At 37.6% G+C, this 72,089-nt stretch overlaps 1 protein-coding gene and 1 pseudogene across 1 annotated transcript; one reads left to right on the top strand and one right to left on the bottom strand.

Moving 5' to 3' along the window:
• Positions 1 to 14,737: 14,737 nt before the first annotated feature.
• On the bottom strand, positions 14,738 to 16,967 carry LOC113293071 (rust resistance kinase Lr10-like). Its single transcript, XM_026541837.1, has 2 exons — positions 16,844 to 16,967; positions 14,738 to 15,931 (listed from the first exon to the last, which is right to left on the bottom strand). Exons 1-2 carry the CDS (start codon positions 16,950 to 16,952, stop codon positions 14,847 to 14,849), a joined length of 1,194 nt encoding a protein of 397 aa, XP_026397622.1. The 5' UTR covers positions 16,953 to 16,967; the 3' UTR covers positions 14,738 to 14,846.
• A 27,690-nt stretch (positions 16,968 to 44,657) lies between these two features.
• LOC113294513 lies at positions 44,658 to 49,047 on the top strand (annotated as a pseudogene).
• Positions 49,048 to 72,089: the final 23,042 nt, after the last annotated feature.

Genomic DNA, 72,089 nt, shown 5'->3' with positions numbered 1-72,089 from the left:
TCCCGTACCAGACGGGCGAAGAACCGTTGTAGTCGACTCGGGCCACTGACTCCGGTGTCAGTGTGCGAACCCGAGGGGCCGAGACGATATTGTAATCGTCGTCCTTCCCTGCAAACAGTTTATATTTATTTTATTTTATTTAATATAACCCTTCCGTAGGGTTTAAAATTAAAATAAATTGTCCAAAGTCTAGTCCAATGAAAAGAAATACAAAAAATAATAATAATAATTTCAAAAAATAAATAAATGGAAAGTCTCTTAAAAAAAATAAAAAATAAATAATTCTCTCTCTTTTTTCTTTATTTTTTTGCTTTGTCTTTTTTCCTTCTCTTTTAGCTTTAAGCTTTGATTCCAAGGTCTTTAGTATCCAACTTCAAACCTGTAATACAAAGACACAACCAAAGAGACGTAAACAGAACAAATAAAATAATAAAAAATAATAAAAACTAAAAATTCTACCTAAGCACAAATCCGCGTCGGCGGCGCCAAAATTTGATGGAATTTTCAAAATTGTTGTAGTGATAGTGGTAAAAAGATTCTTTTCAGACTTGTGAAGGAAATGGAATTTTAGATTTAATAAAATTATATATACAAAAATATTAACAATGGGCGAGAGGTATTAGGACTAAGGATTTGGCCGAATTCACTACACAGGGTTCATTCATATATTCTTTAACAATTTAAAACTCAATAAAATTAACATGGACTCTGATTTTGCCAAGATAGATTCTCAAAACATCGATTGTAAGTCCTAAGCATGATGTATCAAAACACCTAAGCCAAGCATACATCATCAAATTAAATAACAACCAATTAATTCAAATCATATTTCAATTTTAAATTAATGCAAAAGTCATAAAAAAGAATAAAATAAATTTACTCGTGTATGAAATTCACCCTCCTCCGTCGTCCCAGTGTTGGGTTTATCTCATCATGATAAAAACACGCTCAAAATATTTATTTATTGCTCAAATGGTATTTACAATGAAGAGAAGAAGAGAAAATGGTGTAAACAGCTAATGTGCGACCCACAGGAAGCGTCACAAAAGAACGATAAAAGAGAAGTGCTATTGTCGTTGTGGTTCTAAGACCCACACCTATGACCCACGCTGACCTGTCGTTGTCACTGTTAAAGAACGACGGTTCCTGGACGTCCGTTCTTCATGTTCTTTGCGTTCTTCAGCAGCAGCAGCAGGAACCGAGTTTCTGCAACTCGTGATTTCTGCTTCCTGAGCTCTCCTCTCAACCCCAAACTCTCGACACCCTTCTAGGACACCCAGGGAACCTATTTATACCAACAGCGACAAGAAATCACGCTCATTAACTCTCCATGATCCTCCATTACTCGGTGTTAAAAGAAAATATTTTCCGAATATTTTCTTCCCTGAAATGATTCTCCACGCGTAAATAGATACTGATACTCCCTTATTTAGCTTCTACACGCATCTTCAATGACTAAGTGCCATCCAAACACGAGCAACACACATCAAACTTGCTGAAAATCCGTGAATATCATTTTCAAACCCGTATTGCCCTGATTTCTTCCACGTGATTATCCAGCCAAATTCAGTCGAAACAATCACCCGTACCAGCTCTGTTATGATATATTACATGTTTCCACAAAGTTTCAGCGATTGAATCGCACAAAATCACGTCCAAATGCAATCGAGAAAATCTGCCAGTGAAGAGCAAATATTTTCCCGCCAAAATATTTTTTTGAATTTGTGAAGAAGGTCACCCCTTATCCAGTGGTCGCCCCCTTATCCGTTGCTGGAGTCCGAATAACACATGTCCCTTGGGGTGCCTTTAGTAATTTTTCTGGGTTCCTCCGGTGCATTTCTGGGGTGTCTTTAGTACTCTATCCTAGGGTGTAGACACCACTTTTCGAGCCAATTTCGCCGCAAGAGCTTATTTTTCCAAAAACATCTACAAAAACATAAAATAACTCAATAAGTATTTAATCGAGTCTAACAATACAGAACATTGAGAACAAAATAGACACATAAATGCGTCTATCAAATACCCCCAAACTTATTATTTGCTAGTCCTCGAGCAAAACTAATAAAAAATAAATAAAACCGAGTTAATCTCGGGAGGGTTTACCAGAGGTGTGCTGGCGCAGCGTATCAATGGTGATTCAGCTCAATCTAGAAATATAGGTTAAATTTCTAGAGACCTGACTTCTTGAATCGAAGAGTTCAATCAAATTCGATGCAAGGCTCTTGAATTGATGACAGAATCAAATCAATGCAAGGCTTTAGAGAAAACTCTAGTGTATTATCTCTTAAAACTGAATGAATAAAACTATCTTACAATCCCTTATTTATATGAACCTATCTTTCCTAAAAATCAAACATCTAAGAAAAGGAATTATAAAAGAAAAAGGAAATCTAAAAAGACCAAAATTAGGAAAGGTATCAAGATGCTGCATCAGGTCCCGCCGGGGAAGAAGGATTCGACCACGAATCTGGAACTGGGTCTGGTGGAACAAAACGTGATAAATAACGAACATTGAAGACATCCGAAGTGTTGATGTTTGCTGGAAGTTGTAGGCGATAAGCATTGTCATTAATTCGTTCCACAACTGTGACAGGACCTATTTTCTTTGCCTTGAGTTTATTATAAGCATGAGCCGGCATTCGATCTTTAGTGAGAAATACCCAAACTTGATCACCTACTTCGAAGAGAACACGACGGCGACGAGAATCAGACGCAGCTTTGTACTTTGAGGAGGATGACTCGAGATTGGTAATAACCTTCGTATGAATCGTATGAATGTTGTCTACAAAATCATCAGCTACACCATGAAGACGTGTACGGTCTGGAAGAGTAGATAAATCCAAAGGACCACGAGGGAGAAGACCATAAACGACCTGAAATGGACTGAACCCTGAACTTCTATTAAGTGAATGATTATGAGCAAACTCTGCTTGAGGAAGCTTTGAGTCCCAAGTTTTAATAGAATCTCCCACAAGGCAGCGAAGCAAATTCCCCAAAGATCTATTGGTCACTTCTGTTTGACCGTCCGTTTGAGGATGATAAGCGGAACTCATGTCAAGGCTGGTTCCTAGTAATTTCCATAAAGACCTCCAAAAATGTCCTAAGAATCGAGAATCCCGATCAGAAACGATGGAAGTTGGCAATCCATGGAGTCTGTAAACCTCTCGAAAAAAAGTGTTGCGACTTGGACTGCATCTGAAGTCTTTTTACATGGAATGAAGTGCACCATCTTGGAGAAACGATCAACAATGACAAAGATTGAATCGAAACCCTTTTGTGTACGAGGAAGACCCATCACAAAGTCCATACTGATGTCCGTCCATGGTTGTGTTGGAATAGGGGAGGAAGGTATAGACCGGCATTCGTGGAATGACCTTTTGATGTCTGACACACTGTGCAACGTTCGACAAAACGCTCAACATCACGTCTCAATGCAGGCCAAAAATAAGACTGAGAAAGTAAATACAACGTCCGGTCGCGACCAATGTGTCCTTCATTATGTGTTTCAGCAACAAGTTTAAGACGGAGGCTGCAGTCTGGAATGCAAAGACGACTGTCTCGAAAAAGAAAGCCATCGTGCATAGTGAAATCTCGAGAAAGACCATTCTGTACGTCAAGAAGAACTCGACCAAAGAAGTCATCAGACTCATATAAATCAGCAAAGGTGGAAAATCCCGGAACTGATACATGAAGAACGCTCAGCAAAGAATGGCGACGACTCAGGGCATCAGCAACTCGATTAGAAACACCTGACGTGTGTTTGATAACAAACGTAAATTGTTGCAAGTAAGATATCCATGATGCGTGACGAGCTGAGATTTTATCTTGACTGTTCAGGTGTTTTAAAGCATCATGATCTGTGTAAAGAACAAATTCTTTATGGAAAAGATAATGTCTCCAGTGTTTGATTGCTTGAACCACTGCATAAAATTCCACATCGTAAGTACTATAACGTAGACGAGCTCCAGCCAGTTTTTCACTGAAGAAGGCAATAGGTTTGTTGCGTTGGCTCAAGACAGCACCAATGCCCAACTTAGAAGCATCACTATGAAGTTCAAAAACTTGAGTAAAATCTGGAAGAGCTAGAATAGGTGCTGATAACAATTTCGTCTTAATGATCTCAAAAGCTGTAGTTGCTTCGGCAGTCCAAGTGAAGACACTATCATGACGAATACAATCAGTGATAGGTGCCATCAAACTGCTAAATTGCGGCACAAATCTTCGATAAAAAGATGCTAGACCATGAAAACTTCGAGTTTCAGATAAAGTAGTAGGAGTAGGCCAAGATTTTATTGCTTCTACCTTGCTCGGATCGACGGCTAGACCTTGTGCTGAGACGATGTATCCAAGGAAGTGAACCTCAGGAGAGCCAAACTCACACTTTTTTTGTGTGGCAAATAGTCGATCTCGACGGAGAACAAGAAGTACTTCTCTTAAGTGTGCAAGATGTTCAGTGAAGGACTTACTAAATATGAGAATATCATCAAAATAAACAACTACAAACTTACCTATGAAGGGCCGAAGAGATTGATTCATAACACGCATGAAAGTGCTTGGTGCATTGGACAAGCCAAAGGGCATGACAAGCCATTCAAAAAGTCCTTCGCGAGTTTTAAAAGCCGTCTTCCATTCATCTCCTGGGCGGATCCGTATCTGATGATAACCACTTCGAAGATCCAGTTTAGAGAAAATCGTTGCAGCTCCAATTTGATCTAATAGATCGTCGAGACGGGGAATGGGAAATCTATAGCGTACTGTAATTTTATTTATAGCACGGCTGTCGACACACATCCTCCAAGATCCATCCTTCTTTGGTATAAGCAAAGCTGGGACTGCACACGGACTCAAGCTTTCACGTAAATATCCCTTCAACACAAGTTCCTCAACCTGTCGTCTAAGTTCTTCATGCTCACTCGGACTCATACGATAATGAGCTCTATTAGGAAGAACAGCATCTGGAATTAGATCAATATGGTGTTGAATATCTCTGAGTGGAGGAAGGCCGGGTGGTAACTCATTAGGAAAAACATCCTGAAACTCTTCCAATAGTCTTTGAAAATGTTCTGGAGGTGACGGCAAAGACTTTCTGACAACCGAATTGATCAATATTAGAACATATCTTTCTTCGCGAAGTGTTTCTTCAAAAGCTTTTTGCTGCAAGAAAAGGACTGGAGCTGATGGTGTATGTTGTTTCTCGGGCAAAGAAGGTTGTAGAGTGAAATTGCGATTATTGTAACGAAAACTGTAGGTATTACGATAGCCATCATGTTGTACTCGAAGATCAGATAACCAAGGACGTCCTAAAAGTAGATGGCAAGCATCCATTGGAGCAATATCACAATGAATTTGATCCTTATACGAATCTCCCACCGAAAAAGAAATCAATGCTCGTCGAGTTATGAGTACATCAGTATTCCGATCCAACCATGCCAACTTGTAGGGGTTAGGATGTAGTTCTGTTGATAATTGAAGTTTGGTTACAACCTCCTCAGCAATGACGTTTTCACTACTACCAGAATCAATTATGAAGTTACACACCTTGCCTCCAATAGTACACTTTGAGTGAAAAAGATTATGTCGTTGAGGGTTGATATCTGTTCCACGCGGAGCTAAACACACACGTCGCAACATTAATGCTGGTCCGCTATCTGCTTTAAGAACCTCTACTTCATCCTGTGGCTCTGTAGTTTCCTCATCGTAAATTACTTCAACGTCATTACCAGCAGTGTCAAGGAGGAGGCCTCTTCTGTTTCTAGTGGGGCAGGAAGACTGTCGATGACCTAAATCTCCACAAGAAAAGCAACGAATTGAGTTTGGTCGAGTTTGTCGAGTGTCAAGAGCTGGAACAATGGGTGTGTCTGCTTTGACAGATATAGCGTCATCTGTCGCAGTCGGAGTCTGATTTGGTCGAGAAGAACGAACAGTAGACCATGATGAGAAGGATAATTTAGTTTGCGCCTCAATAGTCAAAGCTTGCTGATGTGCTTCTGACAGTGTTGATGGATGGAAGAGATTGATTGTGTGTTGGATCTGTTGTCGTAATCCTGCTGTAAAACCGTGCCACCAGTTGACGCTCAGAGTCTTGTATATCAACTCGATTGAGAAGTAAAAAAAATTCAGTAGAGTAGTCAGCCACAGATCGATTTCCCTGACGGATGGTATGGAGAGACGCTGAAACATTAGCTGGTCATAATTGTAAGGCAAGAATGTTTTCTTAAGTTTTGATGAAAGTTTATCCCATGACATAATCTTTGGTTTTCCAAGACGTGCACGAGTTGTCTTCAATTGTGTCCACCAGGCAGCTGCTCTGCCACGAAAACGCATTGTTAAGACAGGAACACATTGATCCATTGGAACTCGTTTGAATTCTAGGATTTCTTCTACCGTGACTATCCAATCGAGCAGTTCTTCAGCTGAAGAATTTCCATGAAACTCTGGTATCTCGGTTTTGAAACCCGATTCCCAATGAATATGAGCTGCTGCGTTTGGTACGTTATCTGGTGCTAGAGTACGGTTGGTGTGTAGAGGAGCAAAGGGATTAACGTCGTCTGCAAACGGGTTTTCTTCGTCATCAACATCGTCTCTGGTACTGTTAACGTGAGCAACATGCTCGCGTACGGCTGGTGCTGGTTGTTGAACCAGAAGGGTTTGGAGGGCAGTTGTGATGGAAGCCATCTGGGCTTGTAGCTCAGTAATGGCGTCACGATTGATTTCTGCTGCAGTACGAACTGGTGTTCGACGAGGTCTCACCATTGTAGTGACAGACAAAGAACGTAGCCTGTCTCTGATACCAACCTGGCGCAGCGTATCAATGGTGATTCAGCTCAATCTAGAAATATAGGTTAAATTTCTAGAGACCTGACTTCTTGAATCGAAGAGTTCAATCAAATTCGATGCAAGGCTCTTGAATTGATGACAGAATCAAATCAATGCAAGGCTTTAGAGAAAACTCTAGTGTATTATCTCTTAAAACTGAATGAATAAAACTATCTTACAATCCCTTATTTATATGAACCTATCTTTCCTAAAAATCAAACATCTAAGAAAAGGAATTATAAAAGAAAAAGGAAATCTAAAAAGACCAAAATTAGGAAAGGTATCAAGATGCTGCATCATGTGCCCACAAAACCATTACTCCAGACCATAGCTATCTATGCAGAACCTTGGAAGGCACTAAAGAATCTCCTTGGTTGGCATACTTATTGACTACAGGAGGAAGTACCCTGATGCGAAATTCCAATTGTTGTACACAAGTTTGCACTCAAGCATACTAAAATTCATATAAAGTGACAGAGCTCTACTCAGATAGTTTCTGGACATCATAAACCGGAGTCAACCAATCACATGGATAGATTAAGAAGATGGATGTATAGAAAAATGTGGATGATGTTGACTAAGGTGATCCTATCCTAATGGACTGAGATACTGGTCTGGACTAATATCAACACACTGGCAAATACAAGGGAACCAGTGGTCGATAATCCTAACTCTAGGTCAACTCAGCTGGCATATACAAGGGTACCAGAGGTCGACTTTATTGTATTTATTCCAGTTGGTCTGGTGGTCTGGTTTCAATTTTTTTTTTTCATCTCAGTCACTCTATTTCACCCTAGTAATGGTAAAAAAGAAAAAAAAAAGTGATCAGGATTCTTTCGATGTTTCCATCACGAGGATATGGCGAAACTACCATGTTTTCTTTTTCTAACACCTGAGCTCTGTGCTTTTATGAATAGACTCTTTAGATGTTTCCATCTAATCAGATTGGTTCCTCAAATCCTACAACCAAAATGCTTCCATCCACTTAGATTAGTTAGTGCCAACCTTAATAAGCATAAATTTCTAGTCTCTGGAGCTTATTTATTGCAACTAAAAACTTACCTCCCGCTGACAGGGGATTCGCGGGTGTTTATAATTCTTACCTCCCGTTCCATACGGGGGATGAACCGTTGAAATCGACTCGGGCCACGACTCCTATGTCATGTACGAACCTGAGGGGCCGAGGCGATATCGTAATCACTGTCCTTCTCTGCACACAATTTATATTTAAAACTAACCTTCTGTAGGGTTTAAAAAAAAATAAAGTCCCAAAGTTCAATGTCCGAAAGAAAAGAAAAAAATAAATGTCCAAAAATAAAATATTAAAAAATAAAAACCTTAATTACAGTTTCTAAATAAAATAAAATAAAATACAAAATCTTCTTCTTTACTCCTTTTGGATTCCTCTTTTCTTTCTTTCTTTGGCTTCGCTTTTGTTTTCAGCACTTTCTCCCTTTTCTTTAGCTCAGCTCCAAATCTGAAAACAAATAAGAAATACCAAAAGGCATAAAAAAGAACAAAAATAATAAAAATAAAACCTAAAAACAAATCTATACACAAGTCCGCGTCGGCGGCGCCAAAAATTGATCGGATTTTATATATTGGTAAGAAGAGTTGTCGTTCACTCGGACTTTGTGGGAATTGATTTTAGGCTTAAATATAAACGTACTCAAAAATAAGAAAATATATCTACAAATATTGTCACAGGATGAAGAGACACTAGGACGCAGGATTTCACTACTTTTCATATTCTTGTGGTTCAGTCATTAACTCTAGACAATATAGCTCAAACAAAAGAAGTTGTGACTCTAATTCTTTGCCAACAATAGATTTCATAAAACATCAATTGTAAATTACAATCATAGTGTATCTAAAGTGCCTAAGACTAAGCATACACTATCTAACAAGATAACAATTGATTAATAGAAATCATAAAGCAATTAAATCTATGCAAAAAGTCATATAAAGAATTAATTCATTTACCACAATCATGAAAAGTTGCTTCCTCCATTGTCCCAGTGATGGGTTTTATCTCCGCATGATGAAAACACGCTCAAAGGAATTTTTCATTGCTCAAAAAGGTGTTCACAATAATGAAATGGGAGAAAAATAATAAAACCGGGTTTGTAACAATTATATTTGTTACAAACCGAACTGTTACAGAGTACGATAAATGATAACTATCACTGTTACTGTAGCTTATAAGACTGATATATTTATGTCGTTTCCACTATAGCAAATACGATAATTGTTGGTGGGTCTTATGTTCTTCGTTCCTTCTTCAGCAGCAGCAATGGCAGTTTCCTGCAACTCGATTGTTTGCGTCTCTGTAGTGTTCTAAACTATCCCAAACTCTCCATCCCCCTTTCTATGACCTCCCAACAACTCTTTTATACTCCACAGGTCCGAGAATAACACCCCATTACTTCAAAATCTTCTCCATTACTCGACATTAACTCGGAATATTTTTCTTTCCTTTTTTGTCTCTGGCACGCATCTGCAGCTGTTGTATCTTCCTTATTTAACTTCTCCACGCTTCTGCAGAGTCCAAGCTCTATCCAAACACGAGCAGCACACGTCTAACTTGTTGTAATCCCGTGAATATTTCTTCCAGCGTACGTGTTGCCCTGTTTTCTTCTCACGGACTATCTAACCAAATTCAGTCGACAAAATAAGCCATACCAGGTCTGTTAAGGCCATTCACATCATCCCAACAAATCACAACCATTTAGTCTCCTTCTAACACGCCCAAAATTCCAACGCCAATCTGTCAGGCGATAAACTTCTTTTCCAGCCAACACCAAAATTCAAATAAGTAAGATGGTTCCCCCTAACCAACGTCCTGGGTGCCGAATAACAAATGGGTGTTATGGAAAAATGGGTTACACATAGCAAACGTGGGGGTCCGTATAGCAAATGTCCCCCGGGCGGTGCTCCGAGCAACTTTTCGAACCGAATTTTCCAACAATATTTATTTCCAAAAAATACCTACAAACACACAAAACACCATAATAAGAACGAGTACTAACAATACGAAACATTGAGGACAAATTAGACACATAAATGCGTCTATCACTTATCTACTAAGAAATGAATGCGCACAACTTGCATAAGTCCAATAAATGCGAAAAAGGAAAAACACAAGGTACTAGAAGTTTTGTTAATGAGGAAACGACAACTGCAGAAAAACACCGGGACCTCGTCCAGATTTGAAAACAAAATTGTATTAAGCCGCTACAAACACTAGCTCACTATCATACTTCAGATTGGAATCTAGCTGAGACTGAATCTGTAATACCCCGATATTTGGCAGTGGTTGGCCAAATGGAATATAAGTAATGGTTTGTCCTTTTGTAACGCCGGGTCTTTTCAGCACAATTTGCTCCAGAGTTGGCAAAAAAATCTGCAGTTAAGCGTGCTCGGGAGGGAGAAATCCCGGGAAGTTGTTGCCGAATAGTTTAATTGGTTGAAACGTACCGCTCGATGCCCGTTGAAAACCCTACACTGTCGGATAACCGTAGTGACTAAGTGGGGACAATATCAGTGGAGGGACGAGTCATTATAAATGGTATCAGAGCCGACGAAGGTTCACCTTCCAAGGGTGAGAGAGTACGTTGGACGGGATATGTCAGGTACCCCTCTCATGAGGGGTGGGTAACGTCGGAGATCTGGGCTTGATAATATATTCAGGATCCGAGGACGGCTCCAATTTAAGGTGGTGGTATTGGGACGGGTCATTACAGAATCTACCCTCCAAGTGATTTAGTTACAGTCGCACTCCTTACGTCTCTTGAACCTCGCAAGGCTCTACAAAATTGATTCCCTTAGCTGACGTCCTTTACATCCTAAGAGTTATTTTAGTCGAAGTGAAGACTTTTGATACCAATTTGCCTCTAACATATTAGACCATTTGATATCCCGTTTAGATAAAAAGATCAAGGTGAGGAAATCTGTTTGCAATAGATAAAGCTATCAAACCTCACAAATCTGGGACTTACGACTCCAAAATAGAAGCCTAGATTCTTAACCACCTCTCAAAACACAATCTTCAAAATATCACTTAAGATCAATTTTCAGATATCTATCTTGAGGAATCACAAATTCTGAGACGAAGAGAACTTTGCTTTCTATCTTTCCTGAAAGAGATTACGAAAACCTCGATAACAGAAAAGCAAGATCAGGATGCACGAACTATCAAGGTAAAGATAGTCCAACCTAGCTTCGCGAATCCCCAAAGCGAAGTCTTTTAGTCGTAGACCTAATTATGTTTATCAGAGGAAACCTAGGTTTATAGAGGATGACTCTAGAATGAACTAGGACACAAAGTGTTACGGATTAATTTTTCCAGATGAAAGAGTATCTCTATTTATAGTTTTCAAAAACCATGGGTTTCTTAGAATTCAATCTAAGATAACTTGGGAATCAAGCAAAATCTTTTAGGTATTGAAAATACAATAGAAAAATATATTTACTAGGAACCGGTTCTGGAACCGTGTATAATGATTGTTTGGTTTGGAAAGTATGCCAAAGAAATAAAGCAATTTGATGTTAAATCAAACACCTAAGAATTTAATCATGATGCACACACATAAGTGTTTGAGTGATCAATGAAGTCTTAGATGTATTTGAGGGAGTTCTAGCAATGCTAAATATATTTAAAAAATAAGTCCATGAGCATCTGCTAAAATCTACTGGGACAGTTGGTACAACGGTTATGAACTGTTAGAGCATTGCTCGGTCGAACTCGCATGCGTTGTTATCTCAAGCATTTTTGTCAATATTAGTGATCAAAACTATATGTCCTGATTTATAGTATACTTATGACTAAGTCTCGGTTTAGGATAGTTAGGAATAGTTGAGCTCCAGACTCCATGAAGATTATCTTGCAAAGACGAAGAGCTACTCAAGGAACCAGTGGAAATTCATCCGACCAAAAGGTATGTGGAGACTTGAACTCATCTTTTCACTCAAAAGTCTATCTACTCTATCTCCTACTCTTGAGACAAAAGTCGTATAAGTATGATAGTTTTCATACATACACATTTGCGATTTCGAGCCGAGTTTACTCGCCTATCTTTTTCTCGAAACACGTGTTGGTAAGCTTTTGCTTTAACCATCTTCATATTTACCCGTGACGAAAGTCATGATGACGTTTCAATCTTGAAAATAGCTTTGATGACGATAGTCGATTCTTTATGTCTAACGACTGTTATAACAGTATAGAAGAATGTTTCAACGATTGAAATGTAGAGTTGAGAATATGTAACCACCTATGGATGTAAGTATATAGTGTGTTCGCACATTAGTGTATAAATCCATGTGGCGGAAACCAAGTGTGTGCATATGTGTGCATGCGATATTGGTGAAGGAGACAGGTTGGGTATGCGTACCCATATGCATACTGGCGGAAATTCACGTCCATGAAATTTCATGAGTTTGAAGTTTACGAACTCAAAAAACAGTCACCTTAGGTACGCGTACCCGTACGCATACTGGCGGAACTTTTTCACCCGAAAAAGTCCGCTGAGTTTGGAAACTAAAACCAACTCAAAATCCGGTAGCTAAGGTATGCATACCCGTACGTGTACCCAAGCTAGTTATTTCTCAAATCGGTAGTTCATGGACTTAAAACAATAGATTATAAGAAATGCAATCTTTGCAAACCGTGGGTATATTGTTCATGAATTGATTCAATAATCAAACCGATTTTGTTTCAATTGTGTCTATGTATAAAGACCTAAGCAACTGAACAACTCTTGAACTAGTTCTTATGAGTCATTTGAACTAGTTATGAGAAAGATGACTACGGTTAATATGAAAGCACTCATATGGCTAACCATTGGTCAACCATTTGTGAACCAACCAATGTACACGTTTAGGTACTGTTACTCAAACCTAAATGAATACATTTCATTTGTGTGTGACAAACTAAGTTTCGATCTAATGATTGAAAGATATTAGCTTGGATAAATCTGGTTTTTCATCTAATGGTGATTATTGAATGCTTTGTTACTAAGGTAACTTAGATTGCAAACCCTGATTTGAAAACTATATAAGGAGACTCTAGTAACTGTGCAAAACTAATTCCCACACCTCCTATGTGATACTAGTTGGTTTTCTAGAGTCGATTCTCCTTTAATCGTAGGTTTCTTCTCGAGACCCTGTCGATTAACGACTGAAAGACTTCATTGGGATTGTGAAGCCAGACGAAACTACTTCTCTTGTAGTTGAGCGATCTGATCTTGCAATTTTCTATCGTACGATTTCAATTGAATAATTGACTTGAGATTATATCTCCGATAGCGCAAGATAAAAAGAAATCACAAACATCTTCGTCTCATCATTTGTGATTCCGCAATATATAGTTCCGCAATATTTGTGATTATTGTGAGTTGATTGATAATACTAGGCTGTTCTTTGGGAATATAATTCCGGTTTATCAATTGGTTCTTTTTCACCTTGATTTTTATCAAAATACAGAACAAAACTTTTAGGTTTATCCATGGGAGATAGATTTATCTATCCTTGTAGACTTTTCTGTGTGATACAAATTTGTTTACTAAAGTCTTCGACTTTGGGTCGTAGCAACTCTTGGTTGTGGGTGAGATCAGCTAAGGGAATCAAGTGCGTAGTATCCTGCTGGGATCAGAGACGTAAGGAGCGCAACTGTACCTCGAATCAGTGTGAGATTGATTAGGGTTCAACTACAGTCCATACCGAAGTTAGTTTGTAGTAGGCTAGTGTCTGTAGCGGCTTAATACAGTGTGGTGTTCAATCTGGACTAGGTCCCGGGGTTTTTCTGCATTTGCGGTTTCCTCGTTAACAAAATTTCTGGTATCTGTGTTATTTCTATTCCACATTATATTTTGTTATATAATTGAAATATCACAGGTTGTGCGTTTGTCGATCAATTGTGAAATCCAACCTTTGGTTGTTGATTGGAAATTGATTGATCCTTGGATATTGGTCTTTGGTACCATCCAAGTTTATTATCCTTGTATTTGATAAAGACTCGCAGATTTCTAGTTGCTTGAGTAAAATCAAATCAAGAGAGAGATATTAACTCCTCGATATACTTTTCTCTAGATTGAGTCTGACTGTCTAGTTGATTCTCTAGAAAGTATATTGGAGTTAGTCCATACAAATTGCTAATCGAAATATTGGGTGTGGTTGTTAGACCCCCGCATTTTCATGAACCGTTAAGCTTGTTAATGAGTCAGGGTGCAATAGTTCGTAAACCGGGTTCGCCAACCCTAGAAGACTACCCTAAGCATAAATATCAGATAGTTCAATATTTCTCTCTTATGATGTTTGAAACATTCTCACGTGATAAAATCATTTGCATGTGAAATTTTAAATTGATCCAAAAATTAATTCAAACAATAAATTGCTTAGAAATAATATTGTTAAGGACTATTGATCAATATCTTTCCTAAAATCATATTTCTAGATTTTTAACAAGACAAGCTTGACTCGAAACTTCTTTTTTGTAAATGTATTGGAAGTCATACGACATCGTCTCAACAGATAAAATAGTAATATAATGAGTAAAATAATATGTCTTAGTCTTCACATACCTAATACAGAAGTTTTCCAAATGTCTTCGTCGATCTTCAGTCTTTGAGGGTAATGGCTGATATTCAACTACCAAATTCTATCCTAGTCCTAGACTTGACTTAGTAGACTAGGTAGAAATCAAGATATAGATTTGATCATCTAACATTAACAACAAGATTGAGATAGCAAAACTTGTGGGTTCTACCGAGCATTTCTCTAACAGTTATCACTATATAAATACGACTTTTGCCCAATAGAAAGATACACCGATTGAGAGAAACCATCCCTTTGATACCAGTTTTATTAATTACATGGTTAGAAATTCATCTCCACCTAAATTCATCTGGAGCAACCAAACAAACGTAAAAGAAAAAAAAAATTATTACATTATCTTCACACTTAATCTTCTAATATAATTGCTAATTCTGTCTCATTTTTATGATTAACCCTTAAAGAACTTGGATCTGAAGTCATTAAGGCGAAAGGATTGGGTGGCATGGGAAAATTCTAGTACTCCCTTCTAACATATGAAGGACGTCATTCATGGAAGGGCGATCAATGGGGTTCCATTGGATACACCAGAGAGCCACCGTTATTAATTTCTTCACTATCTCTAAATCCTTTGCTTCGACTTCAATTCCTAAATCTTCCCCACGATTTAAACGATTATATACCTTTTCTGAAGAGTATTCTTTATCACCATGTGTTTCCATCGTAATTTCGGTGTTCTTTTTTCCTTCGACCATTTCAAGTAACAACATTCCAAAACTATAGACATCTGATTTATATGACACGATACCAAAGTTCCTCGAGAAAACTTCGGGTGCGATGTAACCCATCGTTCCTCTAGCGGCAGCCATAGATATAGTGATAAAGGTATCTTTGGAACATAGTTTTGCTAGACCAAAGTCAGAAATTTTCGGAGTGAAGTTATGATCCAATAAGATATTTTGAGGTTTAATATCGAAATGTAAAATACGTTGGTCACAACCTTGGTGAAGATATTCCATGCCACGAGCTATACCAGTAGCAATTTCTTGAAGCTTTGCCCAACCAAGGTTTATTAATGTCTTATCTTTCCCGGATGGGAATATGAACTTGTCTAGTGATTTGTTCTTCATAAATTCGTAAATAAGAGCCCTCGTAGATCCTTCAACACAGAATCCTAAGATGCGCACAACATTTAGATGATGAATTCTACCTATAGTGCCAACTTCATTGACAAATTCTTCTCCGCTATTGCTTCCTACTGAATTATCCAGAATTTTAACTGCTACTTGGATACCATTTGTAAGGTTCCCCTCAAAGACACTCCCATATCCTCCGTGGCCTAACTTGGTCTGGAATTTATTTGTCATCTTCTTTAACTCAACATGACTATATCGAGTGGGCTTGAGGGCATTATTTTCCAGGAACTGTTCAATCCGTAATTGATTTTCCTTTTCTTCTTTATCTGCTTCCTTGCGTATTTTGATAAATATGATCAACACCAATAATACGATAATGAATAATCCAACGCTCACACTTATTGCTATCTTCGTTCCTACTAGTTTCTTCTCTGCAAAAATGATGTGTATCCGATTTTTGTACTTCGTTAGTTATTGTTGTTGCAAATTCATCTCCATAACCTCTATGCTTTAGTACTAAACATAGTATAAAGCTAACAACATGCTGAAATTATACTTGAACCTAGTATTGGCATACTCTACAACTCATGTAAACAACATCACATATGACTAGAAAAACACATATAGTAAAATATCCAAAATAGATTAAACAATAAGGAAATATAACATACATAACACTAAAGTACTAACAATTTCCATGACTTATCATCATCTTCTATTTCCTCACATTACTTAATGATGGATTAAAATAAATTTTTCCTTATAAATTTTCTATAACATATGAGGTTAGAAGTGAGTACTAGTCATGCTCGTCATATATCACTTCAACTTTAATTTTTATCATGAGTTGGAGGACACCTCATGACTAGATTGGACACATAAGACGTGTCAAACTAATTGACATGTCGCGCTTAGTTAACTTTATCTAGCGTCAAATTTAAGTTAGTCTTTAGTGCATAATTACACCATTAACATGCTTTCAACAAAATAAATATCCTAAACATGCATTAGCTTAGTCTAAACATAATTTGTTCTGCAAACTATAAAAAGTCTAACCATTGTAACATGCACTAACTTGACAATGTTTGAGAAACGGATGGATTAATTTCATCGGTGATAGTTCGTTATATTTATCAATTCAGATCTAACCAATTAGTTGTACCAGAAGGATGAAGGGAAATAAATATTACTAATTAAAGATTATAGTGAAAGGCATTAAAGGCTGCCGCCGGTTAAACGGAACAGTGAATGCGATACCGTATCCAAGATATCCAAATAACATTGGAAAAGCTAGAGTTGTGAGATCATTTGACAAAAGTAATAATCAAAACAGAGAGAGATACCTTTGGGTTTTCTAAAGCATCCAATGGCATGGCTAGAGTTGTGATGATAGTATCCGCAGATTCGTCCATTAGTTTCACAGTTGCTGCATTGGGGCTCATTCCAGTTCATGACAAGACTGCCCAAATTCACATTATAATCACCATCAAATGGAAACCTTAATGGCCATGCAATTGAAGCAGCCAATAACTCACAGTGGCTCGGTAAATTCGTTGCAATGGACTCATGTTCGTTGAGAGCAAAAACTTTGAATGTCGAACTGGGACTACTGAGACAATCTATTCTTTTATAACTGTATACGGGTCTATCTTCCATGTACCCGGAACAGTTGAAGATGGTATAATTCTCGTATTGTGTTTTGAAAGGAATGTTGTGAGAGATATTGAAACCTGCGATATATCTTTGAGGGATGCAGCCCTTTTGATCATAAATTTCAATAGTTTGGGATGTATAGTTGATGAATTTTACAAAGAATGTTCCTGAAAATGGTAACTCAACTACTGTCTCCTTAGTTTTTGTGCAGGATAATTCGAACCCAGGATATCCGCAATAGTTAGGTTGTTTATCCTTCAAGTAAAACGGAAACCGAATTTGTAAGCTCCCACACGAAAAACTTCGACATGCATCTTTGCTGCTGCTGCTTACTGCTATGTGTTGAAGAATCATGATAAAATGGATAATTGAAAATTTAACGGCCTTCTCTCTTGAACTTCTCATTTTCTTTTCCTTTCTCACAACAGCTAGTAGGAGTATTTTTATGTGCTGGTTTCTTAAATCTCTTATGGTATTACCCAAACACAATTGGGATCAATTAACAGTGAACCACAGAAGACTTATTGTGAACATAAAGATCATTGTCATCTGAGTGTTCACAAATAATGCGCGCAGACTCGTGACAATATAGTAAGTAAGATGCACCTGAGGGGGTGAATTGGTTATGTCGAATCCTTGACTCAGAGTCCTAATACTCTTCCTCGTCTCATCAACTATAATCATTGTTCTTACCTCGCATAATAAGATAAATAATGGATGAAGTATAAAATATACGAACATGATGTACCATAAATATCGAATCGAACATGTAAAGTATAAATGCATGAATATAGATGAAACGATTAACTTATATGATTCATCACTCAGATCTCTGTCTGCGGGTTTGGGTTTTTCATTATATGTACGATGGTTACAGAAATAGTCGAATGACTTTGAGATCAACATAAGTCTGCGTAGCAGGAGGAACTTCACTTACACTTTCTCTATCTCTCTGTCTCTCTCCTATTCTCCTCCCAATGTTTTCGGATCCCCCTCTTCACTTGGGAGAGAGGGGTATTTATAGGGAGGTTACGTGGGGTCCACTTCTGAAGCCCGTTATAACCTTATCCTCTTGTGTCTTGTGCCGCTTACGCAGAAGTCTTCGTGTTCTCGGCTTTATCTGCGTGTTCTGTTTGAATACGCAGTGCTATCTGCGCTTCCTACACAAGCTAACTGACACGTATGCTGTTTGAGGGTATTTAATGCGGGTAGTTGAGATGTCAGTCCGCGGTAGACAGCTGTCCTCTGCCCCTGTCTTGTCTGCGTCAGTCGGACTATCCCCAGCCGTAGATCTTAGATCTTTCTGGGGATAGGATAAAGTGACTCTTGGCTGTCCATGTGTGATATCATATCTTGATGCTCTTAGCCGCATGTCCTCCACGTGTGTCTTTGTGGACACGTGGCGGAAGATGAAATGTGTACCTACAATTTGCCCCTTTTCCTTCTACTGGGCGGTTAGTCGAAGTGGGAAGAAAAAACGTGTTACTCTCTTCATCTTCTCTTTATTATTTTCCTAGATTTTAGGGCACATTCCCCACTATTTGCAATAACTTCTTCTTGGGTAGTGGAAAAACGTATTACTCTCTTCATCTTCTCTTTATTATTTTCCTAGATTTTAGGGCACATTCCCCACTATTTGCAATAACTTCTTCTTGGGTAGTGGGGCGGTTTTATTTCTCTTTGCATTTATATATGAGAAGGAATGTTAAAATTCTCTAATCATAAATTTCATTCCTTCTCTTTCCTCAGAGCTTTTATTTTTTGTTATCTGCTTTTGTATCCTTGTTATTAATTGTTGTTGCTGCTACTGTTGCTCCTCAAAGCTTTCTGCTGCTGTTGTTTGTTGTTCCTCAAAGCTTTCTGCTGCTGCTGTTGTTGTTCCTCGAAGCTTTCTACTGCTGTTGTTGTTGTTCCTCGAAGATTTCTACTGCTGCTGTTGTTCGTCGAGGCTTTCTGCTGCTGCTGCTGTTCGTCGAGGCTTTCTGCTTGAGTTTTTGTTTATAGGTAAGTGGTTTTACTGTGTTTGATTATCTTTTGATGAAAACTACATTCGTTTTCTGCTGTTGCTATATGTGTTTGTGATGAAGAACATATATATAGATGTGTGTATGATTTCCCCTGTTCGTTATTACAAACAGTAATGATTTCTTCCTTCGTGTATGCTTGGCGCTATTTGTTATTTCCCCTTTTATTTAGGGTTTGTTCTTATTTTCCATCTGGTTCATGATTATGAAGAACTGGATGAAATTGGGCTTTTTGATTTTCGTTTTGTCTCCGCGGAAATCTGAAACTTGTTTGTGTACTACGAAGACATGGCTGACCGTCCGCGGGTTTCTTATCAAACTCCACCGCCGAGTCCGCGTAGATCTCCTCCGCGTAGAGATCCTGATGTTTCTCCGCCTGGTGGAGGTTCGTCTAAGTCTTCCCAAGGTGATACCCGGGTTCATAGGGTTTCGTCTTCTTCTGGTCAGAGGTACTCATCTTCTAAGAAGGGTGAGTCGCAGAGAGGAAATACGCAGAAAGGGGACCGGCCAAAAGAGGCTCCTGGTTCCCGGTATGCTATTTCTCGTCCCTTTGTTAATCCGCGTGATGATCCCAAGAGAACGCGGGATGTCCCGCCTCTTCGGTCAGTGGCGCCTCCTTCCGCGTCTCAGCAACATCCTCTACCTCCCCCTCCAGTGTGTCAACCCAAGGGGAGGTCTTCGAAAGAAGTGGTTTCGAAGACTGATGCATCTAAGGTTCATCCTAAGAGAAAAGCTTCCGATAGAAACCCTTCGAAGGATTCTGCGCCTGATCCCGTGGAGGAGGAAGATATTTCTCATGAAATACGCAGCGTCGCTGTTGGGGAGAAGAAAGTGACCTTCAAACATATTGATCTGGAGGTTTTTAAGGAAAAGCATGGTCTTTAGCTATTCTATGTTCGTTTTTACGCTGCTGATGATGATATTACTTATGAGATGATATCGACGTATAAATTTGATGAATTTCATCTGCTGACCACGGTGGGGGCCTTTGAAGCGGGTCTTATGTTGCCTTTGTACAAGTCTGGGGATTATTTTTATTATGATGTGCTGGCTGGACGAGAGGGCTCTTCGAAGAACACTCATTGTCGCTCTATTTCCCAGCTTCATGGGAATTATCTTCGTGCACTGAGGGAGTGTTATCTTCGGAGCAAAGGAGAGACAATGATGACCCTCTATGTTCCCAATCCTGAGGAAAGGGAGTGGTATACGCCTGAAAGTTTTAACAAGTCTTTTGGTGACTATGTTAACAGTAGGAATCGTAAACCGTGGAGTGTGAGTCTTCGTAATATTTCCGCTCCTCGTGGTGAGATCCGCCTTCTGAGTGAAGTAAGTGGTGTTAAGGTGAAGTACGTCCCGGGTACAGAGAATTCTACTAACAAACTGGTGTTTCCTACTCGTGAGCGGATCAAGCGTGATCATGACTATGAATGGAACGCGACTGTTATTGAGGTTGTTGGTCCCTGAGCTTGGGGGTGGGTTCCAGGTCCGTAAGGATGGCGTCCTACCGCAGATAGCCAGATACGTGAGGCTCCTCCTGCTCGTTATGGGAATTTCCGTCCTTGGCATTTGAATTTTGAGGGCATGAATTTCCAATATGCCCTCGATGTTGTTGATGGAGATGACGAAGAGAGTTCCGATGCTGATCTTCAGACGAAGAATGCTGCGGTTGTCAAGGTAAGATTTCCATATGCCTTGTCCTTCTTTAGTTGAGGCAGTTTTAATTCTTTTCAAAGCCAGGGATTTTTATTCTTATATGCCTTGTCTTTTTAGGCGACGAAGAAGAGGAGGATAAATCCCAAGCAGTCCACCACCGCAACAATCAACGAGGAGGCGGAGGTTCATGAAGAAGTTAACAGTCCTGTGACTGAGCTTGGAGAGGATGAAGATATGTCTGATATGGGAAGAGCGTACTGATACATCCCCTCCAGGTCATGATGATGAAGAATTTGTTGAAGGGAATACTACCGCTGGTGGCAGCGGTATTGGTGGTGAAATTAATCCCGCAGGTTGCCATGATGCTGGTGCCGAAGCTAATCCCGCGGGTTGCAGTGATGCGTGATGATAACATTGCCTTGGTGATCAGGGTGTTGGTGGTGAAATTCCCGCTACGTCTCAGGAGTTTTCCTTTGGCCGGATTTATTCTGCGGGGATAGTTTTGATAAACGCTGCCCTGGGCCTGGCTTCTGAGTTCAACCTGCTTTCCCCAAACGATGATTGGGATGTGCTTGGTAACTCTAGCAAGGCGGATGGAAAGGGAAAGGGAGTCGTGAATGCTAGTGATATTCCAGAGGGGAGCGGTGCTAGAGATCTTCCAGATTTGGATGCGGGAGTAGCCTCGAACTCTTCGGGTGCTAAGTTCACGGACATGGGTAGGGCCTCGGTTGGGTCTTCTGGAGATGATTTTCCTCAGACATTGATCCTTGAGGGTGATGATGCCATCTTAGCTTGGTTTAAAAAGAAGAATTTGATGTTCGTACCCAATCCAGCTCTTGTGATGGAGGGTGAGAAGAAATCTGATGCCTATACCCGTAAGATGATGCAATTCTCTCCCGAGGACCAGGTTGCAGAAGCGTGGGATAAGAATTTTCGGTCCTTGGAGGCTGCTCTAGTGGTCGACGCTCCCTCAACTGTTGCTGATATGATGGCCTTGGCTGATGGGTATCAGTTTGGATTTCCCCAACAGCGGATGTTAGAAGTGAGTTCTCTTATCATTTCGCCTTGTATCAATATTTAGCAATTTTAGAGTCTGGGTGTTCTAATTTCTGATTCGCAGATGATGAGGAGTGAGCATTGCAACCACATGTTGTACCAGTTTTTTAAGGCCAAATCCCTCAAGTTGGAAGCTAATCTTCGTCTTCGGGAAGAGGAGCTTACCGCGGCTGAGACTGTTATCTCTGATAGGGATAGGGAGATAGGTGAATTGAAGAGTCTCCTCAAGTCTAAGGAGCAACAAGGAAAGGAGGAGGAGAAGCTTCGCTTGGAACTTGCTATGGCTCGTAGTGAGTTGGAAGAGGCCAAGAAGAATTCTTCGGCTGTTACAGGTTTGATTATCTGTTTTCTCTTCCTTGTTGTTGTCCTTTACTGTAATTAGTGTTCTGTCTGAGTCTCCCTCCCCCACCCTATCTTCAGTGGGTGGAGTTCCTGAATTAGTATGGCTTTGGAAAGAGCGGCAACGTCAGAAATCTCGCATCGCAGAGTTGGTAGAGAAGATAAAGAGCGAGGCTGATAAGTGGAATGCTCGTGCCGATGAACATAATGCTCTGGCAGAGGAGTGGCGGGGCAGACGAGTCCAAATGATTGATATGCAGAACAAATATAACAATGATCGTCGTTTGTTTAATGGAATGTTGTTGTGGACGCGTGATAATCTTCGTGAATCCCGAGAACATGTCTCATCTTTAGAAGCTAAAATCAATATCTTGGAAGAAGAATTGCGTCAAGCTCGTTATTCTCAGTCTTCTGAGTAGAGATTACATTCAGCGTCTTGCTAGGGAGAGAGATGACGCTAGGGCTGAAGCTGGTGCTCTTAGCAAAGCTTTAGCTGCGTCTAGGGCTGATGTGGTACGCCAAGCTGAGTCTGAGAGAAATCTTGAAGTAAATATGTATCGGCTCAACAAGGGTATGGAGGAATTAAACAACGAGGTCAACCATCTTCTTCATTTGGATTCAATGAAACAGGTAGAATTAGATGCGAGTCAGTACGCTCTTTCAACCCTTCAAGCGGATTATAAGAAGTTGTCAGATGAGTATGAATTTCTTGATGAAGCCCGTGATGCTGTTGTTAAGGAATATGAAATAGCTTCGGCGAGAGTCGAAGGTATATGCTTATATTATCGAGTGTGATTCTGTAATTTCCTGGACCTAACCATCTGCATTTTTCTTTTCCTTGCAGAGCTCCAGGGACAACTTCGTACTGCAAATGAAGAGCTTGTGAAGGCTCAATCTAAATTAGCGCATCAAGAAAGCCAGATTAATTATCACAAAGGTTTAGCTACAACAAGGGACGAGGCTGCCCAAGCCGCTTCGAAGGAAGTGAGTCGCCTTTCCTCGTTGTTGTCAAAGGCTGAGATGATGAATATTGTTATTACGTACAAGGATCAATGTCAACTAGTGGAAGAGACTAACAAGATTCTGGATAGCATCGAGTATGATCTTAAGACCGAGCATGGCCTTATCAAGGGTTATCCGCGCCGTTAGAAACCCCCGCCTCCTACATATGGCTCTTCAGGGCCTCCTCGGGTGGGAGCTTACCTTCATCGCAGAAGGGGAAGATTGCTAAACCTGCTGGTGGGGTTGAACTATCCAAGTAGATTATTGTAGAAAGTTGATCTTACTCGATGCTAATACTGTTATTATGTTGATCTTTGTTGATTATAAGGCTTCGTGAGATTCCTTTTGTATTTTCTTGTTCCCGCGTATCATTGTCAAGCCTGTAATCAACTTTTAATGAATTGATAATTGTTTTAATTTTTATTTGTGTTGTCCGATTTCCTTTTAAGTATTGTTACGGTTAATTTGGAATATAACTGAATGTAATCAAGGATAGCGAAGTGTTTGAGTGCGAACCCGAAGATATGTGTATCTTCGTGAACGTCTTGAGACTTGTCACCCCGCTGGCTAATCCTTGGCCAGAGGATTCCCAGACGGTGGGGGTCGAGGCAGTGTTCTAGGATATGAGTTGTTTGGAATGTACATTCATTCCGTCAACCCGCTGCCATAAGATTGGTTGGGTATCTCTTTCTGCTGGATTCCTTCCCCATGGTCCTACACTTATAGACGCTGATAGGGGAGTCCCGAGAGATTGTAGGTGACTACTTTCCCCAAGTAAAATAAAACAACAATTAACACAAGCGTATACGTGGTTCGACAGCAGAGTGTCTACGTCCACGGTTGAAAGAGGGTTAAAGTGTCTATTCAGTTTGTTGAGTTACATTTAGAAGAATTCCATTGATGGAACCTCTGAGGTAGTAAATAGCAAAAAATAGGAGAATGAAGTATTGACGCGGAGGTCATTTCTCTGTGTTTACAGGTGTAGGGTTCTCGTGAGATGTTTTATTTACACGCGGTCGTCTTGTTACTATGTTGCTCCATGTATTTTGACTATTTTTTGCCAAAAGTTTGCTTGATTGATAGGTTGAGGTTTTCTATTCCTCTCTCAGAGATAGAAACATGTCGATCGCAAGCGTCGTTTTCTTCTTCTGGTGCTCTTCACGCAGATGTAGGTCTGCGTTGCTTTCTACGGGTAGTATGGCTTGAGATATTTTGCATTCCATGGGTGTCTGAGGATCTCCCCTTTTAGGTTGCGCAGATAATAAGACCCATTTCCTGCAACATCATGTATGACGAAGGGTCCCTCCCATGTTGGTGCTAATTTTCCCCACTTCTTTTCTCGTTGGTATTGGGGAATGGTCCTCAGCACATACTGCCCTTCTACGAAATTTCTAAGCTTAACCCTCTTATTATACTCCCTTGCTAGTTTCCTTTGATAGTTTTCCATTTTTTGTAGTGCTGCCTCCCTCCTCTCTTCCAGATCATCCAACTTTTCCAACATCATGTCCGCTGTGAGGTTCTTCTCCCATGCTTCAGTTTTCGTAGTTGGCATGATTATTTATGTTGGGATAATAGCTTCGGCTCCATAGGTGAGTAAGAATGGGGATTCTCCCGTGGCTGATCTTTGAGTTGTCATATAAGCCCACAAAACGTTGTGTAGTTGCTCGCACCAACGCTTCTTGTATTCGTCTAACTGCTTTTTGAGGATGAGTGCGAGGGTTTTGTTTGTGGCTTCTGCCTGACCATTGCTTTGAGGGTAAATTGGTGTTGACTTTTTCTTTCGAATTTTGAAAGTATCGAAGAGTAAGTCGATGTTTTTTCCCTGGAATTGCTTGCCATTGTCAGATACAATCTCAGCTGGTATGCTAAACCTGCAAATGATGTTTTGAAAGATGAATGTGAAGACATCTGCGTCTCGGATCCTTGCCAGGGCTTTAGTATCTACCCATTTGCTGAAATAGTCCGTGGCCACTATCAAAAATCTTCTCTTCCCTGATCCTTCAATTAGGGGACCCACGATGTCTATGCCCCATTTTGAGAATGGCCAAGGGCTGTCTACTGGGTTCAACATTGTTGCGGGTGCGTGGATTTTTTTGGCGAAACGCTGGCATTCTTCGTATCTTCGTGACATTCTTGCAGCGTCTCGTATCATTGTTGGCCAGTAATATCCTTGAGTTTTTGCCTTATCTGCTAGGGATCTCATTCCGCTGTGATTGCCTGCGTCGCCGCGGTGTATGTCTTTCAAAATCAAATGGCCTTCGGATCTGGACAGGCAACGTAATAACGGTCCGAGAAAAGATTTTTTGTACAAAATTTCTTTTCTAAGATCATATCTTCCTGCCTTTGACTGTATTTTTCTGGCTTGCTTTAGATCCGAGGGTAGTATTCCTTCTTTTAGGAAAAGATGAATCTCAGATCTCCAATATTCTTCTTTGATGAAGTCTTCATCTTGGTCTGCCTTAGTCATGATGTCGTCTTCTTGGAAATCATCCGCGATGAATTCTCCCGCGTCATCATCCGCAATATCTTCTTCTGCGTTGTTCCCTTGCTGTACAGCGCAGAATTCTTGAATATCAATTGAAGGTTCGTAAATCCTGGTTACTTTGATTGCTTTGACGTCCTCGTTTATGAGCATCGATGATATGTAGGCCAGGGCGTCCGCGTGCCTGAGCTCCTTCCTTGCCAGGTGTCGGAATTTGATGTTTGGAATTTGTTATGCCAGTGTTTGCACCAATTCCATGTATGCTGAAAATGTTCTATAATAAACATTATATTGCAACCCTATTTTCCGGATGACCAGCTGCGAATCGCTTGTCAGACGCACGTCAGTTATGCCCATTTGTATTATCAACTGAAGGGCATGCACCACTGCTTCATATTCAACTATGTTGTTGGTATGCCCCTTGAATTCTAACCTGAAAGCATGTATGATCCTATCTCCTGTTGGGGTGGTGATTACGATGCCTATCCCCGCCCCTTCTTTACTTTTCGACCCATCTACAAAGACTTCCCATTGCCAAGGATTTTTTGGTTCCAAGATGTCTATAGGGTCTTTACCTTCGTCCATTTCTGGTAGTCCTGCTGCCTTCCGTCCTTCGATGATGACTTCTTCGTGGTCTGCTAGTAAATCTGCTAATACTTGTGACTTCTGAGAGTGTTGTAGCTCATGGATGATATTGAATTGATCTAGGTGAGTATTCCATTTTGCAATTCTGCCTACTTTCCCTGCGTTTTTAAGGACTGCTTCTAGCGGAGATTTGCATGGAACGCGGATGTAGTGAGTCAAAAAGTAAGTTCTGAGTTTCAGGGTTGCCCATACTAATGCCAAGATGAGCTTCTCGATCTTCGTGTAGTTCCTCTCTGCTGCGTTCAGAGTCTTGCTGATGTAATAGATGGGATGCTCTATCTTCGTGTTGCTTTTAACCAATACTGCGCTGACTGCATCTTATGTTGCTGTTATGTATAGTGTCAACACTTCATCGGGGTCTGATTTTTGTAGTATAGGGATCTCAGCTAGGTATTCTTTGATATTTCGAAAGGCTTCCTCGCACTCTGTCGTCCATTCAAATTTGCTTCCTTTTTTGAGAATGTTAAAAAAGTGTTTACATCTATCCGAGGACCTGGATATGAACCTCCCCAGCGCAGCCAGTGAACCATTGAGTTTCTGAACCTCTTTTAAGTTCTTTGGGGATGGCATTCTTACGATGGCTTCAATTTTAGCGGGATCAACCTCAATGCCCCTCTTCGTCACCAAATATCCGAGGAATTTTCCGGAAGTTACACCAAAAGTGCACTTCTCTGGGTTTACCTTCATGTTGTGCTCTCTCATTGCTTGGAAAATATCTTTTAGGTCTTGGTGATGATCTTTGCGTATCTTGATTTTGACGAGCATATCATCCACATATACTTCCAGTGTACTTCCAATCCATGGTTTGAAAATTGCATCCACCATTCTTTGGTAGGTTTCCCCTGCGTTTCGAAGTCCAAAGGGCATTCTTACGTAGAAATAGAGGTTGTACAGTATATAGAATGTTGTATGTTGCTGATCTTCTTCTGCTAGGAATAATTGGTTGTATCCAGAGTATCCATCCATAAATGACATTTCTTCGTATCCTTTGACTGCCTCGACAAGTTGGTCAATGCTTGGCAGTGGATAGCTATCTTTTGGGAAAGCTTTATTAAGGTTGGTGAAGTCGATGCATATCCTTACTCCGCCATTTTTCTTCGGTACGATGACCATGTTAGAGATCCATGTTGGGTACTTGACTTCTTTGATGAATCCTGCGTCCAGTAGTTTGCGGAGTTCCACTTCAACTACTCGATGGTATTCTGGGGCTACTTTGCGCACCTTCTGCCTAAAAGGGGGGGTACCTGGTTTTATTCGAAGTTCGTGATGAACTAAATTTGGGTCAATTCCCGGCATGTCCCCAAATTTCCAAGCAAAAATGTCCGCGTATTCCTTTAAAAGTTTGATTAGCGCGGCTTCTCTTTCTTCATCCATCAAGGTGCCTATTTTGATCATCTTCGGGTTTCCCTCAGTACCTATGTTGACTTCTTTTGCTCCTTCGACAGGTGTAAACGTGGGTTTTGGTTCCCCCAATAGAGGAACATTCTTTAATTGCTATTTGGTAGGCTCTCCATCTTCTTTTGTCGCGGAGGTGCTTGCTTCTGCGCTTCCCATGGTGCTGACGTTCAGAAGGCTTTTTCCGGAGATTTCTTCCAGATATGCATCTATGGTTTTCTTATTTTTGGCTCTTCGGGACTGTTGCTTCTCTTCCTGCTCATTAGTGATCTGATTCTGTAAGGTCTGACATTCCCGCGCAGTTACTTGGTCTCCTTTAATTTCCATGACTCCCAGAGGTGTTGGGAATCTGAGATATTGATGGTAGGTTGCAGCTACTCCCTTGAGCTTGTGAACCCATCTTCTTCCGATGATGGCATTGTAGGGTGAAGGTGCATCTATGACGCTGAATCGAGTGTACACTTTCATGGGCCCCGCGTCTACTTGCAAGACAATGTCCCCTAGGGGTTTTGTAGCTGCGCCGTTGAATCCGTAGATGGTGTAGTAAGATGACAGCAGCTGCTCGTCGTTGAGTTCCATACGCTTTAACGTGTCATAGAACAGGACGTTGACCGAGCTTCCTCCATCGACGAGAATTTTCTTGACATTGCACCCTGCTATTGGGAGTGTGAGGACTAGAGATTCATTATGGTCTTCCATGTCTTCTTCCACATCGTCTGCATCGAAAGTCATGGGCGCGTCCATCCATTGTTCGTTCTCGTTTACCTCTTTCCCATCGATCTTATAAATCTCACAATAATCTTCGAATTGTTTTCTCAATCTCTTCCCAATCTGGGCGGTTTGGGATGGTCCTTGAATCTCTGAACATTAAATCGTGTTGAGGGTGCGGTTGCCTTCCAGTAATTGAACCTGCTTGTCTCTCTTGGTTCTATCTTCGTTACCAATCTTCTGTATATATATTGCTTCAGGTCTCCTGCGTCGATTAGTTTTTGAATCATTATCTTGAGATTTTTGCACTTTTCTGTTTGATGACCGTTGAAACAGTGGTATTCACAGTATTCCTTGGATTTTTCTGATCTAGGAGGCTGCTTTCCCTTGGACCATGGCCAATCGAGGTTCTCTCTCCCCTTGATCTCTCTTAGGATGCGTGAATAACTGGTATTCAGCTTGGTATAGACTTGATCTTCAAATTTTCGATCATCTCTTCGTCTATCATCCCTTCGTTCTTTCATTTTTTCGTTGGGACGCTCTTCTGTGATTCCTCTTTTGGACCCGCTGGCTTGATCTACGGAATTTGTGCGTGTGGGACGTTGAGTATGAGCTCTGGGATTTTCACGCTGAATTTATTCTAACCTGGCATGCTTTTCTATGATTATTCGGAGATATCCTTCGGTGGTTGGGATGGTTCTGTGGATCTCGACAAACAAAGGACTCATCCTGTCCATCCCCCATTTGTAGCAGTTGATACTAACTCCGGGATCTACGTTGCCAATAGCTTGGAAAATCTTATGTCATCTATCAGTATATTCTCTGATGGTCTCTTTGTATTTCATTTCCAGCGAGAATAGCTTTTCCATGCCTGTATTGACAACCTTGTTGTACATGTATGTTGCTAGAAATTTTTCCGTGAGTTGGTTGTAGGAGTCGATGGAGTTTGATGGCAAGTTATCAAACCATGACAACGCGGACCCTTTTAAACTTGATGGGAAGTATCTGCACAGTATGGAGTCTTCGTTATCCCAACGGGCCATCATTCGATTATAATATCGAAGATGAGCCGCAGGATCAGTTGACCCGTCATAGCAGTCGAAGGCGGGAACCGAACACTTCTGCGGTATGGAAGCCCTGGCCAAGTGTTGCGTCAGCGGGGTAGTGTTTGCTTCCTTCATCACTTGTTTTATTCTTCCGCCTCCCTGCATAGTCTTTAGCTCCTTGATTTCTGCCAGCATCTCAGCACGCAGATTTTCCATTGCGACCTGGTGCTCTTCATGAATGGTAGATTTCGCTCGTCGGAGGGTGGTACCGTCGTAGTAGTCCGAGTTTTCAGGATTATAATCAGGGTCTGATCTTTGGCTGCTCCTTGCTCCTCTTCGATTCAATGGAGGTGGGTTGTTTGCGACCACCATTCTTTTGTCTTGATTAGGTGCTAGGGCCTTGGAGTTAGCTTCGTCGCGTTAGTTTTCTACCTCTGCGCTATGAATGATTCTTTCCTTGAGCGCTTGGTTATCTTGTGCTAATATCGCCACATCATCTGTGTATGCTTTCTGGTTCTTCCTTAATTCTATCAGCTCGGCTATCATCTGAGCGGAGTGATTTGACCCTTGATTTGGTGTTCCTTCCCGCAATTGTTCATCAGCGGCTATGGTTTGTTCCCCATCCACGATCTGTATCACTGGTTCTGGTGGGTCTAACCGTGTACCTTGGGACCCCGACGGTTGTTGTGCGGGTTGACCTGCTATTAGAAGCGGTTGTTTGGCTGGAAAGGGTATGTTCTGTTCGTTGGTTAAGGGCATCTCATAGAGGGGTTTTTGTATCCCTGACTCTGCTACGACTTCCTGATGTTCCTGTAGTTGAGCGTTAGTTACTCTGGGAGCTCCAACTTTGGATCCGCCAGCTCTTGAAGCTCCAGCTTTGGCTGTCGCGGCATTTACTGCGTTTGCTGCGATGATGTTGGCATTGATGGGGGCCGTGCTTTCTGCATTATCCTGTACCCTATCCGTTTCCTTTAGCTTTTCACCTCTCTGCTTACTCCTGGTTACCACTGGGGTTGTCCTTGGCGTCTCTTTTGACGAAGCTTTTGCCTTCCCGACATCTTTGCTTTTCTCCATCTTTTAATATTTTCCTGAAAGAGAGAGAAAAAATCACGAAGACAATGGTCCCCACGTGATATCTATTAGCGTTTTGAGTTCTCAAAGGTGTAAAATCTTGAAAATACTTAAGGCACCCATCTATGTAGATGACCGCAGATCTGTTCGAAGTTTTGATTTTCAAAGACATGAAAACTTAGAAAATGCATGGAGAATCAGATCTACTTAGATAAACGTGGATCTGTTCATAATTTTGATTTTCAAAGACGTGACATCTTGAAAATGTATGAAAACGCAGATCTACTTGGATAAATGTAGATCTATTCGAAGTTTTGACCTTCACAGATGTGAAAACTTAGAAAATGCATAGAAAATCAGATCTACTTAGATAAACGTGGATTTGTTCATAGTTTTGATTTCCAAAGACGTGAAAACTTAGAAAATGCATGGAAAATCAGATCTACTTAGATAAACGAGGATCTGTTCATAATTTTGGTTTTTGAAATTATGCACGGAAAAAATCGTAGTGTTCCATGCATCGTTATTTTCAGAGAACGAAGCCTGAAACAAGTCACAGGAGAAGATAAATCTTTTACCGGGATGAAGATCCATGTTTCTAGCGCCAGATTGTGAACACAAAGATCATTGTCATCTAAGTGTTCACAAATAATACGCGCAGACTCATGACAATATAGTAAATAAGCTGCGCCTGAGGGGGATGAATTGGTTATGTCGAATCCTTGACTCAGAGTCCTAATACTCTTCCTCGTCTCATCAACTACAATCATTGTTCTTAGCTCGCATAATAATATAAATAATGGATGACTTATAAAACATACGAACATGATGTACCATAAATATCGAATCGAACATGTAAAGTATAAATGCATGAATATAGATGAAACGATTAACTTATATGATTCACCACTCAGATCTCTGTCTGCGGGTTTGGGTTTTTCATTATATGTATGATGGTTACAGAAATAGTCGAATGACTTTGAGATCAACATAAGCCTGCGTAGCAGGAGGAACTTCACTTACACTTTCTCTATCTCTCTGTCTCTCTCCTATTCTCCTCTCAATGTTTTCGGATCCCCCTCTTCACTTGGGAGAGAGGGGTATTTACAGGGAGGTTACGTGGGGTCCACTTCTGAAGCCCGTTATAACCTTATCCTCTTGTGTCTTGTGCCGCTTACGCAGAAGTCTTCGTGTTATCGGCTTTATCTGCGTGTTCTGTTTGAATACGCAGTGCTATCTGCGCTTCCTACACAGGCTGACTGACATGTATGTTGTTTGAGGGTATTTAGTACGGGTAGTTGAGATGTCTGTCCGCGGAAGACAGTTGTCCTCTGCCCCTGTCTTGTCTGCGTCAGTCGGACTATCCCCAGCCGTAGATCTTAGATCTTTCTGGGGATAGGATAAAGTGACTCTTGGCTGTCCACATGTGATATCATATCTTGATGCTCTTAGACGCATGTCCTCCACGTGTGTCTTTGTGGACACGTGGCGGAAGATGAAATGTGTACCTACACTTATGATCCTAGGTATTGTCATATTAATTCATCAATTATATACCGTGCATTATTGATCGGGGTTTATACTCTTGAGTCCTTATCTCCTTGACCGTAAGAATTTCAAGTCTTCATTAGAGTCTAAGCACCAGACAGGTCATGGTCATTTAGGAATGAAAATGCAAACGACCAACCCCACTAGTTGCTAGCTTTGGTCCATCAATAATAATATTAGTTTAATTATAAAGCTGACAATCTTGACCTGCGAAATTCTATCTTAATTGTACAACGAAATTTAGATAGAATAGATTTAAAATTTTAAATACGACAGTGAAAGAGAACCGGAAACAGGTGTTGACGAACTCGACCAAAGTACGACAAAAACATCATCCGAATAAGGAAGAAAATGTTAATTTCAAATCTTCGCTTAAACCATGTTTGCGTCTGACCATCATTCAATTCCTGACTTGTCGCAAGTAAAATATTAGATTTGACTGATATCTGATTCAGGCCTAATTTATAATTCGGATTTGTCTGAGTAAATTAACAAAATACCACCGACTATGAGACCCAGCCATTTACTCGCATATTTTTAAGTTGACTGAGTCCTTGCAACTCAAAACAAACAAACATACTAAATTAGATCTAACAAACAACTACAAACAAACAAGGTGCAAGTTTAAACAGGTCATTGATCAGAATGAAATTCCAACCACCTAACCCCACTATAGTATTCGTTGGTCCATCAAAATGTTAACTCACAACACAAATATTCTTCACTGAGTGCTGACCATGGATACTTTTTGGGGAAAAATATTTCTAGCCCAACCACTTAAGAGAAGTTGAAGACTTCAACTTTCTCAAACAAGGGGGAGCTTGGAATATCCTAGGAAAATTGATTGTACTGGTAGAATGTCCTATTGAAGGGCCACAAAACATTGATGAGGATAGCTTCTTCAAAACGAAAATGTGGATGCATATCAAAAACACACCAATCAGCTACATAAATGAGGATGATCTTAAGAAAATCTGCGCTCCTGCTGGAAAGTACTTGACACACAAGAATCCCTATGGTAGAAATCAAGATGAAAAGATCGTGGAATGCCTTGTTGAATTGAGAGTCCAACATAATCTGCCGTTTGGATATGAGGTTTATACTGATGTTTTCGCCAAACCAGAATGGCTTGAATTCTCATATAAATTATTTAATCTCAAACTATGTAAAACTTGTAGATGGCTTGACCATTCTACAAAATCTTGCGAACAAGATTTGACAAGCAAGTCGACTGAGGAAGAGGTAGCTCATCTACCTACAACTAAGCACAAAACAACCTTTCCGGCAAACCAAAAAGAAATCCAAAGAAAAGCTTTTTCCTAGTCTCCTCCTTACATCCAGTTTAAGGCAGGTGAAACAAGTACCAATAGTAGTCGTGAAAATCCTTTTGATCTGCTTGAATCGGCATCGACTAAGAACGGTGGGCCTGAGAAGATACGATAATTTGAAGCTCATAACACAAATTCTCAATAGAAACGAAAATCCCAGAAAAAACCCGACCGAAATCAACTCCGAAACCGAACAGTTATATGGAAAGACAATCGAATCAGAAGAAATCAAAGAGCAACAAAAGAATTAGGAGAAAAAAAACCCTAATCGAACCTTTGAGAAATTTAAGGGAAATTCAATCTTCTTACTACAATCAACATCTCACTGCGTACAGTGACGAACCAGTGCACCCTCTTTTCAGACCTTTCCAAAACAACAACTTCTCTGCTTTTCTCTCTATCAGTACCAAAAGTGTTTACAAACTGGATCTAATTCTGCTGGAACCTCTAAAGTGAAAAAGGGGTATTGGAAGAGAGAGACGAGAGATGTTAACAAGATTCAATCTCCAAATAACAAGGTCTCAACAGATGTAGTTGTTATGAGTTCTTTGCCTCTTCAGAGAAAGCGATCGGAAGATCTTCAATTGGATTGTTCAAAGAAGAATAGGAGCAGAGAGGATCAAATGGAGGAAGAATCTGACAACATTCAGGCGAAAACTATCTTCAAGATCAACAATGCTTTGCTGGTGAAAGAAACAACTCAGGTAAGTAACTATTACTTTAACAGAAATTTGTTAGAGAACCTATTGAATTTAATCTCTTATCAATTGTTAATTAGAATATTTGAAATTTGGTTAACAAGTACTTACATGTTAGGTAGAAGCATAAGGATTAGAAAATTTAGATACCCTGAAATATCCTACTTCTGGCAATTCATAAGTATGATATCCTGGAACTGCCAGGGGTTAGGAACACTAGAAACTCGCCATAGCCTGTTAGACATTTTAAACAAGGAAAACCAGGATATTCTATTCTTATCTGAAACTAAAAAACAAAGCATTGAGATGAAAAACATATTAAGAATGGTAAATGTGCATAATTGTTTTCTTGTCCCCCCTAGAGGTTATGCTGGAGGTCTGTGTCTTATCTGGAAAAACAACGTTAACATTCAAATAGATGACCATGATCATAACTATATAAATGCCACTATTTCTGACCCCATTAAGAATAGTAGTTGGATCCTAACTTGCTTCTATAGTAGCCCATATAGGAACCTAAAGATTAACTCTTGGAATATCATAAAACACATGCCAAAAACTGTAGACAAACCCTGGATTATCATTGGTGACTGCAACGTTGTTCTTCATGAGTAAGAAAAGAAAAGTAGGTTTGCTTTTAAGTAAAACGAAGCCAAAATCTTTAACAAACTTATCAATAAATGTAATCTTGTAGACCTAGGGTTTACAGGATATACCTACACCTGGAATAACCATAGACATGATGAGGAAAATATCGAACAAAGACTTGACAGAGCCTTTGTAAATGACAAATGGAATAGAAAATACCCAAATTCTAGCCTAAAACACTTAAGTCCTTTAGCTTCTGATCATGTACCTATAAAACTTAACCTGCACAACCACTGGGATGATGGACCAACACCTTTTAAATACTTTAGTGAGTGGATGAAGCATGAGGATTGTAAGACTTTAATCCAAGATAGTTGGAACTCTTCTGTTAGAGGGTCACCAGCTTATAAGATTAACAAGAAGCTTGGTAACATTAAATACCTGCTCAGAGTGTGGAACAGAAAAAAAATTGGGAACATAAACAGTAACATAGAAAACATAAAGAAAAAACTGGTCAGTAATCACACTTCTGCCAGTTACCCAAACAAAACAGAAGACCTAGCCAACCTAAGAAACGAACTGGCGAAATGGTACGCAATCAAAGAAAAATTCTGGAAAGACAAAAGTAGAGATCAAAATTTGGCGCTAGGAGACAGAAACACTAGGTTTTTCCACACAAAATCTAAGCATAGGTTTAGACGAAGTAGAATTGATATGATCAAAAAGGAAGACAATGTTTGGTTGAATTTTAAAAAGGAGATTGTTGAGTGCATAACTCAGCATTTCCTAAAAATAGCAACTACTGTTAAACCTGAAATAGATGATAACCTAATAAACCTAATCCCAACTAGTGTAAACCAAATTGATAACGACATGTTGTGTGTTACTCCTTTAGAAAGTGAAATAAAAAAGGTCCTCTTTTCCATGGAGCCGGATAAAAGTCCGGGTCCTGATGGTTTTCCTCCCAATCTTTTTCAACAAAATTGGGAAACGGTTCGCCATGATCTGACTAAAATGATACAAAATTTCTTCGAAACAGGGAACATCTCTAAAGAAATGAATGCCTCATTCATCTCTTTAATTCCTAAGACCTTGAATCCCACCACTCCTGTGGAATTCAGACCTATAGCCCTAGCGAACACTAGCTATAAGGTGATTTCAAAACTCATGGAAGGTAGAATGAAGAGCCTTCTAGGAAAAATAATTTCGCCGTACCAATCTTCCTTTATCCCTGGAAGGCAGATTGCTGAGAACATCACTTTAGCCCATGAAATAATACACAAGATGAAAAATTATAAATCTAAGAAAGGGTTTATGGGACTTAAGATTGACATGTCCAAAGCTTTCGACAGAGTCGAATGGGACTTCCTAATCAAGGTCATGACTAGAATGGGATTTAACAACAAATGGTGCAATCTGGTGCATGAGTGCATATCAACTACTACCCTTTTTGTTTTACTTAATGGCTCCCCGAAAACTTTCTTTAAACCTTCTAGGGGCATGAGATAGGAAGACCCAATCTCTCCCTACCTCTTCCTCTTTTGTATTCAAGCGCTATCCAGAACCATTCAGAATGCTGAAAATAATGGGCTAATTAAAGGTATAAAACTGGTTCATAAAGCTCCTTCGATGAGCCACCTCCTTTTTGCCGACGACTGCTTACTCTTTTGTAAGGTTAGTGAAGAATCCTGTCAAAATTTGGTTAAAATGTTCAAAAATTTTAGCATGGCCTCGGGACAACTCATTAACCTGAGAAAGTCAGGGTGTTTTTTAGCAAAAAAAACAGAAACTAGTACTCGCAGGAGAGCTAAAGAAATCTTAGGTGTCACTGCTATTCCTTTAACTGGCAAGTATCTAGGCTCCTTTGGTCACAAACAGATCTAAAATACAGTGTTTTGAACCATTACTTGATGCTTTAAGAGGTAGAATGACAGGGTGGAATGGTATTAACTTAAATAATGCGGGTAAAACAGTCATGATAAAAAATGTGGCTTCCTCTATCTATGTGTATCAAACGAATTGTTTTAAAATTCCAGTTAACATATGTGATCAAATAACAAGAATGCAAGAAACTATTAGTGGGGGGAAAATGAAAAGGGTTTAAACGAAAAAGGGAAAAAATGTATTTGCCTTAAAAATTGGCCTTCTATGTGTAAAATCCTTGAAGAAGGAGGTTTAGGTATAAAAAATGTAAGGAACTTTAACTTAGCTATGATAGCTAGAATGGGTTGGAATCTTAATTAGAATCCTGATTCCCTTTGTGCCACTATAATGAAAGCTAAATACTATCTCTATGTGATCTTCTACATATAAACTGCAAACCAAAAAAAAGTGACAGTTAGCTTTGAAAAGGGTTACTAACAGGGATTGCACAAATTAAAAAATGTTGTTTCTGGGACTTAAGTAATGGTATGAATATTGACATTTGGCAGGATTGTTGGATCCCCAGGTGTTCAACCACCTCTCTTTAAAAACCAGACTGATATTGTGGGTCTTGATAGAGTTAGTGATCTAATAACATACCAAAAAAGCATGGGACTTTGTTAAACTTAACAAATGCTTTGACAGCCAAACAGTAGAAAAAATTGGGGAAATTACTGTACCAAGTGAAGAAAAAATGGATACTCCAAGATGGACCTTAAATGAAAAAGGTATGTTCTCTGTAAAATCTTTGTATAACCTCATTAACTCGAATGGAAATCCTGAGCCTAAATGGAAAAAAAATATGGAAAATGAAAACTTCTCCGGCAGTTAGGATCTTTATTTGGAAGGTATCCCACTATATTCTCCCTAACAACATGAGAGTGGCAGTTGTACTACCTGACATTGACACCAAGTGTAAGTTGTCAGATGAAAATCAGGAAACGTTAACTTATCTTTTCTTACATTGCAACTATGCATCTCAGGTATGGATGCATCTTAACTTTGATATGGAATTTATTAGAAATGAAACAACTAACTTCCATGAATGGCTAACCAATTGCTTTGAAAACACAAACAGGGGAGAATATGAAATTGAATGGCATGTTCTGTGTAGCATTATAATCTGGTTTATATGGAAAGTTAGGTGTGACATGGTTTTCAAAAAGAAAAAGCAGAATAGCGTAACAACTGCAAACAATATTATCAGTTTATCAACAGTTACAACACAGTAAACATGCATGGACATAACATTATGAATGATCTTTATTACAATTCTCTAAATGATGTTGTTCTGAAAATTAAAAAGTACCCTATCGAAGTAGCAGGCAAAAATTGGACTCTGAAAATACATATTGCCCTGACTATTTTAGATTCTAACTCTAAAGCAGGCATTGGATTAATACTTGTTGATCATACAGGTGCAGTCATAGAAGCAAGAAGCATTACCATTGACAGTACAACCATAGAAGAGCTAGAAAGGGTAGGAGCGGAAGCCGCTTTCCAATGGGCAACTTGTTGGAGTGGCCACAGGATCTCCTTTAGGAGCGACTCAGAACCGACTCTAGTGATGCTTGTGGGAATGTATGCGGAAGCTCGCAGACAAATATATATAATCAGTGAAGATTTTTGCAATACTAAAAAATTTGAAATGAACTTTAAAGCCCAGGATTTTACTTTAGTAAAAACAATAGATATCTTATGGGCAGTAAAACTTTCTCTTTTTTGTAATAACTTTAATATTATGCATAGCTGGACTGAAGACAGACTTTGGGAATTACTAAACTTCCAGAACATTCAAATGTGTGACCTAAATGTAATGACTATTCGTAATGCAAAGTACTGAGGTCTTATTCCTCTTTTTCTCTCACATAAAATATGGAAACTTAAATTTAATAAAAAATTAATAATCTCAACCGTTCATCTTGTTTTTTGGACTACAAATATATATAATCTTAATGATTGGTTTCTTAAAGAGAGAGCGGAATCAAACATGGGTTCTTCGGAAATTTCCGCTATACTTTATCGTCGATGAGAATTTAATTTCTTCTAACGTATTATTTGGGCACCATGTCCATTTTTTTTCTTCTGTAGCGTTGTTGACTTGTGACAACTGAATGGAAATTCTATTGTTCGTTTCGCCTTTGCTTTATGGACCAAATCGTCTGAAGGATGGATTAATATCCAATAGGAATTACAGTCATCCTTCCCATAAAACAAAGTCCATAAATACGACAAGAAGAGAAGAACATCTTCATTTTTGTTCATTCACTCGCTAATCATAATATCTTTCTCTACAAAATGAAAAGTAATTTTGTCACTCGGTTCCTACTATACTTAGGTAGTATCTTTCTTATTCTTCCTGATTGCAGTTGCATATATGTTTCTTCATTACCATCATCAGTTTTCTCTTGCGGAGATTTGCATAACATCCAGTGCACTTTCACCTTAGAAGGCCATCCTCGGAACTGCTCAAATCATCCGGCCACCGGACATCTCTTTTGCAAAAATAACAGAACTACGTTTGTTTTTTTATTGAAAAAGTTTTACGTCGTTGGTATAAACTACACAGATTCGAGTATTCGGTTAATTGATCCAGGTCTTGAGAAAGATAATTATTCTTCAATGCCTCAACATTCATTGCCAGCTCCTGATGATGATGGCTTTCTTATGAAGGATGTTACTGGTCCAATACATTATACTACTCGATATCCGCTATATTCGGTAGTATACTTGAATTTCTTAACAAATATAAGCGACTTTCCCCGTTACCTAAACGCTTCACCTTATGTTAAGGCCTCTTTTAATATGTCATCATATGTCATCGTGGATCCAGAAGCTAAAGAAATTAAGAATTCATGTAGTACTTTTCTTACGTCTTGGATGATGTCTTATTATACTTATGAGGATTATTCTGGTGATATAAATGATACCACCAGATATATTAACAAATATATTGATACCAGGGATGCTGCCTTTGGTTCTTATTTAGATGTTTATAACAGAAGTAGGAATTATCTATAGGTACTATTATGGTGTTTTTAGTTAGTGGCAGGTCCACCCACTAAAGCCCAGTAACTGGAGGTCCATAATAAAAAGAAAACAATAAAATTGGACCCAAATTTTTAGTCCCTGGTCCATACACGTGCGGGACCTTTTCTGTGTATTTTTAAAATCACCGAAATACCCCTTATCTATAAGGTTTATAACCAGTTTCATATTTCTACTCGCTCATTTTTTCAGATCCATTTTTTTCTCTCTTTCCTCTCGATGCAGCTTCAAAATCCCGACATCGTTTTTGAAGATTGTTTGTTCCAGGTATGTTTTCTAATCATCTTATTTGATTCTTTGTTAGTTTTCTTTTTTTTTTGATTTGTTTTTTTGACCGAATCATGAGAATCAAATCGATTTTCATGATGTTTTATATTTTTTTTCCTTTTTGGTAATCGTTATATATGTATTCCCAACTGATTTTGATGATTTACAGTTTTTTTATTAATTTATTAGTGTTTTAGATCGGCTTTGGTTTTGTTTTACTCATGGATTCATCACTTAATTTGTATGATTCAGCAGTACATATATGTCGTACTGAAAACTGCTGAATCAATTTTGTTATTAGTTATATTTTCATCACTTTTTGGTAATCATTATAGATGTATTCCCAACTGATTTTGATGATTTACAGTTTTTTATTAATTTATTAGGTTATAGATCGGCTTTTGATTTTGTTTTACTCATGGATTCATCACTTAAGTTAGATTTACTTATACCACTTCCATTTTGTTGGTTTTAGATGTGTTTCAGTTTGTTTTTGTATATGAAGCAACAGTACGTATATCCCGTACTGACAGAAACTCAATTTATTAAGAAGAAGAAGAAGAAGATGATGATGATGATGCATCGTTATGATTTACGACGAGAAGATTTGTTTGTGTTTCCGGGTATGTTTTTTAATCATCTTTTTTGATTATTTTGTTCGTTTTTCTTCATTTGATTTTTTTTCCGATTGTATTATGAAGATCAAATCGATTTTCATGATGCCATTATGTTTTTAGGTTTGATACAGTTTGCTTTTGTGTATGAATTGACAGTACGTATACGACGTACTGATACAAAATTCTTATGATTCGGTTATATTCAAATTTTTGCCATTTTTTTTGGTTCGATCTATGAGTACGTATGTGTAGTACTGAAATATGTGCTTTGATTCGGTTATATTCAGAGTTTTTCCATTGTTTTTGGGTTCGATCCATGAGTACGTATGTGTAATACTGAAGTATGTGCTTTGATTCGGTTATATTCAAAAGTTTTCCACTGTTTTTGGGTTCGATCCATGAGTAAGTATGTGTAATACTGAAATATGTGCTTTGATTCGTTTATATTTCTGAGTTTTGCTATTGTTTTTGGGTTTGATCCATGAGTACGTATGTGTAATACTGAAGTATGTGCTTTGATTCAGTTATATGCATGGATTCATCACTTCTTCCTGATATGCAATTGATTTTTTAGTTCATGAATATGCAGTACATATATGACGTACTGTTACAAACTTCTCTCTTACATCAAATAATTTTGACAGAAGCCATTCTGGTTTTTCCTTTTCATGGTATTCCAGTGCATGTATAATGAACTGGAATACTAAATAAGAAAAAGACTATTCTTGTCTCATATTAGTTATTTAGATATGAAATTGTTGTATTAGCTTGGATTCAAGATTATGTCCACATAGCCAATCCTTAAGTTAAGGATTTAGTTGTAACAAAGCTAATCATTTCTTATTTCAGGTTCAAAGTGATCATTTTGATGAGTTTTTCGCCCCTAAGTTGGACAAACATGGTTATCAAGCTCTCTACAAGAAGAAGACAACAGAGGTTTGCTTGCGGACATTTTTGATTTAATGGTCATAAACTCCAAATATTCAGTTTTGTGATAATGAATCTGTTCACTGTAGGTTTACACCGGGACTTATGCTATCGATGGTTGTGCAACATTTTTCCGAAGGGACAGATTTTCCCATGTGAAGAAATACGAGGTTTGGAGATGACAGACTTTCTTTTGAATTTATTGTTACTCTGTTGGTTCACATGTTAAACAGTTTACTTTTGTATGTAGGTCGAATTCAACAAGGCTGCTCAGTCACTGACAGATGTTGTGGTCACAATCACTCAGAAGAAAGCTGCTTTGTCTCGACTTCTTAAGGTGATTTTTCTTCTTTGGGAGTCTCTTATGCAGTTAGTTGGTGCTCAGATTCTTTCCCAGAATCTTACTCCCTGTATTATTCTATTTGTCCATTCAATTTTGTATAGGATAATGTTGCGCTAATAGCGGTTCTGGAAGCAAAATTTAGCAACCACGGAGCCGATACTCCTGGAAAGCGGCAGCTTCTTTGTGTGGTAAGGAAATTGAAATGTTGTCTATTACATTTTCATTTGTGCAAAGCATCCTAATATGTTACTCTAGTTTTCTATGTATCACTCGATCCTTGATAATCACTTTCAGGGTTTGCTGTAGATATTCAGTAGCTTCTTATGGACATTAATTTTTTTGGTTAGTTTTTTAGTGGTTATGTCACCCTGTTCAATCATGCAAAACTGTACCTCTTTTGTATTAAATAAATACTAGAGATTAATGGTATGATCCTACAATATATGTGATGTAAAACGTATATTGTAGTGCAGCAAATATGTACTCGAATTTGTAAGCATTCAGATATATAAGCGGATTTGTAAGCAGTACGACAGATATGTATCATTAATTCTAATTTATTTATCATTGATTCTTACATATTTGTACTCTACCTGGAAGCAGTGCAGCAAATATGTACTCGAATTTGTAAGCATTCAGATATATAATCGGATTTGTAAGCAGTACGACAGATATGTACTCAGACAGATATGTACTCAAATTTGTAAGCATTGTAGCAAATATGTACTCGAATTTTTAAGCAGTGTATCAGATATGTACTCAAATTTGTAAGCAGTGTAGACACACACGTTTGGTAGTAATGGGCATTATGGACATTTCCATGTTTTAATTAATTTTGGACCTCCGGATAAAAAATAACTATATGGACCTAGGACCAAACAAGAAATTTTCCATAACAGAATGCTGAAAGGCTTCGATGTCCTGTGGAGAGAGAGGTACTAGAAACCACAACAACCAGTCAAGTCAATCAAACTAAACTCAATAAATCTCTTGGTGCGTGTCATTAATCATTATCCTCTCCATAAGCAGAGCAACATCAGTGGCGGAGTCACAAAATTTTGTGCATGGGGCCTAAAAATAATTCTATAAAAAAATGAGAGGCTAAATGCTAAATATTGGTGGACTAAGGATAAAGTGGAGGGTGTTTTGATGATTAATAAGATTTTGGGGCTAGATCCAGGGTTAGCCGACCCCTGATTTCGTCACTGGCAACATATATTGCTAGCTAATCGGGATACCCTCCCCAATAAACTGGTATCCTTATTAGCAGTCATGCTAAAGAGCTTCTAGTCAAGCAAAACATGAACACCCTGATTAAAGGCATCTTAGGAACCAATCGACATTCCATCCCGTTGGTTCATCTACTTACTGTATCCACTAATTGTTTGCATGTTATTATTATTATTCAGATAGAAGTCTTCGTGAGATTATTGTGAAGGTATATGGACCAATCCCCATTAGTAAGTTCTTCTCACTTCAATGTCTACTACTTCTTAATCAGAAGTACCCAGTTTTAGGTTTGGGATCCGGGGAATAATAGCTTGTTCCAGATCAGGGGAAAGATAATTATTGTTTAATGCGTCCATATTCATTACAATTGTTCCTCGAATATTCTTTGACTTCTTTGTCTTGGATGATAATAATGTACTTTTTGGTTGTTATTTAGATTTTATGCGCAAAATGATGAAAAATTATTTCGGGTTCTCCAATTCAATCTACGACGGATGTAAGTTAATTACAGCTTAATTTCTCACTGATTCATTCATTATTGGTCAGAACTGATTTATTTTCTGTGTGACACTCTGCATAAGAAGATAATATACCATCTCTTTTCGGTTCATCTATTTACTCTATGCACTAATTTGCTATGTTTATATGAAATGCAGCTATTCTCAGTTTTGTCAAAGTATACTTTTTTGGTAAGTTCAAATTCATCGAACCGAAAGCCATGTGTACTTTTTGGTTGTAAAATAATGATAATATTTTTGCTATCACTTTTGAGTATTTGTTCAGTGTCTTAAAAATTTTGGAATGTTGTTTTTTCTTCTATTCTTGCAGGAATACTAATCATCTTTGGAGGTAAAGAAATCAGCATAATTACCGGTTTCCTAGATGACTTGAGTTTTCGTAGCTTTGTTTTATTTTATGTTTTCCATTACGCGTAAAAACCCTATGAACAACTATTTCATAATAACACCTCAATTTTTAAGAGTATAAAAACTTAAAGCCTATACTTTTTAAGACCTTTTTCACCAAATTTTCATCTTCAATGCAAAGGTCAAAGTCATAAAAAAAATGACATGCATGGCTAAGTGAGGGTAAAGGAGAAAGTCTAGATTAGACTTTCTTCATGACCTTGGATCTTAAGCCCACATCATCATATTTTCTCTAATTTTTTTTTAAAACAAAAAAATTGTTAGATAAGATCTTGGAGATTGGAGAGGAACTTTAGGTAAAAAAAAGAAATCACACAAAAAAAAAATTTGCTAATAAGATCTCCACCTAAGATGACCTTGACCTCTTTGCATTGGAGAGGCTTTACGTGACTACTAGCTTTTTATTCAGTACTCTAATGACCTGCAGGTTCTAAGCATCTTTGACAAAGTAACCAGCGGAAATTAAGAGTTTGATTAAGTAATACGTATGCATAGCAATTTTCGTTCAACTGATTTCAATCCTCAGTTGAATATCTTATTTTTTTTTGGTTTAGGTTGGATAGTGCTTCCGAGATTTATACTTGCCACATTATTCGTGCTTCCAGTTTTGATTTATACAATAAGAAAAAGAAACCGAACTATGAATGCAAGTATTGAAGACTTCTTGGACATCTACGAAGACCAGATGCCTATAAGATACTCTTATAACAATGTCAAAAAAAATGACTAGCAATTTCAAGGTAAAATTAGGTCAAGGAGGATTTGGGTCTGTATACAAAGGATCTCTTCGTAATAACCGTGATGTCGCAGTTAAGATTCTTAACTCATCAAAAGGAGACGGGCAAGATTTCATCAATGAAGTAGCTACTATGGGAAGGATACATCACGTAAATGTTGCACAACTTACTGGATTTGTAGCTGAACGTTCGAAACAAGCTCTTGTGTATGAATTCATGCCGAATGGATCTTTAGAAAAATATTTATTTCCTCAAGGAGGAAAAACTGACTTTCTTAGAGCAACCACAGTCACGACCAAATTTGGGTACTAAACCCAAATTTGTCCCAGAAAGTATCGCAGTGGTGAGGAGTAAACCCAAATTTGGTCGCCAAATTTAGGGTTTGAGACCAAATGTGGTCATCGGCCCAGACTAAAAAAGATATAGTGGGACGGAAGTATTAGGAGCGTATGATATCAGGCGTAAGTTTAATCACCGTATACAATCAGGCGAGCATATAATCACCGTATGAGTCAGGCGCATGTATTAACTCCGCCCCCTTCAAACGCGTCAGACGATGTTAATACTTACGCCTGAAATGGGACGGATGTATAAAGGGCGTATGAATGAGGCGCAGTTATAAAAAACGTCTGGGTTGGGCGCATGTATTGTGAGCGTCTGTGTCTAGGCGTATCTTTAATGTACGTCTCTTGTCCATCTACCCTCCGCGTTTCTTCATTAGCTTCTATCAAACACAAATGAAGTTGCATTTCTCACTGAAGCTGGTTGTTCTTATCGAAAGGAAAAAAATCTGAGAAGGGTTCACAATGGTTGGAATAAAAGCCAGCAGTGGTGATGGTTTTGAAAGCTAGATGGATTTTTGGAGTTCAGGCATGAGTAATGATTTAATAAACTTGGGATAATGATGACCTAACAGCATCAAACAGTGGATACAGGAGATGCTGATGTTGCTTCCATTGTTCCAATCGGTTGATGGCTGCATACAAAGGAAGAATGGATCCTCAAATTTGCTCGAGTATGGTACTGGCCGTTGATTCGTACAACTGAATGAGAGATAAAGTTCACGGCAACAGAACGAGATGCAGAGTGTTAACTGGTTGCTCGAGCTGTGCTATTGCCGGAAGATGGAGAAATGGAACAGTGGCGTCAGGGGTTGTTGGCCGATGGTGCTGTGACTGATATGGCATTGCTCGTGTTATGCTCGAGTTTGAGAACTTTTGGAAAGAATGATGGGTTGGCTGATATTAAGCTACTGCAATCGTCGGTGTTGGAAAAAGAAGAGACGAAGAAAGATGTTAGACGAATTGGTTTCACGACACAGACGCAGTTTCTATCTGCGTTTGAATGAGACGCCATTTGTAACTCCGTCCCAGCAAACGCAATTACCATCTACGTCCCGTGCACGGCGTGAATAATACCTACGTCCCATTCAAGCGCGCATTATACCTCCGTTTCATTCAGACGCATATTATGAACACGCTCCATCAAGAAACGTGGATATAAGTTGCGTCCCGCATCAAGCGTGGATATAAGTTCCGCTTCACCAAAATTTGGTATTCTCCCACTGGGCTTGAACACACGGAAAACCAAATTTTTTTGGTTTTTAATCTGGCTTTTGGTATTTGGTCCATCTCATGACTGTGGTTGCTCTTAGTTGGGGAAAAACTTATGGAATTGCATTAGGAATAGCTCGTGGGCTTGAATGCTTACATCGAGGGTGTGATATGCGAATCTTGCATTTTGACATCAAACCTCATAACATTCTCCTCGATGAGAACTACAACCCTAAAGTTTCAGATTTTGGGCTAGCGAAGTCGTACTCAGCAAATGACAGTATCATTTCATTAACAACGGGCTTTAGAGGGACTATAGGATATATGGCCCCAGAATTATTTTATAGAAATATCGGAGGTGTTTGCTACAAGTGAAAACTACAGTCACACCCATTTTTCAGATTTCTTCCACTGTGAAACCCACTGATAAAAAATTTCAGGCGCGCATCCATTTCCTCGGTGAAAATTTTTTTCACACCTAGAATTTCTAAAATTGTTTGTTCGCTTATTCTTCCTCGTTTTTTTTTCATTACTCCTTTTGTTCTTCTTTCCTAATATTAATTTTTTTGGATTCAGAATTAATCAGAGAAGAAATGGGTTTTGGTTAGGGTTTTGGTATGGTAATCGAATTGAGAAATTGGAGTTCAAGAAGGAATCTGAGAAGGGGATCTGAACCGAGAAAAGTTTTGACTCGCATATGAGATGGGTTTCTGGTGGTTTCTGCTATTATGAAGAAATGGAAGAATTAAACAGGGTTTTGATTGCTGGAAATACATGGAACTGCAGCTGTTACGGAGGAGAAAGTGAAGCCAAGAATGAATGGCTTGAGAAATCAGAAATTAGGGATTTAGAATTTAAACCTATGAAGAGACAAGGCAGTTTCTAAACCAGCAATTCCATCACCAACAATGACTATATCTTGCTTTTGAGTTTCGCCCACACTTGTTGATGAAGAATAAATGGGTTTTAGTCTGTCTCTGAACAACGAATTGAATGAGGGAAATTTGATGAAGACGAGAAGAGATAACATGAGAAGATAGTGATAGCCATTGTTACTGATCAAAAATTCAGTAGTGCATGTGATAATTGAAGCCTTCGTTTTTTATTTTGTGATGGACAAAGGAAAAACCAGTGGTGGAGAAAGAAATGGTGTTCACTTTCTACACAGAGAATTAGGAGTATGAATTTTGCCGGCTGCAAAAAATGTAAGTTAACCCAGATGATTTTATTCAATCAGCCCAATTATTCTCTTGGATTGTAAAACCGAGAGGCTAGAAGATGGACATGTAACTCTGCTCATTGTTATGTGGATGTAGTGGTAGTGGTTGCTTGAAGTTGTGAACCACATACATTTTAATGCTAACTGAGTACTAGTAATGCATATTTATAGATAGAACATGGATACTAGAGATGATCCATATGGACAAAATTCCCTTCGCTAATCGACAGATCTCAGGACGCCGTATCTCTCTTGTGCACATGAGCGTTGTTGGGACAACGTCATATCGACATTATTTTTCAAGTTGTTGCATTTATAAAAATGGATGCATAACCTATTATATATCTATAAAATTTGTTGCATAACTTGTTATGCAGTCCAGAAAACGGTTGCATAACACGTTATGCAACAACTTTTTTGTCACTATTAAAACCAACAAAAACAAAGACTGCATAACTTGTCATGCACCTACAATAATATCTGCATAACATGTTATGCAGTCGCGAAAATAGATGCATAACCTGTTATGCATCTAAAAATACGGTTGCATAATGCATTATGCATCGAGAAATTTGTTGCACAATCTTTTATGCATCTAGAAAATAGATGCATAATGCATCTATTTTTTATGTACGCACTAATACAATGGCTACATAACTTGTTATATAGATGCATAACTTTGTTATGCAGATGCATAATTTGTTATGCAGTGGAGAAAATGGTTGCATAATTTGTTATACGTCTGCAGAATGTGTTATACATCTTTTTTGGTGGCTGCATAATAGTTATGTATCAAGTTTTCGAAAAAATTTCCTAAAATGATGATCACTTCCGATTTTTTCGTGAAAAACAAAAATTTGATATTCTTGTTTGTACTCGTTGCGTAGCTCTCTTAAAAAGATTTCCAACGATATAAAATTTGTAAAATTCCAAGGCGCGGATTTTTAGATATGTTATATCCAAGTTGTGTTGCCAATTATACCCCTGATGCATAACCCGTCATGCGGATGCATAATCCGTCATGCAGACATTTTTAATAATTTCATATAATTATGGGTGTCACGGAAATAATTATGGGTGTCACGATACCTAAAATTAATTATGGACCTGACAATGAGAATATTATTTTTCTTGGGCCTACCCCTAATTTTCCCTTCCTACAAATCAGATGTGTACAGTTTTGGGATGTTGTTAATGGAAATGGCTGGGAGACGCAAAAACTTGAACACGTCAGTAGAGAAAGCAAGCCAAATATATTTCCCATCATGGATTTACAGACAGTTGAATCAAGGTGATGATATCAGCATGGAAGATGCAACTCAAGAAGAAAACGAAATAGCAAAGAAAATAATCTTAGTTGCACTATGGTGCATACAACTGAAGCCTGTTGATCGTCCTTCCATGACCAAAGTTGTAGAAATGTTAGAAGGAGAATTAGAGTTGCTGCAGATTACAGACAAACCGTTTTCCATTGGAGATTGTGATGAACATGAACATGTCATGCTAAATTCACTTGTATGATACAAAAATAATTTTATATACATGATATTATATTTTTGTAGCATTTGGCTTGCTTTTTTGTTCTATATTCTCGAAGGCGCTATGATATGTATTCGGAAATTGAGTAATTATTTTTAGATGAATGTCGGGTATAGTAGGATGGGTTTGTTTAGTTAGTTCGAGTGAATATTGGATCTTTGTATTTGTTGTTGGAATTTTGAGAATACGCTAGTGAAATTTTATTTTAAAATTTTCAGCTCCAAGAGGTGTATTTTGGGCCATGCCTCTTCCCCTATAAGACAATTAGTGAATTGGTGTTATGCAGAGACACTATTGGATATAGTGAATCATCTGTGGATGCAAAAAAACCTTGTAGAGTCACTATTGACTTTATAAATACTTTTGTTAGAGCACTGCTCGGTCGAACTCGCAAGCGTTGTTATCTCAAGCTTGTTTGTCAATGTTAGTGATCTAAACTATAAGTCTTGATTTCTAGTCTACTTATAGTGATGTCTCGGACTAGGATAGATTGTGTAGTTGAGCATTAGACTTCACGGCGTTCATCAAATTGAGGACGAAGAACTACTAAGGCGAGCTTGTGGAACTTCATCAACAAAAGGTATGTGGAGACTAAAACTCATCTATCACTTGGAAAGTCTATTTCTACTCTATCTCCTATATTGAGACATAAGTCGTATTACTATGCTTTTCGTTTATACACATTTGAGATTTCGAGCTGAGATTAACTCGCTTACATATTTCTCGAAATATGTGTTGGTAAGCTTTCGCTTCAACCAAGTTCATCTTATATTCTTGACGAAAGTCAAAAGATGATCATGTGAAAATCGCCGAGTAACATCTTACATGACTTGTGTGATACAATCATTTGGTGTAGACTTGGAATGTTTCGTTATGATTATTTCATTAACATGAAAATTGCTTTGATGCTAATAGTGTATGACAACGGCTATTGTCATCCTCTAAGAAAGTTTCAATGATTGAACATAGTTTGCATTCTTGCATTATGTGATCCATGACTGGAACTAAAGTATGCATACCCGTATGCGTACTTGTAGTTGTGAAATTCTATGTACCAAGTACACATACCGGTATACATACTTGCGTAAGGTATAGGTACGGGAATTTCTGCTGGGTTTTGGAAGTGTACTAAGGTATGCGTACACGTTTGCATACTAGCGAACCCAAACTCAGACCGGCTACTTAAATATGCGTACTGTTTGCATACTTGAGTAACCAAAGTTCTAAAATTGGTTTGTTCATGAACTAATACATTTATATATTAAGGAATGCATTCTTTGCAAACCGTGGCTATAATGTTCATGAATTGCTTCGAGTGAATCAAACCGATTTTGCTTCAATTGTGTTCTTGTATACTTCTATGAGAATATAGCAATTGAACAACTTTTTAACTAGTTTCATTTGAGTCATTTGACCTAGTTATTGTTAAGATGAATAAGGTTGATATGAGAGTGTTCATATAGCTAACCTTGGTTAATACTGTTGAGCCAACATGGTGTACACGTTTAGGTATGGTTACATAAACCTAAATGAGGGTACATTTCATTTGTGTATAACAAGCTAAGTTCGATCTAACGGTTAAAATATATTAGCTTGAATCTAATCAGGTTTTCATCTAACGGTGAATATTGAATGCTTTGTTACCAAGGTAACTTAGATTGCAAACCCTGTTTTAAAAATTATATAAAGGAGAACTCTAGCAACTGGGAAACCTAATCCCCGCACCTCCTGTGTGATACTAGTTGTATAAGCTAGAGTCGATTCTCCTTTAACCTTAGGTTTTTTACGAAACCATGTAGGTTAACGACTTGAAGACTTCATTGGGATTGTGAAGCTAGGCCCAACTATTTTTTCTGTAGTTGCGTGTTCTAATCTTACTTTTACTATCGTGATTGAGTATTATCTTTGCTAAGATTTGCTTGAGATTTATCTCTGATAGGTAAGATTAAAAGTAATCACAAACATCTTTGTCTCATCGTTTGTGATTCCACAATATCTTGTTTCGCTACCATACGATTAAGATTATTGTGAGGTGATTGATAATACTAGGCTGTTCTTTGGGAATATAAGTCTGGGTTATCAATTTGATCCTGTGCACCTTGATTTATCAAAAGATGAAACAAAACTCGTAGGTATTTCTGTGAGAGACAGATTTATCTATTCTAATAGACTTTCCTGTGTGAGATAGATTTGTTTATCAAGTCTTCGACTTTGGGTCGTAGCAACTCTTGGTTGTGGGTGATATCATCTGAGGGAATCAAGTGCGTAGTATCCTGTTGGGATCAGAGACGTAAGGAGCATACCTTGAATCAGTGTGATATTGATTAGGGTTCAACTACATTCCAGTCCGAAGTTCATTGGTAGTAGGCTAGTGTCTGTAGCGGCTTAATACAGTTTGGTGTTTAAAACTGGACTAGGTCCTGGGTTTTTTTTGCATTTGCGATTTTCCTCGTTAACAAAATTATGGTGTTCGTGTTATTTCTTTTCCGCATTATATTTTGTTATATAATTGAAATATCACAGGTTGTGCGTTGAATCGATCAATTGGGAAATCCAACCTTTGGTTGTTGATTGAAATTGATTGATCCTTGAATATTGGTCTTTGGTACCGTTCAAGTTACTTCTCTTATATTCAATCGGGCTCGCAAATTACTATTTGATGATTGCAGATTGAATTTAGAGATAGAGATATAAAACTCTATGATATGTTTTTTCTCTAGATTGAGTCTGACTGTCTAGTTGATTCTCTTGAAAGTATATTGGAGTTCGTCTATTCAGATTTCCAAACGAAATATTGGTGTGGTTTTTAGTCCCCCGCTTTTTCAATTGGTATCAAACCAGGCAAACACGTTTAAGACCTCGTAAGTATGTGTTTGTATCAATATGATTATTATGGACGAGTCTATCTCTAATAACGTATCATGTCAGAAACTGTTGATTGGGAAACACGCCTAGAAGAACAGTTGGATGAACTTTCTGATAAAGGTGATTCAGATGTTGATGAGGAAGTCTCAGAGTATGTTAAGTTTTTGGATTCGTTGAAAATGAAGAAGATTACAACTTCTCATGTCACACCTCTTCTGACTCCTCTCTGTCGAGAAAACAAGAAACTGAAAAGGATTTCCGGAGGTCTTTATGGTTGGAATCGCTCTTGCGAATCGATCCTCATAGATTTCGAGAAAAACCTGAGTAGAAAGTCACTTGAATGTGATAATATTTATCAAAAATACTTCTTGTTGGAAGAGAAACTTGCAGAAACTGAAGCAAGATTAACTTCCAGCAAGCAAGTTTTGATGACAGAGAAAGCGCTTATCTCGCTCGAGAAAAACGCCTTGAGGATGATTTAACTGTTGCTCTTGATAAAATAAAGATGTTGGAAGATGACTTGAAAAAGTTCAATACTAGTTCAAGCACATTAACCATTATGCTAAGATCAAGTAAAAATCATTGTGATACACGAGGATTGGGCTATAAGGGAATAAATGCTGCAAGTATTAGCAAAGAGGTAAAATTTGTCAAGGGTAGTGATTCTTCTCAAAAAAAGGTTTCCACTGATGGAAAAAGTGAAATACCTTCACCGGCAGTTAAAGTTCGAAAGAGCAATGTATATCAACCTCCAAAGTCAGCACATTCAGATCGAGGTAAGAACATTCCTTACGTTTGCCAATATTGCGGAAATAAAGGTCACCTGGAAAGGAGATGTCGTTTCCGTATAAGGAATGATAAAATTCATGATGTTCTTGTTTGGGCATCACAAGAAGTTGTGAAACCAAGATCATATGTTAAGTATAATCCCCTTTAACGCTACAGGTTGTAACTGTCCAACCTTTAGGCAAATGAATCAGTGCCTGTGATAAACCTAGATTTGTCTATAAACGTCATAAGAAGCCTTTTCACATTCGTAATGATTATCAAAAAGATAAATTTGTAAAGACGAAGACAAGATCCGATGCTCCCAATTGGAGAAAGATTAACTTGCAAAAGAATACTCAATCCAATTCTCTTCCGAGAATTCCAGAAGAGAGTAATGGGAAGAAAGGTCAGGTTGTTTCTAAACACACTAAGAAGTGGGACCAAAGAAAGTTAATGATGCTTTGAGTGAGAAAAGGAATGATCTCCCAGAAAATTCCATGACTATGGAGAGGGCAGTATCCATGATGTTGGTGTAGTTGCAGGAAATCATACACTACACCGCTCATATGATTTCATTATTAATCAACTCATTTTTAGGTTTACACTCTTAATTTTATTGATTAATCTTTGAATGTTCTTACAAGAAAATATAAAGAAATCAAGAATGATCTCTGCTCTGAACTTTCTCTCTCCTATTTACTTGTTTCTTACTCAAAAAATATCTCCTCCCCTCTTTACAACTCGAACGACTATTTATAAGAAAATACATAGTGGATGACAGCTAATTTGTCCTTTATTTTCGGATATGGTCTGCGACATTCTCGCAACCTTACAAATGTTAATTTCGTAAAATCTCTAATATTCGCAAGACTATCACATCTTTCTCGTGATCTTAGATGATGTCATTTATTTTATCACTTCTGAAACTGTTCTGCGACGCTATTATGCTGTGTCATTGATACTTTCGCTGAAACATTGTGATTGCGAGATTCTGATCCTACATCTTGCCTCTTCTCATATCTTCTCTGCAAAGTAGAGAATGATGTGAGAAATGCCGCAGCTACTCATCTTTTCATAATCTGCATTTATCACACGTTTTCTTTCGTCCATTTGTTTCTTGACACGTCTTCTGTAACCGCTACTTTTCAACCGTCTCCTCTCTTCGTCTTAATGGTGTTTATTTCTTCGAGTAAAAAAATCTCCTTTATATACTCTCTTACTCTTCTTTCTATTTTTCTTTTTACTTTCTCTTCTATTTTTATTCTCTCTCTGCAATCTGTTATTCTTCTGCAAGTTCTGCTGCTGTAACTTTTTCCTCCTTCAATCCTCTTACTTTTTATTCATTCCCATACTCTATATTCAAACATGGCTCCAAGTGGTCATAGATATGAAAGAATTTACAAGATGTCCAAAAAGATCTTGCTGATAAAGGTTTCACACTCTCCACCATTCCTGGTGAAAATGCCAAATCAATTCTTTCTGTCAAACTTTTCTCTGATCAGTATTGTGATGATCAATCAATCATAATTTCGCTAGGTCAGATTCTCGCAGGTCTCCCTATTCCTCTTTATAACCCAGATCTTCCTTTATTTTATGAAATTCTCGCTCACTCGGGATTTTCGCGAGCTATCTTCCAACTGAGTGGGGACTGCATCCGTCTGATGCTAGAGTTCGCTAATCGTGGTGCTGGTAGAGGATCTCTTTACTCCAAAGAACTTAGGGATCCTAAATTCGCAAACCTAGAGATAGTTGCTGAGAAATACACAGTAAATTTCTTTGAGAACTATGAACTTATCTCCATGAAGAAAGAGAATACTCGCTGGGGTATTCGCTTAAAAAGGAAAGATAACATTGATGAAGCCAAAATTCTCATGCAAGATATTGACTGGCATTCTGGTAAAAACACAACTCCTCGCCAATCTAAAGATGATAAATGGTGTGTTTTTCCTTTAATGCTAAAGGACCCTACATTGCTGGGTCAAATGTTCTTCCTGCGAATCTCGCTGCTTATCAACCTTGGGTTTTCTCTTGGCCCGAAAGGAGAAAGAGGTATGTTTCTTCATTTAACTCACTTTATATTTCTTTATTGATTTTTATTATTCTGTTCGCTAATCTTGCGGCATTCCGCAGATCCAAAAACTGAAAGATAGTTATAACAGGACTGGGAAATCTAGTACTCTGTTAGCTCTTCGCTCATACACGATGAGGTAAGAAATTTTTCTTATGATTTTAAATTTTCTTCATTCTCTTTGATTTTAAAGTATACTGTTTCCATGCTTCCATTTCTTATTTCTCTGTGTGTGTAGATTATTGCTGAAGTAGAAGAATCTGTCGATGTTGCGAAGATTGGTGATAAAGGTAAAGGTGCTCTTCGCAGGGAAAAATCAACTGGTCCTCCTCCAAGAAAAGGAAAGTTCGTTCTTCTTCTCCTTCAAATTCCTCCTAACGAAAATTCCGAAAGTGACAAGGGTGATGAGGACAACGATGATCTTGCTGCAAGTGAAGATTCTCCACCTGAATCTTCTATGGCTAAGCTTTCTGGCCTCTTTTCTGATTCTCTACAAGGAATGGGAGATAGCCAATTCGCAAATACCTGCAAAGCTCTCGCTACCCTTTGCGATGTCCCTTTACTAGATGGTGATAGCTCTCTTCGTGGAGTTTCTAGATCAGTGACTCCCGACTTCTTGCATTCTCTCAATAGTCTGGTATACTTTTATCCTTTTACTTCTTCATTGTTATAACTCAAAATTTCTTTCTATATTAATATTTTTTATATTTTTTCAGGCTGGAAAAGCTTCTTTTGTTGTTGCCTCAGATCTAGAGAGAAGACGCGAAAATCTTGAAAAGAAGAATCTTCAATTTCGCAAAAAGAATGAAGAATTGGAAGCTGAAGTTAAAGGTCTTCGCGAGAAAAATAGACAATTAGAAATTGATTCTTCTCGTATAAGAACAAAATTTCTAGTCTTCAACAAGCTAATAATCAGCTTTACGGTATGTTACTTTTCTCTTTTCCTTTATTCATTCATCCTGTTGTTTTATCTTATTTAAATGATTTTTTGCAGACATTTATGGTCTTTCTGATGAAGCTACCCTTCTTCGTTCATTTCCTAATGCCTTGGATAATGATACCCTTCTTGAACGTCTTAACAATTCCTTAAATAGCTTCTCAAATGATAGAATTTCATCTCTTTCTCTAAATGAGCTTAGATCTAAATTTCGCCTCTTAGAAATTGATCATAGATCAGTTTAGGCTTAGCCAAGATTTAAGCGTCTCCTTATTGATTCAAAGAGAAAACCAATGAGTTAAGAACCAAAATTAGCGGTCTCATAGATGATAAGGATCGTATCTCTGATCAAGGTGCCAAGGCTTTGGCGAAATTCCAAGAGGCTCTCCTTGAAGTTCAACTTGAACGAGATGAAGCTAACCGCAAGAATATCGAACTCTGCGAAAGGGAAAATCAAATTCGTTCTCGTCTTCTCATAAGTAGTGAGGATGAATTTGTTTGGGCTGCGAAAATTTAGATGATGCTAGAAAAGATTTAGGCTAAATGTTAGTCTCCAAGTTGAACATACAGCCTTGATTAGAGATATGATTTCTGACAGAGAAGGTTGCTAATTGCTCTTCTTTACTAATCTTTTGCTTCTTATGAATTTTCATCAAGTTAATAATTGATTGTCTTTTTTCGCAGATTCTGAAAATAATATCGTGAAAAGATTGAAGAACTTGAAGCTGAAAAGGAGGAACTCGCAAAGAATCTTTCTTCTCGCAACGACAAGTATTCTAGATTAAAGAATCAAATCAAGATCACTGTTGCGAATTTTAAGAATGACGCTATGCATTTTCGCAATCAAACCAAATGGTTTGTGATGATCATAATATCCCACATTCTGATTATCCTTGTCTTTTAGAAGAAATCCCACAGAATACTCCCAGTTTGATTATCTCTGATAGCGAAGCTGACGATGAAGAATCTGATAGTGATGGAAGTTCTGATGGTGATGAAGATTCTGACGCAGACGAAGAAGGAAACAAGTCTGATGAAGATAATGAAGGATTAACAAAAATAGTCTTTACTTCTTTCTTTGATTCTTTGTAATACTTGTACATTTATTTCTTCTTTCTGTATATTTGTGTTTCTTTCATTTTGACCTGCATTAATTAAAACAATTCTTCTTTGCAATACAGTTAATCAATATAATCATTAATTCTTGAATCTTTGAGTAAATCTCTCATATGGAGACAAATAACATTTTCTAATTTCATACATTCCCATACTTGCCTCTGTTATTTGAATCCAAATGAGAGATTTCATAAAAAATTCTTATTGTATAACTTCGCAATCTTTGCGAAGTGAATTTTGTTTCTTTTCAAAATCTCATTCCTGTGTGGTCTTATTTTTGCCTTCCTAATTAAAGGTCTTATTATGCCACCTCTTGTCATTGCGACAAAATCGCAGGACGTCCTTGCACTTTCATGCAAAAACCCATTGATCTTGCCTTAACTTTTCTTTTGTATTATGGCCTCTTCAGGAATGTTGCGACAATATGACAGGCCTAAATATTCTTGCGAAAATGAAGCCCCATGACATTGCCGTCTTGCGACGAAATCGCAGGACGTCTTCGCACTTTCATGCGAAAACCCATTGATCTCGTCTTATCCTTTTCTTTTGTATTATTGCCTCTTCAGGATTGTTGCACAAATATGACAAGCCTTAATATCCTTGCGAATAAAAAGCCTCATGACATTTGCGTCTTAAGACACTTATCAGCTCCCTAATGGAGTTTTGCCGCCCTTATCTTCCCCTTGGTTGCCCTTCAAGGAGGCGTACTTCTACCATACAAGGTTAGCTCCTCCCATCCAGTCTTAACAAACCAGTTGTTTTCGCAGCCTCTTATCCCTTTTACCTATAGGGTTATGGTTACGAGACTGCACCCTAAGTGGGGTTTTCTTCAGGCCGAGTGCAGTATAAGCCAAGACTTTCAAGAATGGAAAGTAGCTTCAAACACTCTGGCACTCTTGACTCAACCGTGTACCTCGGCGCCTTGATCAGATCTGCACTCCTTGGAGAGTCCTTATTACCTTAGTCGCCCAACCTAAGTCATATGCTTAAGTGAGAATCCAAGGTGCCTCTCCCGGATGGGCTTCATTGACCCCAAATCTCCATGACTCAGGTTCCGGTGGCGGTGTAGCCTTTCCCTGAGTCATGCAATAGGTACCCCCTTATATGACGTACTTTAGGTCTTACATTTGCCTCTTGCGAAATTGTATTCGCGAACTAGGGTGTACGCCATAAAGGTTTGCCTCTTTCTCTTTTGTCATTTTTCCTGATTACTTTCTGTAAAATTCATTATCTCTGCGAGAGTCTCGCAAATCATCATATTGTATCTGAATTTCGCAATCTCAATTTTGTCATTCAATCAAATGTATTTTTGAGAATTTTGCTTATTGCGAGAGTATCGCAACAACTTAATCATTCATACATTTCTTGTTTTTATTACCTTTGTCATCCTCTGCTTCTTTATTATTTTCTGCTACTGCTTCCTTAGTAGTGGTATGTTCATTATTTTTATTCTGAGCTAGCATTAATTTCGCAACATCTTTCTCCTTTCCTTTCGATTGTATCCACCATCAACCTCTCACTTCTTTGTGTATCTTTGATTTTGTGTCGCCAATTTTCCTTCTTGTTTGCTCTTCCTTCGCAAGATTCTATCTCAGTTTCGTAACACCTCTTTCCTTCAACCCAATCTCCCTTTATGATTCCTACACCACTGGGGTGAGGGAATTTGATGCACTGGTGAAAAGTTGAAGCTACACCTAGAATCCCATGTAGCCAAGGTCGACCAATTAACGCATTGTAGGGTGATTCTACATCAACGACACAGAATAAGATTTCAGAAGATATTCCCTTCAATGGAATTCGCATAGTAACCTCCCCTTTAGGCTTGTTAGCAGTACCATTAAAACCATATATCTTATATGTTGATGGTATAAGATCATCATCTCTTCCACCCATGGTTTTATAAGTATGATAAAATAAGATGTTCACAGAGCTTCCAGTATCAATTAGAATTCTATTGATTGCCCATGAATCTTCAGCTTCATCATCCTCATCTTCTTTCGGTTTTGGATTAATTTCTAATTTTACTACCAATGGATTGTCATGCACCTCTTCTCCTTCGGGAATTTCTTCTGCGGTAAAAGAAATGATCTGTTTCTCCATTCCTCTAGTGGCGAGATTTTCGCAATATTCATAATTTCTCTTCCATCATTATCTCTTGCGAACACTCTACTCAAAACATTATCATGAAAATCTTCAATTGTCTTATATGAATGTACGATAGAGTGACAGAATATATTTTTTGCTTTTGCACCAACTTCTATGAAGAATGTTTCTTTCTTTTTCATCGTATTCATTTGTGATGTTCTGGTGGTGGTGGCAGTGGTTGAGATTGTGGATGCCCTACCAGAAAGTCGTTTAGTTTTCCTTGATCTATCATTCTCAAAATAATTCTTTTTACATTTCTGCAATCATTTGTGGTATGTCCATGAAAATGATGATAAGAACAAAACTCATGACTTCTGTGGTTTGGAGGTGGTTCCGTTCCCATGTTCCATGGTGTTGGTATATTCTCCATCAAGATTATAGCTTCCCATATCTTCTCCACACTTGCATTTAGAGGTGGCATCTTGATTTCTTCCCATACTACCTTGTGACCTCCTTGTCCTCTATTATAGTTTTGTTTGACCTCCATAAGTTTCTTGCGGTTGATCGAGTCTTTGAATCTTGTTATTTCCTCCACGATTGTAGAAATTTCTTTCTCTTTCATACTCTTCTTGATCTCGGCTTCCCATAGCTACCAGTTTTGTTGATTGTTACTTGTCACCTTCTCTTGTTGTACTTGCGAAGTATTCGCCACTGTGTTTATTAGCTTGGGTAATAAGCTTGCATTCGTGTTTGTGAGCTGGTGTTCGCAACTGGATATGATTCCATTTCATTTTGTCCTCTAGAGCAATGTATTCTTTTGAAGTTCTCGCAATTCAGTCATTGTGATCGTATTCTTGACTCTGAAAATTTGGACATACAATAGGTTTGTTGCAACATAGCATTGATAAATGATAATATAAGATATCTCTCATCTACACGGCCAGCCATTTCGCTACACATAGTTCTCCATTTTTAGTCAGGTGTTTCAAACTTTCGCCAATCCTTTGTTTTAATCCAAACACATCTTCTATACCAGGTCGCGAGGAATTATTACTTATATACGCCCCAAGAATGTAGTCTGCAAATGATTGAAGGAGGTTATTGTGTTCTTTGGTAGACCTTCAAACCATTTTAACGCCTCTCTGTTAAGCTGGATGCGAAATATTTGCACAATACGCATCATGATTTTCCCATTGTAACATGCACCTCACATAGGCTTTAATGTGTTGAATTGCACAAGTTGTTCCATCAAAAATGCTGGTTAACGGGGAAATTGCATTTCGGTGGTATTCCTCCTAATTGTACTTCCCTTGTAAATGGAGTTTTCGCAGCTTCTTCTATTGCTTCATCCAATTGTCTTCTACCTACTTTCCTCTTTATTTAGCATTCCTCTCATTTCTTCTAATTATTTCAAGATTTGTTTATTTACACCTGAATCTTGATCCATTGGTCTCTTTAATTTCGCATCTCTTTTTCTGCGTTATTGTTTATCTTCTCTCGCGAAATTTTGCATTTCTTCTTCATTATCCTCATCTCGTCTTCTTCTGCGATTTTATTCCTCATCTCTATCTTGAATTCGCATATGACGATGTCTTTCATTTTTCCCTCCATGATTTTGTTCATTTCTTACCAATTCGACTCGCTGTCTTTCAGCCATCCTCTTTACTCTATCATACTCTTCATTGAGATTACAGTTATTCCGGTTTTGTGTACGCCTTCTTTCTTGATTGTCATGATTGTTCTGGCGAATTGTCTCCTGAAACTCTTGTTCTTCTATTTCCGCTCTCAATCTTTCACATTTGCAGATTAAACGTGCTTGTTCAGCATAATGTCTTTCAATTTCTTCTTCAATTGTCTGTTGATTTCTTTGAGTTTCTCTCACATGTAAAATTCTTCTTCCTTCCTCTCGATTTCCTTGGCCATCTTGGTCATTTCGTCCCTGATGTTGTTCGTTCTCTTGATTTCCGCCATTTTGCCCATCATCAAAAGTTTCATTTTGTGGAACGTAACGATCATCAACTCTTTTTCTATTTTCACGAAGTTCTTCATTAGGATTTGATATTATTCTTGAATATTGTTTCCAGCATTGATTGTGGGTGAGTTTCGCCTCATTTCTCTTCTAGTCGATCTTGAATATGATTTTGTAATACTTCTCGATCTTCTATTCTGTAGTCTTATATTCTCCATCCTTAATTCGTGATTTTTCCTTGTTAAATTTGCACGTTCTTCTGCCTCAACTCTTCTTTCTTCATGTATTCTTCGTCTCAACCTTTCTAATGCTCCAACTTCTTCATCTCCATGAATTATTCCTTCATCTGCTTCTTGATTTCTCTCTTCCTGTCTATAATTTCTGTTTTGTTGCTCTTCTTGTATTTATCCTGCCGAATTTGAATGCCAAGTGTGTATGCTCACCCTATCATAATCTGTATTCCTCCCTTGAACTAGTGTTTGTTGAATTGGTGGTTGAATTTGATTTTCTCTATTACTTGTCATTCTAGTAGATTCTCCCATTTCACTTCTTTCTCTTCCAGCAATTCTTTCGCTTCTTCTAACAGTAGTCGGTTGTTCGGATGTATTTCTTCTTCTAGCCATTTATTCAATGTTAACAGTATTGCAAGAAACTATGGAAAATTCTTAATCAATCACTCTAAATTTTCACAAATCTCAATATCAATCTTCAGCTTTTTCTAAAATAATCTTCAACACGTCCCTGTTTCTAGCGCCATTATGTAGTTGCAGGAAATCCTACACTACACCGCTCATATGATTTCATTGTTAATCAACTCATTTTTAGGTTTACACTCTTAATTTTATTGATTAATATTTGAATGTTCTTACAAGAAAAGATAAAGAAATCAAGAATGATCTCTGCTCTGAACTTTCTCTCTCCTATTTACTTGTTTCTTACTCAAAAAAGATCTCCTCCCCTCTTTACAACTCGAATGACTATTTATAAGAAAATACATAGTGGATGACAGCTAATCTGTCCTTTATTTTCGGATATGGTCTGCGACATTCTCGCAACCTTACAAATGTTAATTTCGCAAACTCTCTAATCTTCGCAGGACTATCACATCTTTCTCGTGATCTTAGATGACGTCATTTATTTTATCACTTTTGAAACTGTTCTGCGACGCTGTTATGATGTGTCATTGATACTTTCACTGAAACATTGTCATTGCGAGATTCTGATCCTACAATTGGAACTTAAAAAGTTCTTTGGAAAGATGGATTTGGATGTGAAAGGTTCTAAAAGCGATCACTCTCATAGTAATCCAAAGTCACTTGTGGTGAGCAAGATATTGTTCACCTCAACACAACTTGAGTGTGTTGTAAGTGCATCCTCACCAAGGAATGCCTTGCTATGAGTGAAGCACGAGAATTGGGGCGCATGTAAGTGCATCTTCACCAAGGAATGCCCTTCTATCTATACGGTGAGGGAAGTATGAGAATTGGGGCGCACAAATTATGTTCGGTTAGGCTGTAGAATTCGATTGGATTCTTCTAAAAAGGTATTTCTATAAACTTGAGAAATATTTGTTTTTTTATTTTCTTAGAGTACTTATAATGATCCATGTACCATGCTTATCGTTCATTTCTACCTAACTTGATATGTGTTTAAGGTTCTTAAATGTTTAGGTATGAAAATAGTAGTTCAGGATGTTTGGACTTCATGGTACACATACCAGGTATGCATACCATCATTTAAAATCAAAATCCAGGGATTTTAGTAGGCATACCCGTTCTCATACTGCTCCGGGTCATGAAAATTCGTTTGCAAACCGGTATGCGTACTTGCCCGTAGACGTCGATATTCGGTAAACTTGTGTTGGCCGTAACTTCTTTGTCCGAACTCGGAATGACATCGTTCTTTTTGCATTCTCTTCCTCTTTGAATTCTATTCAAGGAATGACTTCATTCTTTTTGCATTATCTTCCTCTTTGAATTCTATTCAAAATGGAGATGAGAATTCTTGAATTTGGATGAGTTAAGATTGGTCTTTGTCTCGTTTCTTGTTTTTGAGTGTTGGTCTGTTTCGTCGCACTTGTTCCACTTCTCCTGGACTTGGGCACTTGGATTCTTGGATCATTACTCGTCTAAGTTCATTTGTAGCTTTTACAATAATGTTGTTGGTGAATCACAAAGAAGGAAGTTCAAGAATGGGCAGTAGTACGCATTGTTGTAGGATTCTTGAATATTGACAATCATATTATGTGAAGTATGGTGCATGGTCGTTAATGACTTTGTATGTTCTTCTTTGTTAAGAAAATTCTTTTATACGCTTTTGGTAGCAATTCTTGGTGTAAATCCGTGCGAAAAAGATTGATTCTACCCTGTAAGGACAAATCATCTTGTATGTGCATTACGAGTTTGTCTTGATTTTGTCTAGGAAACTTTTTATGAGAATTTATTCTTGTGTTTTTAAGAAGTATAACTAGGGTTTGGAATAGTCATTATTGTGAGTACACATATCTATTGCCAACGTTTTTCATCTTGCAATGTTTTTGGATTTATCTGTTTAAATTCTAAAGGTTATTTGGAAGATGATTTGTGCAGTATTAATCTTTATGGTTTTAGATATTGCAAATTATTATGGGATATGTTGTTTACATCCATGAACCTTGACTGTCCCATATTTTTTCAAAAGTTAACTCTATTATATGTCCGTATGAAAGTATTGATAAAAGATAGAATGAACTTTTGACTACAAAAGTTAAGCTTATTATGTCATTATTTGATGGAAGATATGATGAACTTTTGTTTACAAAGATTAAGTCTATTATATGTCATTGTGCAAATAGTGATGAAAAATAGAATGAATCTTTGATTATTCCGCAGTATTGTTTTTTCCCTGATCCATATCTTTGTGTATGTACTGTGTTACTCCATAAGTTATCTTATGTTGAGCATGACCAATTGAATTGATCATTTTCCTTGTGGTTAATTCAATTGAGTTTTTTGGATACAAATTCATGTTTCATGATATTTGTTAATGTCCAAAGAAATCCTTATTTTCTTGTAAAAGTAAGGTCGCTCTTGTTGTTCTTTCGGGAATGACATTTTATGGGGGAGAGTTCTTAATTGAACTTGTCCTTAATTGCCAAATCTTTGTGGGGAGTGCGGCTGTGGAATATTATAGGGGTTATCTTGTATCTTTATAAACTCCTTGATAAATGCATTTAGTTTCGGATATATGATTGCATCTAAACAAGTTGATATGTTGTTATCTTTTGGTCATGAAGTATCTCTATGGAAATTTCATAAAGATCCCACTAGTTTTCGTATCTTTGCCAATTTATATTGACAAAAAGGGGGAGAATTAATGTGTAGTTTACACTACAAATACATATGGTTTACGGATCATTATGTAAGGGGGAGTGGTTTTCATGTGAGATGAAGTATCGACTAAGGGGGAGTGATACATATCACCGTAGTATTGTTGTCAAAGTTGTGATACAATTGAACTATGATGTTGTGTAATAATACTATGACACTGTATAACAATGATTGAGAGCAACCATTTTCTCATTGTTATTGCTACGGATCTTCAACAACGATGATGCTTAATTGAACACATTTGGAATCATTGGAGTACTTGGAAGTAACGAAGATTTCGAGTAATGTTGAATAACCAAGGAGATCAAGCATTTGGATGAGAAGCTACAATGTTTATTTATTATGTATTCCATATGTATGGATAGTTTTGTCACTAAAATTGACAAAGGGGGAAATTGTTAGAGCACTGCTCGGTCGAACTCACAAGCGTTGCTATCTCAAGCTTGTTTCTCAATGTTAGTGATCAAAACTATAAGTATTGATTTCTAGTCTACTTATAGTGATGTCTAGGACTAGGATAGATTGTGAATTTGAGCATTCGACTTCACGACGTTCATCAAATTGAAGACGAAGAACTACTAAGGCGATCTTGTGGAACTTCATCAACAAAAGGTATGTGGAGACTAAAACTCATTTATCACTTGGAAAGTCTATTGCTACTCTATCTCCTATATTGAGACATAAGTCGTATTACTAGGGTTTTCGTTTATACACATTTGAGATTTCGAGCTGAGATCAATTCGCTTACATATTTCTCGAAATATGTGTTGGTAAGATTTCGCTTCAACCAAGTTCATTTTATATTCTCGACGAAAGTCAAAAGATGATCATGTGAAAATCGTCGAGTAACATCTTACATTGTTTGTGTGATACAATCATTTTGTGTGGACTTGGAATGTTTCGTTATGATTATTTCATTAACTTGAAAATTGCTTTGAAGCTAATAGTGTATGAAAACGGCTATTATCATACTCTAAGAAAGATTCAAAGATTGAACATAGTTTGCATTCTTGCATGTATGTGATCCATGACCGGAACTAAAGTATGCATACCCGTATGCGTACTTGTAGTTGTGAAATTCCGTGTACCAAGTACACATACCGGTACACATACTTGCGTAAGGTATAGGTACGGGAATTTCTGCAAGGTTTTGGAAGTGTACTAAGGTATGCGTACACGTTTGCATATTGGCGAACCCAAACTCAGACCGGCTACTTAAGTATGCATACCGTTTGGATGCTTGAGTGACCAAAGTTCTAAAATTGGTTTTTTCATGAACTAATACATTTATATATTAAGGAATGCATTCTATGCAAACCGTGGCTATAATGTTCATGAATTGATTCGAGTGAATCAAATCAAATTTGCTACAATTGTGTTCTTGTATACTTCTATGAGAATATAGCAATTGAACAACTCTTTAACTAGTTTCATTTGATTCATTTGAAATATTTATGGTTAAGATTAATAAGGTTGATATGACAATGTTCATATAGCTAACTTCGGTTAATACTGTTGAGCCAACATGGTGTACACGTTTAGGTACGGTTACATAAACCAAAATGAGGGTACATTTCATTTGTGTATAACAAGCTAAGTTCGATCTAACGGTTGAAATATATTAGCTTTAATCTAATCAAGTTTTTATCTAACGGTGAATATTAAATGCTTTGTTACCAAGGTAACTTAGATTCCAAACCCTGTTTTGAAAATTAGATAAAGGAGAACTCTAGCAACTGAGAAACCTAATCCCCACACCTCCTGTGTGATACTAGTTGTATAAGCTAGATTCGATTCTCCTTTAACCTTAGGTTTTTTACGAAACCATGTAGGTTAACGACTTGAAAACTTCATTGGGATTGCGAAGCCAGACCCAATTATTTTCTCTGTAGTTGCGTGTTCTAATCTTACTTTTACTATCGTGATTAAGTATTATCTTTGCTAAGATTTGCTTGAGATTTATCTCCGATAGGTAAGATTTAAAGCAATTACAAACATCTTCGTCTCATCGTTTGTGATACCACAATATCTTGTTTCGCTACCATACGATTAAGATTATTGTGAGGTGATTGATAATACTAGGCTGTTCTTCGGGAATATAAGTCTGGGTTATCAATTGGTTCCTGTGTACCTTGATTTATCAAAATATGGAAAAAACTCGTAGGTATTTCTGTGGGAGACAGATTTATCTATTTCGATAGACTTTTCTGTGTGAGACAGATTTGTTTATCAAGTCTTCGACTTTGGGTCGTAGTAACTCTTGGTTGTGGGTGAGATCAGTTAAGGGAATCAAGTGTGTAGTATCATGCTGGGATCAGAGACGTAAGGAGCACAACTGTACTTTAAATCAGTGTGATATTGATTAGGGTTCAACTACATTCCAGTCTGAAGTTCATTGGTAGTAGGCTAGTGTCTTTAGAGAATTAATACAGTGTGGTGTTTCAAACTGGACTAGGTCCCGGGTTTTTTTTTTACATTTGCGGTTTTCCTCGTTAACAAAATTCTGATGTCTGTGTTATTTCTTTTCCGCATTATATTTTGTTATATAATTGAAATATCACAGGTTGTGCATTAAATCGATCAATTGGGAAATTCAACCTTTGGTTGTTTATTTAAATTGATTGATCCTTGAACATTGGTCTTTGGTACCGTTCAAGTTACTTCCCTTATATTCAATCGGGCTTGCAAATTCCTATTTGTTGATTGCAGATTGAATTGAGAGATAGAGATATAAAACTCTTTGATATACTTTTCTCTAGATTGAGTCTGACTGTTTAGTTGATTCTCTTGAAAGTATATTGGAGTTTGTCTATTCAGATTGCCAAACGAAATATTGGGTGTGGTTGTTAGACCCCCGCTTTTTTAACTTTTTTCTTAGCTTTGTATGGGCATTCATAAATAAGAAAAAGATAGAATACAAGTTTTAAAGTCAAGAGTCAGTACGACGGATGGAAAATTACGCCTCCAGCACCAAGCCGCGTAGGCAGAAACTCCAAGATGCACCACGCTTATACGCAGTAACCGGGCCATAAAGCTTCAAAGTTCATAGGTAAATGCACGTCGATTTTCCCTTGCAAGCATGCTTCGCAAGCATTGGAGAATGCAATGCATTTATAGAAAAAAAAATCGAAAAAATCCTAGTCAATTTGTATTCTCCAATGCAAGATAACATCATCTCTCTTATTTCTTTTAAATTTATTTACAACTTCCAATGTCAATAATTGGTTGTTATCTTTTGCATGGGTGAGTGCATGCCGTGTTTGAAATTTTGCCTTGAACAAGATAATCAAACCCAAAAACCTTTGTCCATATCCAAAATTAAAACTTTTTCGACATCCTAAATTCAAGGTTGGTTCCATCTTTTAAACACCAAGCACATGAAATTTTAAACTCATTCTAAGTTTCAAGCACATCCTACGTTTTGAGTGGATGCTAAAACTTGGTTCCTAATTTCAAATAGACCGAAAGTTGAATTTGGGAATTGGTATGCCTATATGGTATATTTACCGTAAAAGTTTACCATACATAACATAAATAGCAATTTACTTTACCAATTGTTGATATCAATACGGTAAATATACCATACTAGCATATCGATCGTGGATGCTCTTACGATTTGAAAAAAAATGCATATTGATGTTGTTATGTGTCGAGTAAAAAAGGTTCTTGCATGCTGATATTGGTATGGGGTAAGTACAAAATCACCATCTTATTTTTTGTTATTGTGGTTGTTGTTATTGTTGTCAACAAAGAAGAAAGGAGACAAAAACAACATGTACTCTTCTAAGTTTGTGAATTAAGATCTCTCATCAAGAGACTGAGTTAGGATCTCTCATCAATTAGAAAGTTTATAGAGCACAAAACATCCAAAAATAACTGATAATTAGTTGACTTAAAACACTTGAACCAAATTTATTGTCAGCGTTATAAAGAAGAAAAATATACTATAAGAATAAACTTTAGATTGATAAACATATATTGTGGTGCGTACCAAAAACAAGAACTAATATATCTTCACATAGAAGACACTTATTTCCAAAATAAAAGACACCCCCAAACTACAAAAAAAAAAAACACCCAAACCCTATCTCTCATCAATAATAATCTATATAGCACAAAACATCCAAAAAAACTGATAATTAATTGACACAAATTACTTGAATCAAATTTAACATCAACTTCGTAATGAGGGGAAAAAAAGACCACAAGCATAAATTTTAGATTCATAAACATGTGTTGTTGTATGTACCCAAAACAAGAACTAATATATATCTTAATAAAAGATAATTATCTCCACAAAAAAAGAACACCCCAAACTATGAATATAAAAAAAAATATCTAAACCTTATCTCTCATCAAGTAGAAAGTTCGGATAATACAAAACATCCAAAACGAAGTGGTAATTAATTGAAAAAATCACTTGAAACAAACTTAACATCAAGTTTGCAAAGAAAAAAGAACTACAAGCGTAAACTTTAGATTGATAAACAGGTACTATGGTACGTGCCCAAAAATATAACTAATATATATCTTGATAAAAGATACATATCTCCGAAGTAAAAGACACCCCAAACTACGAATAAAAAAAGGCACCCAAACCTTATCATATAAAGTTGCACATCGATGATATGATAATAAAGTTATTAAGCATGACAATTATTAATTCTTTATGAACTGTTGGAGGTGCGTTCGATTTTTCACCTTCGGGAACCAAGACTTCAATCTTAACCCTAATTCCTTTGTTGCAGTGATCGTTTTTCTCGCAAATGAAATATTTTGTTCCAAAAATTTTCAATGCGATAATAGTTAAATTCCCCTTTATTTTTACTAATAGAATTTTTTGGGTTGCATGTAAGGTATTGAGTTGCATTAACTTCCAAGACATTGTGAGCCAACGAATCATTGTGATATACTGCATAGTAAAATCAAAACATGCATCATAGTTTAATTAAATTAATACAATCTACTAATTAAGTTCATTGCCAAATAAATGAATACTAAAAGAATAAATTCGCAAAACCTACTTAAAGTATCTCCAGTGTAGAAGGTAATGGATCCACTCCAATCGTCTGTATTCGTATTTAGGCTCCGACCGTTGTTTCCTACGACTATTAAATACTTTGCATCCACACAAGAACATAGAATCGAAAAAATGATTAAAGAAATCGTATACGCACTTAAAAACTTCATCTTCTTTTTGTATTTTTTTTCTTTGTATAGGTTATCATATTCTTTCTTTTTAACTTTGATAAAAATAAAATATAACGTTGATTGTTTTTGGTTATTTATGCAACAACACTTCCTTAATTAGTTGAAAAAGATATGCATTAAATGAATATATTTTCTCAACAAGAAAGACATGATTGGTAGTAGAAATACTTGGTCCATTTTTTTTTCTCTTTTTTTCTCTTTGGAATTAAAGAAGACTAAATTCAATTTTATAGATTAAATTTATTAACTACATGATTTAAAAACGAGTATTCTCCTAACAATTAAAGAGAGGATATCCATTTGACATGGTTTACAGGAGAAAAAAATATCAATTAACACATCGAAGAAATTAACGAAGAAATTTTCATATGGATAATAAAAATGGGAAATATCACCGACATACAACCCACCAAATTAACTTTTGAATAATTTGCATGGAAAACCATTTATTTCATCATGGGATTGCAATAAGAGTTAGAGAAAAATATCAAGTGTTTCTTCCAATCCTGGGTTGATTGATTCTAGTTTGAACTTATTGTGGCAAGTGTGTATGGCTAATTTAGAATCAATGTGGATCAGTGTGCTTTTCTGGAATAGAAGAAGAGTTAGAGCATTGCTCGGTTGAACCCACCAAGCATTGGTATGTCAAAGTTTAGTTCCAAAATTCGAAGTCGCTTGATTACTAAAGTCAACTTTTTTAGGTTAGTTATAAAGAACCTGAAGATGTATCGACAACAAGGAAGACTTCATCCTTCTGGTCGAGGTTAGTAACTATAGACTTGACTTTTTCCATTTTTATTTTTTGTTCTTTTAAGTCAATATTTATTGAAAACATAACATGCGAAGTAAAGTTTATTTACAATGACTTTGGTATTAGTGACTTAGTCATTATACTATGATCAAATTATCATTAAGGAATAATATACTATTTATTTCTACAACTTGAGTTTATGGAATTACGAAGTATAGTTTATATATGAACTATGTATGATCTACATTTCACTAATTGGTAATTCATCATTATTAGTGTCTTGAACTTTTGGATGAATCCATACGCTGAAATTACGTTTAAAAGCAATTTCAATTATATATTTGAAGGAAGTATACTTGTGAAACTTATTTTGTTGTTCAAAAGGTGATGCAAGGATTTATTCTAAGGACCAGTCCTTAATAAGGATCTTTTGAAGGACCGATCCCAAGTAAGGATCTAAACTATGATTGATCCCTAATAAGTATATAAATTAGGACTGATCCTAAGGATCGAAGTCGGGACCGATCCCTAATAAGGATTTAAGTTTGGACCTAATAAGTCTGACCAACTTGTACAGTTTCGATATATCTATTATTGTCAGGTTTTTGCAGATACCAAGGTGTACATGGGTTAGATTGGGAATGTTCATAAATGTCGACATAATTATTTGAACATGTGCTAAAATTTAATATCTTAATGTTCAAGTATTTTCTTTTGATACTCAAGGCATGCAATCGCAATATATGCTTACCATATCCCATAGGTTTGTATATCTCTAGTTACTATATTAGTAATACATGGATGTGTGCTACATAATATTTTTGTCATCTATGAGTGATATCGGTTTAGTGTTGGAATATAGTTGATGTTTGTTAATTTCGGAAATAAATCTATATTTCATATCTTAAGGATTTTCAGAATTGATAATATCTTGTCTTCCAATAAGCCTTATTCATAACACTATAAATAGTGGAGCTTGTATTTTTATAGACTCATCCCTCGATCGACAAACGTCTTGATTGATCGTGTGACAAAACCAACTTTTAAGAGATATGAGTGATCTAATTAGGTCAAACATCTTGTGTTACCTTTTTTTAAAGTATTGTTTGGGATCAAGAAGCTTTTTTAGTACGTTGGTGGGAAACTAAATCATATTGTTATTTTAGTTTTATGATTACTGATGTTATTAAGGACTAACAGTATAGTTATCATTCATAGATCAAACTTCTCTTCTGATGCAAGGCCACTTAGATCAAACTGTCTAGTTGCTTCTTCTTGTTAAGTTGCTTGGATAAATTTTGTTCACTGAGATTGATTTTTCAATAATTATTGTCTTGTTTTGATCTTTGACCAAAGAAGTTTACTCTACTGTATCTATGATTTAAAGATTAATTTGGGAGACTGATAAACGTGTTGGTTACTGAAACATATTTAGTCATATTTTAGCTCGGGTTACGATCCAAAGAAGCTGAGTGAAGTCTTCACGTGCGTAGACCAGATTGGTTGTAAGCTTAGTGATACTCAAGAAATTGAGTGTTTACTTGGTCTCCAACTACACAAAGTTGTGGTAGTCAATTTGTATAACAGCTTAATTATGAGAGTATTCAAAATTGAACTAGGTCCCAAGGTTTATCTACCAGGAAGTTTTTGTCGTTAATAAAATCTTGTGTGTCGTGCCATTACTTTACTTTTCGTACTATAATTATTGTTATAGTTATAATTAAGTATTTGCACTTGTACTTTAATTAATCCACTTGGTAACAATATTATAGTTAGTTCAATTTTGAGCTATGGTTATTTACCAAGTACGCCTTGTTGAAATAATCTTTAATTTAGCAATTATTATTTTTGTGAGATTATACAAGGTGTATCTGTGTTGGTTGAAA

Source organism: Papaver somniferum, chromosome 7 (genome assembly GCF_003573695.1).
Source record: "Papaver somniferum cultivar HN1 chromosome 7, ASM357369v1, whole genome shotgun sequence".
Taxonomy (NCBI): Eukaryota; Viridiplantae; Streptophyta; class Magnoliopsida; order Ranunculales; family Papaveraceae; genus Papaver; species Papaver somniferum.
This window is presented reverse-complemented; position numbering and strand designations above follow the sequence as displayed.

Coding starts and splice junctions, on each gene's coding strand:
- LOC113293071 (XM_026541837.1), bottom strand. CDS start 16,952: ATGAACTGGAATGAGCCCCAATGCAGCAACTGTGAAACTAATGGACGA. Junction 15,932..16,843: donor ATGCTTTAGAAAACCCAAAG/GTATCTCTCTCT, acceptor TCATTTTTGCAG/AGAAGAAACTAGTAGGAACG.